Source organism: Aptenodytes forsteri, unplaced genomic scaffold (assembly GCF_000699145.1).
Source record: "Aptenodytes forsteri isolate BGI_AS27 unplaced genomic scaffold, ASM69914v1 Scaffold679, whole genome shotgun sequence".
NCBI lineage: Eukaryota > Metazoa > Chordata > Aves > Sphenisciformes > Spheniscidae > Aptenodytes > Aptenodytes forsteri.
In genome coordinates this window covers 1,389,420-1,449,367 of record NW_008795924.1, presented here as the reverse complement: position 1 = coordinate 1,449,367, position 59,948 = coordinate 1,389,420, and the positions used below count along the sequence as shown (strand labels likewise).

General features: G+C 45.6%; 2 protein-coding genes across 2 annotated transcripts in view; one reads left to right on the top strand and one right to left on the bottom strand.

The window, feature by feature from the left end:
• The first annotated feature begins 29,984 nt into the window (after positions 1–29,984).
• CLDN18 (claudin 18) lies at positions 29,985–46,517 on the top strand. The gene is made up of 5 exons (XM_009284969.1): positions 29,985–30,204; positions 43,737–43,901; positions 45,136–45,241; positions 45,608–45,718; positions 46,340–46,517. Exons 1-5 carry the CDS (start codon positions 29,985–29,987, stop codon positions 46,515–46,517), a joined length of 780 nt encoding a protein of 259 aa, XP_009283244.1.
• Positions 46,518–55,153: 8,636 nt separating this feature from the next.
• DZIP1L (DAZ interacting zinc finger protein 1 like) overlaps positions 55,154–59,948 on the bottom strand; it is a 15,787-nt gene continuing 10,992 nt past the window's right edge. Inside the window, exons 10-11 of the mRNA XM_019473569.1 lie at positions 58,636–58,828; positions 55,154–55,287 (exon numbers count right to left, since the gene is read on the bottom strand). Of these exons, the coding sequence (XP_019329114.1) occupies positions 55,154–55,287; positions 58,636–58,828 (327 nt within the window). The remainder of the gene's footprint in view (positions 55,288–58,635; positions 58,829–59,948) is intronic.

Here is a 59,948-nt window from a genome sequence, read left to right as displayed (position 1 = left end):
TGCCCAGGGAAGTGGTTGAGTCCCCATCCCTGGAGGTATTTAAAAGACGTGTAGATGTGGTGCTTAGGGACATGGTTTAGTGGGCATGGTGGTGTTGGGTCGACGGTTGGACTCGATGATCTTAGAGGTCTTTTCCAACCTTAATGATTCTATGATGGATCTGGCAGGGTCAGTGAGTGTATGGGTTCCCACTGGTGTTCCCACTGAAAAGTGATTAACACTCCCAGTTTGTTACTAGCACTCTCTATAGGTGGTGGGAACTAACGCACATCACTGAAACAGCAAGGGCTCTCGTACTGCTTTCCCAGTCTATTACAGCATCTCAGATGAGCGGTGGCAATTCCTTAAGCCAGCTTGACCACTTGTTGATTCTGTTTCTTGCTTTCTTTGCTGTGGATCGTCTGTTTCTTGCTTTCTTATTCTACTGTGAGTGCAGGTTTAACACGGTGCTCACCTGAAGGCAAGGTCCCTGCCCACGCTGTAGCTTCCCAGGTTCTCTTTCACATTGGGTATGAGTGTTGCAGGACATTTAACCTGACAGTGAGATAACTTGCACTTTTCCTGACTGAATCCTCTATGCTGTAGCCCCTTTGTAACTGTCATTCACAGCTGCTTCTGATTTGACTCAAATACCTCCAGGAGAAATGTCTTAAATGCCTTCTCCAGATCATCAGTGAAGATGTGAGACTCACTTCTGAAGTACTCCTTTGCATGTAACCCTAGTTTGGTTTCTTCTCAATAATCAGTTACTTCTTTATGTTGGTGGTATTGGCCAGTTTGAGATCTATGTTGCAAGATTTCCTCCTAGATCTCCCCTCTGTTGTTTGTCAGAGGCTGTGAGAGATGTTTTACTTTAGCTTTCCTCTTCATGCCTTCTGTCCTCAGAGCTTGCAAGTTTGTCCTCCAGGATGCTCCTTTAATGCTGCTCCCTGTGCCATGGATGTACACAGTCACTACCCAACATCCCTGTGAGTGGGCTGGCTCCGCCACCTCCCAGCTCTCTCATCTTCCCAAAACGGGACCATCTGAGAACAGTTTTTTCTGTTCACATCAGAGATGGGGTTTGTCTGGACCTCTGTGCTATGGAGGTAGATGGCATTGCTCAGGTGAATGTGGTTTGCCACATGGGCAGATCTTTGCTGCATCTATGCCTAGACCTTGGTTCTGCAAACTGGCATTAGAAGACTGCATATGAGGGAGTTTGGGGCCAGATATCTCTTCCTCTCCCAACCCTAGCTGAAGCCACTAATGACTGGTATAGAAAACTCAAGACATACTGATGTGGCTTCAGCCAAGCTTTTCAAAGCCAATGAAGCTGGATTTTTGGGGTGGGTTTCCATCCTACAAGGATGCCACTTGTCTGCTGGATCCTTCTGGTGGGGGACCCATTCCTTCACACAGCCCAGCAGGACCTGTCAGGTTCCCCTCTGCCTGGCTCCTACTGCTTTGTGTGGATCCTTGTGTTGTCCTCATTCTTCACACCACAAAAGATTAAAGATAATACTAATACTAATAATATAAAAACGCCCTTTTGAGAATGGCCTGCTGGCTGGTATTATGCCATATAAAGACTCTGTGAAATAGCTCGGGTAATTTACACTCATTAGGAGGAGAATGCAGTAGATTAAAGGTAGCAAGGGTGAATAGCTTCCCATTTTTGTCAAACTTGCCTAACCTTTCATTCACCTGCTGAAGCCATTATTTTATAATAATAAAAAAGAGGAGAAAGAGCCTTGCATGAACTTGGGGAGAAAGGGAGAGAGTGCAAGCTAGAAGCTATTTTCTCAAGAGAGAGAAATGCAGCATTATAGATTAAAGGTGAAAAGACAGCCCTCATTTAAATCAATCCACCTCTCTGAAGCATATTTATTCACAGATTAATTAGAGTTGCAAATGAAAATGATCTGGTTGGTGGGAACATTATTGAGGCCTTTAAAGTGCGGGAGTGAAGATTAAAAGGAAGCACACTTACCCTTTCCTTATGATCTAAAGAGGAGATCAAAAGAGTCGGTGTCAAATTAACAGCCCTGATGATTTCTCTCTTCTTCTAGTCCTCCGTTTATTATCTAAGGCTCGTGTTGATACATGCAGGATGAAGACCTGCTTTCCTAAGCAGCTGGTGCATGAAGTGTGTAGGGACCCTTTAGACAATTCAGATCAGGTAGGAAGGTCTGCAGCTATCTGACCAAGAACGTAGAGAACGTGTGTGTGTACGAGGGAGGGACACCTTAAAACTTTGCCTGTCAGATGACATGGAAGGGAGAAAATTTTCATTTTACATATTAGGGTGTTGTAGGGATTTGTTCAAGCTGCAGTAACATAGGACAGCCAGACTGCAGATTAGTTTACCTAATCTGTGGTTCAAACGTGGTTAATTGAACGTCCAGCCTCTTGTGAGGCTGTGGGACGGATTTGGGACTCACTGTTGGATAAGAAACATGATTTTGCTCAGCTTGAAGGGAAGGGAGGTGGATTCAATCCTTGTGAGACTCCACCAGGAGCAGTACAAATGCAGCAAAGCAAGGAAAGACTATTAAACCTTTCTGGAAGATGATAGCAGAGGCAAATAGGCACCAGGCAAGACTACCTTGTCATGGGGTCTAAACATATGCCAGTTGGAGGCAGGGTTAAGAGAATTGCAAACTCTGGTGCAGGCTGGTTGGAAGCAGAGAGAGGGGACAATGTAGAGCTACCAGGGAACATCCCAGCAAAGTCCATCACACCAAAGCTTCTTACCTGTTGGATCTTAGGTGCTCGCTGGGGGAAGATGGTAAATGGCTGCATTTGGAGGCAAAGATGTGCTGTGAAGACCTGGCACCAGGCTGGGTATGTAGGGGAGGGAGATGTGTTACTGAGTGTGATACCGTAATGGGAAAAGCTTGCTGGCTTGAAAGACTGACCAGATTATGGCTAATTTTGTAGATATTTAGCAGGGCAATTCTACTGCCCTCCAAATGTAAGAAACCCATATAGTAAGTATATGGCTGCAGATATCCTATCTGTTCTTAATTTTTGAGGGGGTTTCCAGTCTCAGACTGGACTGGCATACTTGGGCTTGCTGGAAAGCACCAAGCTCACTTGCACTAAGAAAATGAGAAGAAAGAAAGATTAACAGCATCACTCTTCAGGAAAAAACTTCATCTTCCTCTCCTCATCTTGCCTCATAGAGCATGTTATCAACTGGAAAAAAAACTCCCAATAGGAGAGAAAGCAAGTTCACACCCAGCTCTCTGCAACCCCAGGCTTGAGAATAGCTCTGCTTAAAGAATCATCTCAAAAGGACCAGAAATAAATTCCCCTTTCTGAGATTTTTCAGAGCATGAAAGCTGTATTTAAACACACTAAGAGGGAGCATTTTGCAAAAATATGTTCATTTTAATATCTTAAAAATCCACCCTGGATTGTTCCATATTTAATTTTAAAAAATGAAAAGAAAGGTGCAAGAAGGGGTATACTGAGAACATTTTCCCTAAGCAAGTCTCATCTTTTTTCTGAATTTTGAAGGCTGGAAAAGAAACATCACCCATGATCTTGTTTTCCCAACGTGGTGGCCTTACCTGTGCAATGAATGCTGTATAAGCTGATCTTTCACCACAGACTAGCTCTGCTCTGGTGTTTTTGGATTTGTCCCCATGTGTCTAGTGAGGATAATGGTAGTAGCAGTGTAGACAATGCTCAAGGGGTTGTCCAGGTGGATGGCTGCAAAATAACAGAGGTCTCTCTCACTTTGCAAGCATGCCAAAATATTATAGATGCTGCAGATGTAACATAAATGCACTTACTGCAGTAGTTCATCACTTTTTTCTGAACCCTATTAGAAAGAAGGAATGAGAAAGGGAAAACCAGCTGAATCTTCTGTTTGTCTGCTATCAGCGTGGGCAACACAGAATGGCCCTGAAGCACTTATAGGAAGGAGGAGAAGCAGCAGCCAGATGTATTTACTGGCTCTTTCTGAAGCCAGACAAAAGCTTTCATTAAAGACAACTGTTTGGGCAGCTTCCTTGTGCTCAATGCCTGATAAAAGGGCTGACCATCGCTCCAGAGGAGGCTGTGCAGAGGACAGAGGGAGAGGCAGCCCAGCAAACTCAGCTGAGCTGCGGCAGAGGGTTGTCTCAGGGTCTGGACTTGCTTTGGGGTGCAAACAGTTGAGTCCATCCTAAGCTAGGAATGAGGAAAGTCTTGGCTAGTGGTTTGGTACTGGCTGCAAGGGGTGGCAGTCATCTTGTAGGTGCTGGTGAATCCAAATACATACAGGTGATCTGGTCCACAGTCCTGTTTTGTATCAGGAGAAAATGAGCTGTCTCTGTGCTACAGCAATAGGAAGTGGCTGCTTTCCTGAAACCCATCCCTGAAAGGTATTGAATGACAACACAGTACATCTCTCTCTGCTCCTAATGCTTAGTTCTATGTACAGAGGAAGCCATGCCCTGAACTCCTGAAATGTAGTATTTTTTTTTAACAAGTCTGAAGTGGGAGGGGTGCGAGTTGGGTGCTAATGGCATGTTTGGGACTCTAGAGGCTGGCTCCTCTGCAGGAGACTTGTCTACCCTGGGACTGGCTGAGCAGCGAGCAATGCTCCCACCAGGCACACATCCTAGATGGCGACTGACATAGGATGAGAGATTGTTCCACCTATTTATCCACTACCTTGCATCTCTGTTAATTTGCTGGGTTACTCCCAGGGGATTTGGCATGTCTGTGTGTACTCAGATTTTCCTTGCAATTGAGTTCTTCTGCCACCAGAAACCCTGATTCTCCCCTCTCTGTACCGGCAACAATACAGAGTCACTTGGGGGGGAGCAGTGGTGGAGACAGGATTAGCCCCAGCTTTTATTTAGCTGCTTGCTTTATTTTGTTTGTTTCTTTGTCAATCCCTGTCCTCTCCACCTTGCATGTCTCTCCACAGCCATGCAAGCATGGCATGGCTGTTTGCTATATTAAGCTACAAATACAAGCGGGGGGGGTGCTCAGGCATCAGGGGCTCAGCATGTTTTGGAAACTGTGCGCTGGCCATGCCAAAAGTTGGCTTGCCAAGTCTGAGCGAGGACTCAAGACACTTGCTCCAGACTGTGTGGGCTCAGCCAGACTTCCTCCTCTCTGCTGCAAGGTTAATGGGCACTGTAAGCGCTGCAACAAGCATTTTGCTAATGGGGCCAGTTCCTTCTCAAAATCTTCTGTATGTTCAGGAAAGCCTAGCCATGAAGATTTCCATGGAAGGGATCAGGTCTGGCTTGTGTTAGTGACTTGGGAACCTTTCTGCAATGGCTGAAATGGCATTTTCAGTTTAAAACATCCACTTTTCCCTTTGAATCAGAGTTTGCATTTGGATGTGGATGCAAATGAGAAACCTAATCAATTTTTTTTGCTTTAAATATTTTGTTTCTGGTTTAAGAAAACAAAGCACCTGTGTGCGAAGCCATGGTTTGTGTTGAGTTTTCTGTTCTTGTTTTGGTTTTGATTTTGACCTGTCCACATAGGACAAATATTTTGCATCTAAAAGATTTAAATGAGTCAGGAGACTTGTTCCCCTCCCAGCTCTGCTGACAGGTTCCAGGGTGTTTTCAGATGCTTTCCTGAATTGATGATTTCTAGGTCAAGGAGAGTGTTATGTTTTTTTGACCGTTTGTCTTCTGCTAATCGCTGTCAGCCCGGAGATTTATGCATTGATAGTGACAGCAGATGGGGTCACTTTTAATAGGAATTCACACACCAAATAGCGAAAGGCATGTTGGGGTGTATGGCACAGGAGCTTTTACCAGGCACACTGCAGATACCCAGGGACTCCACTATAATGAAAACATTTCTGTTTTTAATGGGAGTCCACAAGCTGAAACATTACGATTTTTCTTGGAATAAATGCATTTACATACACTTTTTCCTTTTGATAGCTTTTATGGGAAATTGTCCCATTTCTGGCCCAACATCTGTGGTTGCCTGTGTCTGCCTACGTGCTTCAAACACACTCAGTGTGTGTAGCTGGTCCTGCACTATGAATGGTGAATCTGGTTCAAGGGGTCTCCAGCTATTCTCTAAATATATGATCGCTTCCTGCAATACAGACCTCTAGAACTCAGTAGTAAAACATCTACTTGCATCCTGATTTCTTTTTCTGGTGGAAGGAAAATCTGCAGTGAGAGAGCAAATCTAGAGTTTTCAAGAATGCCAGAACAGATCACTGCACCCAAGTGGCATCCTATACTAGAGTGGGATGTGGTGGATCCCCTTGCAATCTTTACATTAGTGTTCAGGTATATGTAAAACTGCAATTCCCAGGAATTGTCTTCATTTCTTTTGACTTTGTCATGGCAAAAGTCATATAAATCAAATGTTTTTCTGTGTGGTGAACATGATGATTCAAATTCAATTTTTGTAGTCTGCTTAAACAAAGAATTAGATCAGAGTTACAGAAATAAAATGACCGAGATAAAGGAAAGGGTGTTCCTCATGCAGCTGTCATGGGTTTTGTATATGAACTTTAGAGTAAGTTTATCTTAAGAAGCATTCCCATTTATTTTTAATAAAGAAAATGAGTGAAGACCTTTTCTTTTGTATATACACAGAGATTTGATACATACGTGTGTGTCTCCCTTGCATTACATCCCTATCTGTTAACAGGGATTTCAAGTTTGCCATTTTCAGGCCTTTTCTGAGTTTAGGTCTATTCTTTCCTAGTCACCTGTGTCTCCCTCATCTCATCTTTTACTTGACCAAGCACGTCCTTGGGGCCCAGATCTCTTCACCCTCCTTGTTTCTTTCCATTTCTTTCTCTCCCATAACATTGTACCATTTTCCTGTCCAGATGTGGGAGCACAGCAATATCTCTGCAAGTTTTCTTTAAAATGCCCTGAGCAAATCAACTTTAACCAAATAATTGTGTTTCAGGACAACTTCCCAATGATTTTTGGAGTGGGGAATTGTGACCTTGAGTCCTGCAGCAACCCAGAAATGCGTGATATGGGACTAAGGTTGTATTCGTCTATTTTCCTAATGAAAACCCCATGCTATGCATCAGCTAACCTTGCTACATGCTAGGTTAGGGGTTTGTCTTGGAGAGGACATGATCCTACAGCTTTGCTCCATGAGTGGTGGAAACGTGGTGCAGAGTATTGTCAGCTTCAACAGGTCAAAAGACATAGGAAAAAGGTTTTTACATGGTGCAAGCTCAGGCTCTTCCTTGAGGGCCTGAGATGCGCAAGCACATTTTGCTGACCTCTGGTTTTGGGCAAGTGCCTTGTTGTTGCAGGAGATGGTGTGTGTTGGGACAGTGTACATTGAAGGGGCTAAATAAGCTCAGCCACTATGTCATGCCAACTGGTAGATTTATCATCAGATCCCTGAATTCTAAATTGGGTAAAAAACCAAACCAGCCTGTGGACCATGATTATGCAGCCACCAGCTGCCATTGTTGTCTGTGACATCTGGAAAGCATCCTATCCTGGTCTTGGTGGGTCAGAGGGATGGCAGAGGATGGACATGAGATGTCCCAGCCAGAAAGCACATCCTGAGAAGAGGAGTTAGGACCCTCTCAGCCCACTTTTCACCTCATTTCATGGCTCAACAAGTGGGCTGAGAGGGTCCTGACTCCTCTTCTCAGGATGTGCTTTCTGGCTGGGACACCATTTGGAGCCATGAGAAATGAGGAAAACCAGCCAAGAATAAACATTTTGTGAGCAGGTATTAAAAAGAAAAGAAAAAAAAATCCTCCAAGCACCCTTTGGAAGCCTCTGAGCACTGGGAGTGATGCAGAGCTTTGGTTAATGGACACTCCCTAAGGTTCCCCCCCATGTACCACAATTGATTGCAGCGAGATTACGATGCCATTAAAATTCACTCTGCCCATAAACTAACGCTGTGGAAAATGCTGACATTTATAGCAGCTCCTACAAGAGACATATTTCAGTATGAAAGTGAGTCCTAATGCAAGAACTTTATTTAGGTAAAACAACATCCAGGGAGGGGGGAGAGGAGGAGGAGAGGTGGTGGCAATTGCAGAGAATTTTATTTCTTTCAACTAATGGGTATACGGATGCTAAATTTAAGACATTTTTAATAAATCTATTGGCCTTTGACAAAATCAATCCAAACCCCATAAACCAAGAAGTCACCCACTTGGTATTAATGAGGCTACATTTGCATTTATTTTTCCTTTACACTAGACAAACCATTAATTTCATGTTTATGCTTCCTTTGAAGTCTGAATGCTTGTAGATAGATGGCCACATCAAGTCTCCTGCTGCTACATTAATATTTTGCTATAAATGATAAATTTGACCATTTTCTACAACACCCCTTTTTTCTTTAAGAAAGCTGAGAAAATGTGAGCAATAAGTCTTAAGCCCCTGAAAGCTTAGCTGTTTTTTTAAATACTCTGCAGTCATTGATTATTAAAGCAGTCATAGCTTTAACTTTGGGTTGCATTTGATGGCACCCAGTATTTTGCTGCTGTAAATTGAGAGTTTTTCATTAACCAATGAGGGTCGCTCTTTTTGCAAATCATCTTTCATTTGACCAATGCAAAAACTGGCCAGCCAAGTCACCTCTTTCACCCCATCTCTGGCCTCTGAAGGTCTCTTCTTACATCTTCTGGTTCCTTCCATGCAAGTGAAGTACATCCTTGTGCCCCATCAAGATAGCAAAGGTGCCTTTTGACAGTGTTACGGTAATTTACACTTATTTTTTGCTTTTTCCTTCAGGATGCTCTATTGCCTAGATAGCTTTCTGGGAGTGACTGGTACCAGCAGTTCCCAAAAACACCAGCTCCTAGAAACAAAGGGAAAGACCCTTCTGAAAATCTTGCAGGAGCCTAGGATGATGAGAAGGAGGGAGATTTAACTCCTGCAAGGACTATGCAAAAGGTTTGTAAGTTTTAGGAGTCTGGACCCTTCTCTCAAATCAGTCCCAGATCCAGAGAAGGGCACAGGTTTGGTGATGCTCCATGTCCCCATGCTTGATGTGGGTCTGAGAATAGATTTAATGAACTCAGTGTGGGTGGATTAGCCCTCTCTCAGGTGGAGTGGGACAGCTGATAGCCAAGAGGGTCCCTGCAGCCAGTGTATGGAGTTGTGTGGCAGTAGGGAAAGCCCAGGAAACACCTAAACTGGAGATAGAGCAATGGTGACTCTCTGATGGAGGCATTTTCTTGTAGCACAGAATAAGGACCTGCTCTGAGGCTGGTATTCACATCTCAGACATGCTGCTGAGCATGGTTAACTGGGCTGCTGGGACACTGCAAAAGATGTGCTCCTTTTTATACCACTTTGATGGGACTGGAGAAGGGATATCCAGCCCTCCTCTGCCCAGCAGGTTAGACCTTCTCCTGAGACACTCCTAGGAATTGGCCCAGATATTTCTCATAGATGCCGCACCTTGGAGAACATGTGGCATCCTGACTGGGCAGCCCTTGCATGAGGGCAGTGCTTCTGAATGTGTGCTCTAGCAGGGATTTAGATGCTAGCGGACACTCAGCTGCCAAAAGAGAGCTTTTGTGGTCTATGTTTCTTGATGTAGGTGCCTAAATTCTTCCTTGATCACTCCTTAGGGGTTTTCAGATCTACTCTCTGCCTGTCACTCCTTGCTCTTCAAGAAAAGCATGGACCTGGAATCTTTCAGGATGACTACGGGGCATTTTGAAAGAGATGGTGATGTGTTTTGGTGCTTTTGTCTGATAGACAGAGCCTGGTATTAAAGGAAGCCCTGCTGCCACGCTGGTGCTGCCTTTACCCATGAGGCAGAGTGCTAGGGTGTGAGAGGCAGATTTAGTGGCCTGAGCACTGCCTGGGTCCCAGCCATGGTTGCAGAGAGCCCCAGTGCAAGCTATGTGTCTGCAGCAAGTTGGGTTTTGCTTCCCTTCCAAAGTCCTCTGGCAGCACATCCTTTGTCCATGCTCCTTTTCAGCTCTGCTGCTGTGTTCCCCAACAACTTGGGGATGCAAAAAACACATGGGATGCAGGGATGTGCAATGGTTTGCAATGAGACTATGGATTAAGGGCTCCTTGAGCATCTGCCTCTTCCTCTTTCCACGAGGTCTTTTATCTGTCTGTTATCTGACAGGTCTCCCAGCAGCTTATGTGGTGGAGGATACGAGCTGTATATTTCCCCTCTGCCCTAATCAATCAGAACTGTTCTGTGGACACACTTCCTAAACAAGGAACAAGGACCTGAGCATGAATTAACAGATTAAATATCACCTTTTTGCTTTTTTTTTATAAAGCATCTTTTATAGCTATGCTGGGGTTAGATTTCATATAACCCTTGTTTATTTTCTTTGCCAGATGGAGTTTATGGAGGAGGGAAGGGATGTTATATCAATAGGGGAGTGACTATTGACACTTGCTGCTATGAAGTGCCTTTATGTGCTTTCAAATGGCAGGATTATGCTCCGGATAGCTCGGTGCCTGAATTGTCTCATGCTCTATTAACAGCCTAGATATTGAGGTGTGAACTGATCTTGGGGGTCTGACATGAAAGAGGACTGAGCATTGAATGTGCAAGTTGCACCCACTCTGGCTTTTTCTTTGCTTCTTTTTTTTAAAATTGAAGAAATATTCCTACTTCTACAGATAGTATGAAATTCAGCCTGCTGGGATTCACACCTCCCTTCCAAAATACCTGGGAAAGACTCACGGAACAGCAGTCTGACGCATCCCTTGCTAAGAGGCTGCTTAATTCAGGAGGTTGGCATGAAAACCTTGAGACATGTTTTTAACAGTTGTGTTACAATTTCTCATCATTCTCATTCAACTATATCTCATTCAGCTCCCAGTGTCTGGACTTGAAAGGTGCACGTGTCCAAGCTTCATGCCAAACCAGTCAAATGAGAAGCATACTTAAAAAAGAAATAACGCCTTGATTCAGGTCAGTAAAGGATGTGAAGTTTCAGAAATAACATTGATCTTGTAAGACTCCTGTTTTAAGTTTCCCATCTCTGGCAGCAGCTCTGATAAACACAGTCTTAAGGCAAGTTTTGTGCCAATGGATCTCTCCCAGCATCCAAGATCTGTGCCTAGCAGAAGCTCAGTGTTTAGCCCTACTCCAGCCTTCCCCTCTCTTTTGCCTGCCGTCCTGCCAGCTGCTCACATTTTGAAGACAGTGGATGTCTTCTGGATATATCCATGGATCTTCTCCTTCCCCAACAAGTATGAACATGCTAAAGATCAAGTGAATGTGATGAGCACTTCCCGTCAATAATTAGAAATGAAAGCAAGCATGAAACAAATAAGTCTGAGTTATTCTCATGAAAAACAAACTCAAATAGGCATTTCAGAAACCAGCCTCTTGCATTTAATTTCATATTTTGGCCTCTTTTCTTTTTTTTCCTTTGAAAAAGTGTCTAGGACCTGGGAACCACTCCTACCCCATACTTCTCACTGTTGTTAATGTCTCTCCTCATGCCACAGTAATACCAGTGTCAAAGGGGTTGAATCTGACAGAGTCTGGCCACTGGGGATCCTCCCCACCCCTTCTGCAGGAGCTGTACTCACGCTCTGGGAAGGGAGGTTAGCTGAGGAGGAGATGTTTCCATGTAGCCCTCAAAATCTGCCTCTGAGAGGAGCTGGGTTTGTAGCCACAAACCAAAGGAAACCTCCCAAGCTGCAAAAACAAATGCAAGCATAAAGCCCAGACAATTTTAATGGTGGTGGTTATTAAGGGTTTTGCTGCACTTTGGACCTGTTAACTTGTACTGCTCAGGGGCAATGCAACATGCTTGGAATAACCAACCTTACGTGAGCAGATCACTCGTCTTCACCTCTGGCCATCCTCTCCTACTCTGATGTTCCCGTGTGTGTGTTCATAAAAGGACATAGTGCGCATCGTCGCAGTTTTAAGCCTCTGCCAAAGCTAGAACCTGTGCTGGTCAGAAGAAGCAGACCCACACTGGTGGCTACTATCGGTCCTGATTCTGCTCATTGAAGAAAATTAAGCAGAACCTCCTCCCTATAGAGATGATCTGCTGTATGACATAGAGGCCATCACCCGTGGGATGAGGCGTTGGAAGATTACTCACTACTTCACAGACATTTCCATGGAACGGGCATCATCAATAACCTTGTCTTTATATGATTTACTATCAGATCTTGGGGCCTGGATTTTAGCTGCTCTATTGGCCAGAGTCATCATTCATTTACTCCTTGATAGATAAGTAGCAGTTTTTCTTATTCCCATTGCCCCCTGTAGCCAGCACTACTCAGCTAAGGAAACTTGGAAATGGGGGAGCTTTAAGGTAATTCAGAAGGACATGATGTCTTTGCCCTACTTCTACTGCAGATCGCAAAGTGAGAGGAGGTAACAGAGGTCCTGTGTGCTGCAGGCTTTCTTTGCTTTTGTCTTCAGCTGGATCCCTGCCCAAGAAAAGGCCCCTTGAGGACTGTGGTGCCCCAAACCTTTCCCATCTCATCATGAGCACTGGTGACCTGGCCTTCCCACTGTCCATCCCAGATGCGTCCCATTGAGTCACAGCAGTGAGAGAGCCAGTGCCACAGAGTCTTCCAGCTATTTCTGCTGGAGGGGAGATGCGCTAATGGGTTCTGCCCATCCTTTCAAACCAGAGCCAGAGAGATGGAAAGGGAGGGAAATGGGGAAAAAAGAGGAGGAAGCAATGACACAAAGACTGATGGTTTGATAGAAAAGGAAAATAGTACTCCCTAGTCTAATATCTGCCCTTTATTCTGCATTACAATATGTTGAGACTTTCAGACTGGACATGATGTTGCCAGAATCAAGGCTGAAATTAGTTTTCAGCCATTCATTCATAACTGTTATATTTAAAAAAGAATAAAAAGAGAGAGAGAGAAGGTGGGGGAAACAAAAGTAAATACAAAAAGAGAAATGTTAACATGTGTGGTGCAGAATGTATACAACAGACAAAGCTCTGCTTGTTCTTCGACAATGGCTTTGAAAAGCAGGTGTCATAGCAGCTGTACAAGGTTAAAGCACAGGGACCATTATGTACAAAATGAGTGAGTCTTTATCCAGAGTCTGCTTCAGCTCTTAAGAATGTGCTTCCTATTGTGCCAGTGTTTGCTGGAAGGACTCCATCTATACAATGGAGAAATTTTTCATTCTCACCTTCCCCCAACCTCCATTCCACCATCCAAATCTACAGTTATGGATATAATACAGACCTCTGGCATTCAAGGTCCTCATTGCCCTATACTTCTGAAACAAAAGCTATTGTGCTGCACCATGAAAGCCTGCCTGTGGCAGAATAAAGCCGTTCAGCAGTGGACCCTGAGAGAGTATTTGTGAGGCACTCTCTAAAGTTAAAATCCTGCTGAAAACAAAACACTTCCAATTAAAAATGTTCTCTCATTTTGTTTTGTGTTTTTGATTTCCTTTTCTCTCTCTCCCTCTCTTGGAGATGTTCAGAGAGATGCTCATATAAAAAGGCAAGTGACCTGTCCTTGCTTTCATTCTCAAAGGGAGAAGATGGAAAGAGAAGCAGGAATGCACAGCTTGGGAGACAAGTATTATTATTTTAAAAAAAAAAAGTTAGAAACCAGGCTAGGATGTATCTTCTTCCCAGTAGGCAGTGGGATAGGCTGATGTGCTCTGAAATACAAGATATGAAGCCCAAGAGGCACACTTTTTTTTTTTTTTTGTTAATAACAAGCCCAGGGTGTAATGGGAGAACTATCCCATTCCCAGCTTTTCCATATCCTTCCCCATAGCACATCCAGTGTGCCTCAGGTCTCTCCTAAAGGGAGCATGACAGATGGTCCCTCTGTTAAATAATTTGTCCCCTGGGCATGTCTTTTAGACGTAACAGTGTAACAAGGTCTAGGGAAGGCATGGAGCTGGTAGCTCTTCCTATTGCCTGCCCCCAACCCAGACCAACCTTGCTGAAAATGAGCCATCAGAGTATGGGCAACCACGCACATACTGAAGCCACAGAAGAGATCAGTGAGCACTTTGCTGTCACCACCAGTAGATACTACTGGGACAAACCCACCCCCTTATTTCAGAAGCATTATCCCTCTTGGGCTATCAGACCCTTCTTTCTGTGGGATGTGTTCCCACGCTTGTGGTGTGGTCCTTGTTGGCTTGCAAAGCCTTCCTGGGCACTGGAAGCATCAGTGCATAGCTGAGGAGGCAGTGCAAGGCTTGAGTCTGCCATGTGTGTTTGAAATGAGTCAAAACCTGAAAGATTAACCAGCTGGCAGGGGGTTTGATGTCCCCAGGATGATGATTCACCCATCTGCACCACACATTGGGTATGATGAGTTTGATGGTATTGGTGTAAAGGAGAGGTGTGTGCAAGGGTTATTCTAATACCTAAGATCTGTATCCTCCGTGGCTCAAATTGCCCAGGTTTATCAGTATATCTTCTATTTGGGATCGGAAAGAGAGAGCAAAATGGAGTGGGGAGGGGGAAATAGTTTCGGCTTGATTTTTCTGAGGCTGGCTATTTTCTGTATTGAGTTTTGCATTTAGTGCATGTCTGGTGGGGCCATGGAGCCAGGCAAGGGAAGCTTTGATTCAGTATGTGACGCAACCCAGTGCAAGCACACCTCTGTGTAAGCAATGTCTCTTTGAAATCACTGACTAGCTTATTACTGACACCAGCATCCAGCAAGTCTTTACATCCATGATGTAGAGATGGCTGAAGTGGAACTGAGGTTGATAAGAAGGAGGAATTAAGCCCCAGGACCCCAGTCCTTGGACTCCAGCAGATGACAAAGGCTGGAGTTGTTCTTCTTCCATCCTTGGGCACTTGGGTGGTAGCTCAGATGCCAGCTGGCAGTCCCCGGGCAAGCATCCTCCTCTGGGCTTCTTTCTAGTGCACCCCCGTCTCCGATGACCTCCCCTGCAGTAAGTATGTGGTTTTCATCAGGACCTGCTCAAACTCTATGGGCTGTTCTCACTTCTGCTTTCAGCACTGATTGGAGTATGCATGATCAGGTGCAGGTGTTACACACTGGTTATTGAGCTTTGTGCATGTACAGTACTGGGTAGCATCTATTTGAATGTGAATTACTGTTATCTACTATACTATACACTAGGCTCTGAAGTTATAAACTAAAGGCAACAAGGGAAAGGGCAGTGAGATAGGGGAAGTAAGGGCGATTCACAAGTCAGTGACAAATGCTTTCTACAAGATCCCCGAAGTAACACACACAGTGTTTCCATATCCACCAGTGCAAGGCCCTGAGGATAAGAGCACTTGGGATGCCAGGGTAAAGACTTTGCCACAGCAGCCTCTAGGCATGTAGGTGAGCAGTTAAAGCACCACAAGTGAAAGGCAAACATCAGAACTGTATGTGGGAGAGGCCTTGGGTGCTACAGGTTACAGCATTCTGCAACATCTCCTGCCTTCTCTCACCTTCCTTTCTCTCTTACAGTGGGGAGGGACTAAAGCAAGGTATGTATCTCTGGATGTCTTATATCTGTGTCTCATCAGCAGCATATTGCTCTTTGGTCTACATTTGCACAGTTATCCATCCTAGTGTTGTAACTTCTCAAAGTAGTGCCTGGCTTGAGTTTTGGGTTTGTACTGAACATACTTCAGAACTGATTCTGTCACAAATCAACTTGTCTTGACACTTTGCCATGCAAACGCATTAAAAAAATCTAGTGAAGAACCTTGTTTCCAAATTGTTAGAAACACTTGATCCTCTAGCTCTATGCTCCTGAATGCATTTTATGCATGTTGCATTGCAATCACCTGGGTGCTTATTAAATACTGCATTTAGGAAGCAGTTGCATTCACTGCACCTTTATGCAGTGTTCTTCCGAATATCAGGTCTATTCCCAGTTTGATTTTCCTCTGGCACTGGTATTAGCACCCACCCTTTGTAATGTTGTGACAGGTCTCTGTGGGAGCTGCTCACACTGTGATCCTTGAGGAGTTAATCCCAGCTGACATGTTGCAAATCACAGCTGGACCATTTCCCCACTGCTCTTGCTTCGCCCCAGAGCACAAGCCCAAGAATGAATTAATGCTAGGCATGGGAGGAGGATGGACATCACGACTTGGCCCCTGGACATGGAGGTCTTCTGAGTGTGAGAGCCAACATTTTTGGCCACCAAGGTAGAGGGACAACAACTGCATTGTTAGTTCCTTCTTCATGACACACTTCCCCCAATCATTGCCCTTTCAAAGTGAATGAATGTCTTCCAGAATGAAATCATAGTGACAAATGGCTCACAAATGGTTTTTCTGCTTCTCGCAAAATAGCCACTAGGCAATATCACCTTTCTCGTAAGAGACTTAGTGGATTCGCAGTTCTTGTGTGGTTTCAAGGCAAAGGGAGAAATGGAGCTAGAAAAGCAAGCTGATGTAAAGAAATGAGCTAATGAAGTGAGATCACAAAGTGTGCAACCCCAGCCGGTCGTATCTCTCTCTCCAGTTACCTTGGTAACTGTGTAGTGATATGATGTTGCTTGGTTTTGTATCCTTCAAGTGAAAGAAGCTCAAAGTACCCACCACTGGCAAAAATATTGGTAAGATACCATATTCATCTACAAAACATAACAATTAAGTTACAGACTCACTAGATACTGTATCGAAGGGGGAAATATATCTTCCCCAAAGCCTGGATAAAATGACTTCTATTTTTCTATGAGCCAGCAATTTAGTGCATCTTTTGATGGGATTTCTTAGGGCCAAATCAAAGGGATCACAACAAGACCACTTCTTTCAGTGACATGGTTAGCTGAATCTCTACACCCTTTCAGTCTTAGGTCTTTCTGCTGATGATAATGTTGGTTAAAGAAAGATATGGACTCCTATTCAATTGAAACAGGACTTAAACTACATTTAGTTTAAGTCCCTGGGTGGGGATGGACTTTCTTAACGGGGAAATGAAAAAATCACCAGCTCACAGTGGTGTAGAAACCTCTTTGACAGATGATAGACATTGATTCATATCAGTAGTGAGTCTGGGCAGATTTGGATCCACTGGCCGCCTTTCACACTGTTGGCAAGGGGCTGCTATGGACTCACGAGTGGGACCTTTAGCAATAGAGGAGAATGGCTACCGTGGGCTCATTCTTTCTCCCAAGTGTCAAATACTGAGGCATTGCTTCTCTCTAAGGGTGACAGGGAGCATTACTGCATCCCAGTTACTTTCCCCATCACTCCTCCAGCTCTATGGCTACTCAACACCACTGGGTAAGATAATTTAGGGTGGTCAGCATGGGGGAATGGACCTTTATCTAGCCACCCTACCTGACCAACCACCAGCTCTTTCTCCAATATGCCCCCTTTCCAGTTTCATTTGTGGCCCCAGACCCTGAGGTCTGGGGTAATGGTGTCATACAGGTGCAGTATCTCTGGGGCACAGTGCTGTTCATATGGTCTGGAGAAAACTGTGGTCTGCTTCAGACTTCCTTGGTCTTCTTGGTCCAAGAGTTTCTTTGGTCTCTTTACAAAACCTGCAGCAAACTATTAAAATGAAAGGTGCTACGTAAGTCGAGGACTTGAACAGGAAAAGAAGATGGGAAAAACAGTTCAAAGTGGGAGAATTCATCTGGGAGGAGAGAAAGAAGCACTCCTCCACTGAGGGGGGAAAAATGCCCAAATAACTTATTTAATATTGAATGTCATCTGCTTTCCAGCCTCTACACCTGCAGGCATTGAAATAGCACAAGAAAAGTTAGGCTGGGAGTATTGTCAGCTCTGGATGCAAAATCTGAATGGCCAGAATTTTGCAGGTAAACCCGGATCCTCTCTGGGGGAAATGTGAATTATATGTTTGCACTGGCCTCTTTTCCCATGCTGTTTTCTGTGCAGTTCTGCAAAGCCCTGGGAGTGTGACCTGGAGACTGGGATGCTCAGAGCTGGAGGGAGGTGATTTGGTTTAAGAGCAGATGTCTTGGAGAAGAGCAGGGCTGGATACAGAGCATCCTTGTGCACCTAGGTAAAGAGTCAGAGGCCCCAGTAAGGCTGACGAAGGTCTTTAACCAAAAAGTCCAAATCTGGCTTCAGAAAAAGCACATGGCTTGCCTTTGCCAATACTGTGAAGCAGCTAAACTAGAAAAACAGTCAAAAAACCTAACTCTGTGGCTGGATATTAGTCTAGGGGCTGATCATGGGAGATCTGTATGCATAATTTTTGTCTTAGTTCACTGGATGAACACTGACAGTCAATTCAGGCTCACCAACATGGAAAATCAAAAAACCTAACTCTCTGGCTGGATATTAGTCTAGGGGCTGATCATGGGAGATCTGTATGCATAATTTTTGTCTTAGTTCACTGGATGAACACTGACAGTCAATTCAGGCTCACCAAAACATGGAAAATGAAAAAAAAAAAAAAGTCCTAGGGCTACCAACCTTACTTGCCTGCATAAACATATAATATCTGCCTTTTAAAGGAGAAAGTATAGCCACATTATTACAGAGAGAGCAGGTAGAAAGATCAGGACAGAGGCAGTAGCACTGAAGTTTGCAAAGTCCCTCCACCTGCTGCTCAGACCAGCCGTTCCTGCGCAGTGAAGCACATGGAAAGGAGGAAATGCAGATCACACATTGATACATTGCTGTGGCCAAAAGCTGGTCCCTGCCTTTGAGAGGAGAGTCGGAGGATGACAGATGGATGGACAGGCAGGGGAAGTGGGAGCGTGTTTCTCTTTTCCACTGCCCTGAGCAGGTTTGCATGCACCTGGCTGTGCGTTCAGGGCTGTACAGCCAACCAGCTGCTATCGACAGCACAGCCCGACAAGTCAATAAAAAGGAGGGAAGATGAAGAAGAGCAAAAACGCACCTGAAATGGTCTTTCAAAGACTGAAAAGCTTAAATATGTAAAGGTTGGCTAGCCAGTGTCCTGGAGGGAGGGAGCAACGAGGAGGAGGGAGGTTGACAAGGGGGATGAACAGCCTTTATATATATTTTTTTAAAAAATCTGTGTTCAGTGATTCAGCAATGTCTCAGATGAAGTAGCAGAGTTATCCCATCAATTAACTCACCAGCCCTTTGCACCATGCCCTCGAGGGGTGCCCATGTCCTGCTGGGGGAAACCCGTGTGCTGCGGGGCACAGGACACGTGCGTGGGTGCCATTGTCCTTTATCTTTGTACCATCTCCTTGAAATACCAAAGCAGGTCTCTGGATGGAAAACCGCAGAAAATTCCTCCAGACAATAAAATGATTCCATTTACTGCCTATAATAGAGGAAGTCCATCACAGCAGGGCAGAAGAATGCAGGCCAGCACTGGATCGACGAGTTTCTGCTGCCATCCTGTGGCCACGGTCCACGTTGCTGTGCCTGAGCCCATATCTCTCTTTTTGAGAGATTTCTGGTCTGAGCAAGGTGGAGGCAGATGTCCCTCGTGTCCCTGGGCAGCTGCCTGCACTTAGGGCAGCATGTGCTAGGGCTGCTCCTCTCCATGCTGCTGCTGGCATCTCCCTGCCATGTGCATGCAAATGCTCCATGCTTTTCCCCTGCCAGCCTGATATTTTTGCAAAAATACTTTGTTGTGAAAGTTTCCCCCGGGTTTAGATCTGCAGGGTTAATCTGTGCACTCTTCTCCACCATAAAAAGTCCATTTTTTCCAAGTTGGGTAGGTATGTTCCCATCACTCCAGCAACAGCAGAATCATGAGAACTCCAGAGATCGCACAACTACTAACAAGACAAAGTAATTATAAATCTTTGTGTATTCAGGTCACAGCCCAGATATTGCTTTTATTCAGATCAATAGGCCTACCAACACATTTAAAGCCAATACCAGCCAGGCACCCTGTGCAGGGTCAGGGTGCTCTCAGCGGACAAAGTGAGAGGCTCTGGTACATGCCACATGCTCAGGGGTCTGCAGGATCTCCTCCTGCAGCCTGTGCCTCATGTAGAAATTAATCAGTCAAATGTTTGTGAATTGCTTCAAAGACACAGGGCCCTGGAAATATTCTTGATATGGCCAGTGACAATATTTATAGGCTTTTTTCTTCAAAGTAATCCACGCACGTTAAACTTTGTCATTGCTTTGGATGTGATCATTTTTAACAGTTTCACTATTTGCCACATCAGGAGGCAGCTTGACAAAGTAATGTAGATGAAAAAGAGGACAAGGGGGAAAAAAAGCGCTACACTTAAGAATAGGAAAACCTAGGGGGGACTCTGGAGTTTTACCCTGGTTTGCCCAATGAAGAGGAGGAGATGGGAGAAAGGTAACTTGGAAGAGAGCAGGCTGCTGCTCTGTACGAAACTTGACATTCCCACCCGAGAGGGAAGGTTTGGCCAATACAAATGTAATAATTTGGCACTCCTATCTTTTTTCTGAAACATCAACCCAGGATATGCATTAGACACCCCGTGACTCTGAAATGGGGGTTTATGCAGCCTTACATTAATGGCATCGCACAGAAACATTTACATTCTGCATACTAGAATTATGTGCCAGCTCCATTTCTGTTGCTTTTCCAACAAAGTTTACCTAAAAAACTGAGTTGAAGAAGTTTTTAAATAGAAAATTGAGCCTTTTATTACAAAAAAGAGAATATCTGCTTTCCCTGAAAGAGCAAGTAGAGAAAAAGTTTATTTTTCTAGAGTGAAACTGCATTTTTCCTTGTGACTTTCTTGTCTAGCTACACGTAAGGACAATGGATAGATCTGAATGATTTTGAGTAAAAAAATTAGTTAATGATGAATTTAAAATCAAATATGCAATGTGAAGGATCTTCAGGCACATCCCCTGATGGGCTGGAGACTTCTTTTCCTTCCTTGCAAGGACACTCCATTGCAGCACTGGGACTTGCCAGTGGCATCACCACGCCTTCTGAATTCCTGGACTGTGTAGAAAGCTGCCCTAGAGGGGGAAAATAAATCCTGACTCTTAACAGCTATGCAGGGGAAGGTGGGAGAGTTTATTCCTCACCCCTTGTCCCTAGTGGACTTTGCTGGAGCCTTGCAGGGACATCTGTCTTCATTCCTCACATGCTGCATCTTCCCTCTTTCATTCATCCTAAAATCAGAGACTCGTAAAATCCCCTCCTTGTTTCTTTTGCTCTACCCAGAGCACTATAAAACAGGGCTGAAAGGCACCTTGAGAGGTCTTTGAGTATGGCCCACACAGGCTTTCCTGGAAGTAAGAAGTAAACACAAGAAAAAAAATTAAAAAGAGGATGATTTAGAAGAGTGTCCTAGGCGCTTTCTGCCCACCAATGCAGAGGAGCCCTGCCAAAGTAAATTTTGTCTTTCCAAAGAAACTGGAGACAGACACAATTGTTCTCTTCAATGCCAGGCTTTAGGTCTTGAGAAAGCTGGGGCTGTATTATTTGCAAGTACAATTCCTGAATTTCCAGAGGGAATCTGTTGGTGTCAAAGCAATGAGAAGAAAACAAAGGCTTGGAGAAAAAGACTTGAAATGGTGTTTGTGACAGATGCGTCTGAGCCTTCAGATTCTGGCCACAAAACCTGAAGCAGGAATTTACCATCTGTTTGGGCTTTAGATGTTAAAAATTACTCTCCTCCCTCCCCCCAAAATTAATTGCTGTTGATGGGGTAGGTTTAATATGGTTTTGCTATGTATAAGAATGATGTGGTTGGCACGTGCACTGATGGTATTTCAGTAAGTCACCCACTTGTGCCCGGGGGGACTTAATGGCTGCAGCTGCAGCATCCCAGTGGGTGGGATGGAGCTGCAGGGGGTCACGCCTGCTCCCCTGCGATGTGACATGGGAGCACACAAAGGTGATGCTCTTGGCTAAAAGGGAACACTGATCCGTATTGGGGCTCTTGCAGAAAGGTGAAAGGAGCTGGGGTGTGGTTGTGCTCACACTGGTTTCCCTCCAGTTACCTTGGGTCACCTCCCAGGTAACCTCTCCACCCCTCCAGACTTCTTGCTTTGGTGGGCATCCATGCTGCAAAGGGAGATTTGGGGATAGAGAGGGTTTGCCAAGAAGGCTTAAGATTGGGATTTGAGCCTGAGATATGTAGACGGCTGGTGGGGGTGAAGTGGAGCTTTTCTGGTGGTGGTGATCAAGAGGCTGAAAAACACTGTGCTTTTGGCAAACCACAGAGAAGTAGGGCACCAGGATATACTGATGAGAACTGATACCACAAAACAGTAAAATGTGCCTTGTGTGAGCAGTGGAGAAAGCCATTTTGCATCATGAAACCACTGAATGAAAGCATCATCCTTGCAATAATGTTCAGTGTTAGCTCTATTCATGCCTTGGATATGGCAGCTAGAACATGCCCACTCCGGTCTCCCTGCAGCCTCTGTGCAATCTGGTGCTCATTCAGTTAAATGGCAACATTGACTTCCAGAGCCAATTATTGAGGAATCATTAATGACTTCTTAAATATGTAGAAGCCAAAAAATTCATTGCTTTGTGGCCCAAAACAGTGTTTAAAGTTGTTCTGATTGGTCAGGTAAACAGAGTTTACCATTGCACATCAAATTTATATACTTTAATTTATATAGTATGTAAATTATTCCTGTCTACCTCTCAGAAGCAGAAAGCCTTGTCATGGATTGCTTCCAGCATAGAAATAAATGAAGGTAGCAGGATTCAGTACACCATATTGCCTTGAAATGTGTGAGCAGCACCATGTCATCACCTCTGAAGTCCTTATGCATGTGAAACACACTGACCTTTTAGGTAAGCACTCCTTAATTGAAGACTGTAGGGTCTGAGTGTGTCATAACAGGCATACAAGATACCACAGTTTTATTCTACTTTTAACCGCAGTTTCTGCTTTTCTTGGCTTTTAAGTACTTAAATATGCAACCTCAGTGTTGTATCAGCACAAGAGGAAGGGTTTGTAGCGAGTTGTAAAAATAATAAAAAAACATTGATACACTGGAGGGGGCTGAAGTTGTGCAACGAATACAATACAAGATTAGAGAATATGATTCATGTAGTGAGATGAAGGGATAACTCCTGTGCCACCTAGAAGAAAGATAACAAAAGTGGCACACATGATATTTGTATACAAATGCATGAGTGGAAACAGCACAACGTGATCAAGAAATTATTTAAGGTGGGAAAAGAAGGCCTATCGATCCAAACCTGGAAAAGAAAGGAAACCTAGGCTGGCTGTCAGCAAGAGCATCGATTTATGGACAAGTACATTGTGAAAAGGCACTGTGTGCTCACAGGAGCTCGTCCCAGGGGACCACTCCCACCTGTTTCATTGAGAATACCTGTGCCGTTTGGTTAACAGTAGAAGTTTCTGTTGTCACTCAAAGCCACCATGTGGAAGCCATTATTTTGGGCAGTTCTCAGATTCTTCCTTGCAAAGCTGTGATCCAGGATAATATCCATTGTTCAGGAATGTATTTAATTGCACAGTTAATTGCACATGTGCTTAGCTTGTATTAGTGTCAGTGAGAAAAATCCTGTACTTGCAGCCTATTGTTTGTTCTTCCTTGCTTGCAGAAGTCCCTGCCTGGGGTCCCAGATCTAACTTACTGGGTCATGTCCCTGCAGGGACTTGATTTAAACAACCTGTTCCCAAACACCAATAAATCTAGAGAAAAAGTATGAGCAAAAGCCCTGCCAGCTAGGTTCGTAAAGGTGTCTAGGTGCCAATACAGGGTACTGCAGCCCCTGTAACAGGGGCCAATGTCATTCACTTGTCCTCTAGACACACTCAAAGGTCCCAGCTTCTGTTCGCTGGCCTGGTCTTTCTGCTTCCTTTGACAATAATCTTGTCTGGGGACATTTCAGTACGGGTTAGTTTTAAGACCGAAAAGTCGATGATAGGAAAAGGGAAGGCTGTAGAGGTAAGTTGAGGTTGGGTGGGAATAGGAGTTTTCCTACGTCTTCAAACACTACCTCTTGTGTTGCTGCTCCTTCAAGATGTTTCCTTATCACAAAACAGGGTTATGTGCAATTAATGAGTTCTCTTGAACTCTCTTTGGTGGTCAAAATCTCTCCTGCCCATATGTTTCCTCGTTCTCCTCCTGGGGACAGGCAAGAGCGTAGTAGTTGAGAGGTTGTGTGGAGTTCACCCTTTCTGAAAAGCTCACCTTGCTTGGGCATGTACAAGGAGGTGTCATGGTTGAGCTAATGAGCTTGTGGAGGGAAAGTGCTCCTTGTTGCACTTTGAAGATCCTGATAGTGTGAAGCCATGGCTGCTGCTCTGACTGTTGGGAAAAACAGAAAGGTGCAGAGCAGCTCTGCTGCCTGTGCCCTCCTGGGCTACAAACCCTTTCTTATCCTGCTCCTCTGAGTCACCCCCTCTACCCAGCCGTCCCTGGCTAATTGCAAAATGTACTTTATGTAAAGCTTCCTGGTGTGCCCAGCATTTCTGGGACAAAGCTTACTATGCCATCCCCTGTTAGAGGCCACCCAGTGATGGAAGGAGTGACTTCTTGGCGTGGCCTTGCTCTTTTGATGGTAGCTGCTTTTCTTGCCTGATGACTAAAACACTCCTGAGTCAAACTTGGCAATAGAAGTCATGGGCAAGTAACACCATTAGAGGTCTCTAACCTCCTATAGGTAATTAAAAGCATAAATACATTTTTTGGGCATATGGCTGAAAAAAAATCACAGGAAAATACATTTTGGCTGGACCAACACATTTCTTCTCAACCACTTTTTTGCATCCTTTCTGTTCCCTTTCCTTTCCTCTTTTAAATCTCTTTATGTTCTTATAAGTGAAGTTAGAAACAGAAATGTCATTTTGAAATGAAAAGTAGAAAAAAAGTTTTCACTTTGCTAAATTTGCATATGAAGATCTTGGCTTCTCTCTCCCCAGATTAGTTTTTAAAACCACACCTTGCAGAAAACCATCCTGAGCTCATCTGCAGCCATACTGTGTTTTCCAGTGAGTTCACTCTTTGCAAAAATCCCAGACAAACTGAGACACCCCCCCAGCTCCCCAAACCCCCTTTCTAAATAACACTTACCGTACTGCGGTGCCTAGCCCTGAAAGCAGTTAACTCACCGTTTCACTTGGACATATCCTGTTTCAGAGAAGCAGCCGAGGCCTGTACCAGTTTCCAGGCTCATTTTTATTGACCTCTGGCAGGTACTGCAAGTGCTGTGTCTGGCAGTTTATCTCCTTCACCATGTAGGAGTTCAGTGAGGCCGGGAAGGAGGGATGTAAACAAAAGCATTATTAGCATGTTATTTGGCTCTTAATGGGTAGAAAAGATGCAAGATTCTTTTGGCACAGTGGTACTTTTTTTCCTCCAAAAAAAAGGGAGGAAAAAGGACTTTAATTGAAGCCTGCAATGTTGTATAAATGGAAGATCTAAGTTTTAATTGAAAAATAATTATAACCACTTAATCATTTTAAATGAGGGCTGTAATTGCAGTCAGTTCATAATAGCCAAATACAGACACTTAGATTCCCGCAATAAAGCAGGGATGGTACAGCTTGATTTGCTAATAGCTCTTCCACTTCTCTCCTCTTTTGTCTCAAAGATTAATTCAGGCAAGGGCTATTAGTGCCGTTAATTGGTTCTGCAATTTAGACCTTGTGCTCGTGAATGAGTGACTGATGCAGACCTATCAGCCAATAATGTGAACACTTTGTCAATGTGTTTCTCATTGTCCGGCTGCACATAACTCCCCTGGCAGCTCCTCTGCCACCCAACCCCGGCTCCCTGGAGGGATCAAGAAGAGTGGGTCTCCTCCAGGGTGAGGGATTCACTTAGCTTTAGATAGGTCACCTAGATGTCTTTGAAATTATGGCCGGCTTATGAATAAAATAATTAGGCCATCAAGGCATCCTCCTTGGCAGGGACAAATCCCGTATTCAGGAGAAATCTTCTCCACTGGGCTGGAAGAAAGAGGTTCAATGGGGTTGTGAAGTTGGTGAGGAGATGTGTTAGATGGAGAGTGGACATTGCTGGTGGGAAGGGGCTGATGGCTCCGGACAGGGTCCTGTGAGGGGTCCCCTTCCTAGGGACAGTAGCAATGACTAAAGCCAGTCTAAATCACCAAAGTCACAGAGAACAACACAAACACTACTCTCTAACAGGTATTATTTTTCACTTAAGCAGTCACAGCATCGGTGATGGGCAGTGGGAACAGCTGGTGGGCACAGCTGGCAGGACTTGGGCTAACAGGAGCAGCTGGTGGCATCATCCCTAATGAGGCCCTTAGAAAAACACCCAGGGAAGGCTTTGCCCTTGCCATATCTGTTTTGTGGGAGATAACTGAGAAGTGACTATGCCATTTAGTCTTTACCAGAAATAACTGTCATTTTAGGCCCAGCACAAGTGAAACTGCAGGTCCAAATTCCTTGCTCCATCCTTCTTTTTCTGTTCTGTTTATTTTTAAATTGGTCTTCTCCCAGAAGTTTTTATTTCTAAGTTATGTATAATTTATTGGTTTTTATTATATTAATTTATTGATTTGATATATTGCATTATACTAATGAAAAACTACAATATATATGTACTCCATTATTTATTCATTTTTACAGTTTATTTATCTTTTTTCCATAGTTATTTTGAGGCCATTTTACAGAAAAAGCCAAACCCACCACCATTTGCTGAAAATCCCACTGTTGCAAGCAGTGTTTGCAGGTTATTTTCCTCCAGGGCTGTTTTATCAGCATGAGGAAGGTTTTCCTGGTTCCACTTCAATGTGGAAGAAAACAGGAGGAAGAAGCAGAGCCAGGCAGTGCCCTGGCCAGCATGGGCAAGCATCACCCAGCAAGTATTAGGCTGTCTCTCTCAAGGTCCATCTAGGAGTATTGTCATGAAAAGTGACAAGAAATTGGCGCGTTCTCCCTCTACACATCTCTTCATGCAACGCCTCACACAGCATGAAGGTCATTAACGCCTGTAGACAGACAAACTCCAGGTCACCTTCCCATTGTAACATCTCCCTCAACTTCAGCATCTCTTATCCTTCCTCCTAAGCTGTTAATTTGGAAACTTCACACGGGTTGGACACCCACGGAAAGAGTACGAAAACGGGATGTCCTGAGATGAGTATTGCCTTCCAGTCACACCACTTCTGTCTGCAGGACCACCCACTCTATTTGAGGTGGACGGTGGGGAAAAGCATCAAACTGTGGCTGAGGTTTGGTGGTGTGCACCAAGCACATGAATATTCACAGGCACATCTTCATGCTTTAATCTTATTTGTGGCATCAAAAATACGTTTATAACTATGCTTCTGTAGAGTTCAGCTCTGGTGCAGTTCTTTTTATCCTGAGAGCAGATGCTGCAAGATCTTTGACTCTATGGAGATATTTTTGTCTCCTGTTGTTTTTTTCATTCTGGAGGTGGTAGCTATTCAGAAGGGGTTTACACAGTTTTTAGAAATAAAAAAAATTATTGGTTTTATAACAGAAATTTAACAGACCTAGGGAGGAGATTGGGGGAGCTTAATTCTTCTGTTTAAGATATTAAATTAAGTAACAAAAAATGAAGAAAAGCCACCCTTCACCCTCCTTTTTTCCCTTTTTATTTTTCAGTTGTTTAAATCTGCTCCCTTACAATGAACAAATCCTGCTGATTAAAAGCACCTGCATTTCCTACCAAACCTTATTCTGACACTGTTCACTGGAGGGTAGACCAGTCCTTGCTCTGGGGAAAACCACAGTCTAGGAATAAGCTCTTACAGAAAACCTAAGTAGGACAGGATGCATTTTATTTCAATGCTGGGAAATCCAGGAGGAATTGCTCAGATGAGAGGCACTGTGAAAGGTGGGCAGAGGAGGGGAAACAACAAAGGCAAGAGCCCAGGATAGTGGTTGATCCTCCCAGGTGACCTGGGTGAGAGTCATGGATTGCACTTCAACATGAGAAACAGTTGTTAAAGGTGCTGGTGAGTTTTGAATGAGGGAAATAAGTGGTACTTTCACGTCAAGTTGGTAAGTTTAGGTGGTTGAAGGAGTTCAGTCCTTGATTATTTTCACTGTGAAATCCTGTCACTAGATAAAACTGTCCTTTTTGTTACAGCTATGAAATTTCTGTTTGTGAATGATACTACTCACACACCAGGACCCTACTCTTCTGGCTGCTGCAAATTGGCACAGTCACTGAAATAAATTGAGTGATGACTTGGCCAAGATCTGTCCCTTTGCATGTATATAGCGCTTCCCACCCGGGGATCGAGGTGTACCAAATGGAGATGCATTTTTCAGGCCTCGTAGGCTGATCGAATGCAAGGCAAATTTATCCTTTTAGTTAATTTATTGAAAACAGTCCCTGGCTGTCATGGTCTTTCCGGTCACCAGGTGATCCTGGTTGTGACAAACATGGGGAGTGTATTTGCGCTCTAGTGTTAGGCTTTATATTTAGCTATGTGATACTGGGAAAGCTTTCCATGATTAAGCTATGTTGACCGATACCGAAAGTAATTACAGCCACAACATGCAGCAGGTGAGGTGTGGCACCAGGACGGGGTCCAAAAAAGGGTCTGTGAGAGAGAGTGAATTATGAAAGTGTATATGAATCACCAATATTGTTCCTTTGGGGAAAACAAGGGAAACAGGGTAATGTTATGTTTAAACCAGAGGACTGTTGATGAGACACATAGCGTTATCTTTTTCCCTATTTGGTGCTTACTTTTGGGCACTACTTTTCATGAATGATGTGTAATGAACTTCAGTATTAGGCACAAAATTGTCAGAATTGATTTTTGAAACTCTGGGATAAATTATCCTGAGTGAGAGCAACATCTCCCTAGTGGATGCCCTCTGATGGCAGGTCAGAGCTTTATGAGAAGTAGAGTTGCTCTGCTTTGGGTGTGGGAATGGACTGGGTGACTTTCCAAGGTCCCTTCTAGCTTGCTTGGTGCTCTCAAAAAGATGCAGAAACAAAATAACCTCTAGGAGCCAACCTCTGTGTTCACACAACAGGCTGGATCTTCTTCAGAAGCAGCTTCACAGGGAAGTCCGTCTACACATGAGACCAAGCATCTGGGAGAGACTCAGTGGTCCTTGAGCAGGGGTGAATGTAGCCAGGTGATAGTGGTCCACTTCTTCATGTTCCCTGATGACCTTCCACTTCCACCACCTAAATGTCACCCCACCGGCCTCCACTTCTTCTGAAGGTCCCTTCCTGGACCCTTCACATGCTGTGTGTGAGTCTGTCACTGCCAAAACAGGACTCATAATCTCCTTCCTCCCATGGAGAGCAGCTTTCCAGCAACATCCCCCTTTACTCTTCAACCACAAACAGGTTGGCACCAGTGGAAAACCGGGCTAGGAAGGAAGTGGTGAGGGATGTAGCAGAACAGGCAAAAAAGACATTACCCAACAAAGTGATTTTCTGCGACAACATCAGGTCTCTTAGGTGCTCTTGTCTTACAGTAATACGTAGCAACATGTCTGCCTTGCCCTCGTTCTTTGTCCATCTAAACAAGTCCAAATTCATATTTGGATGAGGGGGATAAAGCAATAGTGAATGAGGATATACCTTTGCTTCTATTTATTTTTTTCCTTGGTCTGCCTGCCAGACTTGGTCCTCCCACAGCAAACTACAGGTTCACACCATTCACTCTTCAGCAACTGTTGCCTTTCCTGTGGGCTCCCAGCCCGACTTCACCAAGCAGCAAGGTCCATATGAGCATCTGCTGCAGCAGTGCACTGTCCTTTGCTATACGCTATCCTCTTTTATACATTATCCTTTGCTTAAATGTTTTGGTTGAACAAACATCCCCAGATAGAGGCCTCTCCACTTGGCTCAAAAGCATCATCCCTGCCAGGAAAGGATTAGGCTCTCCATAATTTTTATCTGTTTCATCTGATTTAAGCATCTCTGTGGTTGGCCTCCTGGAGCACGCAGTTGCTTCTGCAGAAGCTCTCCCCCAGCTGTTTCAGTGGGACCCACTGGTCCCCGTCTGCCCATGCCAGCTGCACCTCTGCCTGGAGGGAGAAGGTAAACAGAGAGCGAGGCGTTCACGCCATGCGTGACAAACGGCTCTTGGTACCGAGCGAGGAAAATTATCTCACCGAAACAGATAAAGGGAAAGGGTAGGTTTGTATGGCGCAGACCAGACCTCTCCTGACTCCCGTCTGTGACGTAGGCTGTGCCTCCAGCTAAAAGTCCCTTCTGTCCTGGCTGCCTGCCCCAGACCCGGCTTGTGGAGGCTTGTGCACGTCGAGGACCTGCCTAGTGAGCACTCGGCACCATGTCTGTGACAATATGCCAGTCCATGGGCTTTGTGGTGTCCGCTTTAGGAATAGGAGGCATCATTGCGTCAACATGCATGGACCAGTGGAGCACCCAAGACCTGTACAATAACCCGGTGACGGCGGTGTTCAACTACCAGGGCCTCTGGCGCACGTGTGTCCGGGAGACCTCCGGCTTCACCGAATGCCGTGGCTACTTCACCATCCTGGGGCTGCCAGGTAGGGCTTGCTGGCGGCAAGGGCAGAGAGGTGGGAGGGCAGAGCCATGGGCACGTCACCTCCCACCTATGTTGCCAGAAGCTGTGTGTGAGTGGTGGTGATGGGTGATTTTCAGTGCAGAGCAGGGAACCCAAGTTTTAGTCAAAAGGGACATCAGGTGCTCACCCCGTTTGGAGGACAGGTCCCTTGGAGGCACCTCAACCCGAAACCCCTCCCATGGCCAAGCTGAGGTTCAGCAAAACTCATTACAGTTGATTATGCATGAGCTGTTGTCCAGGCAATACACCTGGGGCAGTGGCTGCTCCGTGGGGGGATTCGTCCCCCGTGCTGTGGCTGGCTTGGGTATACAGTCCTGCCCCAGCTGCATGGCTGTGCGTGGCTTCCCACCAGAAACCACTAATATTCTTGGCATCAGAGAAGATCCTTTTCTAAGAGGATATGTCACAGTTCAGCTCACTGTATTTCTGTACGGGCTAACAACACCAGGCTGGATTTCTCCCTAATTCTTCTTTGGTTCCAGTTTTTTCTTCCACGGGTATCAATCCTGTCCTGGTTGTGCCCACAGTATCTAGGGGTGCAAACAATTAGGTTACAACAGGATTATCTGGATTTCCTTCTTGCCTTAATACAGTGAGAAAAAAGGCACTTAGACTATTGTATCCATCTAGCCTCTGTGCTTTGGCACAGCAAGAAAGGAGGGAAGAAGCCAATTATATCAGCAAATCATTGCAGAACTTCTGCAAAATGACATTTCCAAAAACACACAGAAATAAGCATTGTGCACAAAAATTGCTTCTTGCCTAAGTAGTCTATCTCTGCGCAAATCAAACCAGTATAACCCAATGCAGCTGTGGCTTCAGACACCAGTAGGAGGGGTGTTTCATCCCCTCAGCTGTATTCCATGTCACTCATCTCTGGATCCTCATTCCCAGCTGGCATTAGCTGTACTGCAGCATCCCCGTGCAGGTGCCAGGAATGCCCGTGAGCATCTTCCTCTTGCTGGAGCCGTGGCTTTGAATGCCCTTGTTTCTTCACACAGAGTCTGGGGTGCAGACATGCATTTTCCTAGAAGTACAAGGGCCTGATCCTGCCTGGTCATGCAGTTGTGCAGCCCCTAGCAAAAGCTGTGCGTTGTAGCCGGTAGAAGTGAATGTAGGATGACATCCAAAGAGGGATATCTGTGCAGGGCTTGTATTCGCACACTGCTATCACAGTCAGTAAAGCTGAGCAGTTTCACCAAGGGAAAATGCATGCAGCAAGGGGCAGGACAGCTTGGTAAAACTTGACTCCAGCAGGCTAATCGCTTGTAGGTAAAGAGATTAAAGTTGCTATATGAGGAACAAATAGAGGTGTAAAAAGCAAATCCTTCCCACGCACACATACGCCCATCACACACTGCAGAACGTCCTCAGTTCTTCAGCTCTGAAAGCTTAAAATCACAGAAAATGTAACTCTACAGAAGAAGCAATTAAACTTTTCAAGTGTTCAGCTGTGGGAACTACTTTAATCTTTGAAAAAAACAGAATACTTGAGATCTGGGATTTTTTTTTTGTTCTTTCAAAATACCTCCATTGCTAACCTCAGCATTACAGTGAAAAGCTAGAGTGTTTTTTGCAATTCCCAAGCCTCCAGACTGGTATCTGTAGGGTGGGTATTAATTCACTAAAATGGAAATACACAGCAGTGTTGAGGGGATGGATTTCCTTCATTTAGCAGACGGGCTGCGGGAGATCAGTCTGTCCTTCCTCAGCTACGTCCAGCAAGCTCTGCAGCTCCCTCCCAGTTGTGGACAGAAATGGACATCCTATCCTAAATGTCAGGGTTTCTAATGAACTGGTCATCTTAGAGTGGAATTACCATGTGTGTTTGCTGGGTTTATTGCAATTGCCTACAAAAAGGGATTTAAAAAAAAAGCTCAAAGAATAAAGCACGACCTTTAAAAACAGATGTGGGTGAGACCCTGAACCCCCTGAAGTTGCTGTCCTCATCCTCAGTGGTGTTGGAGAGTCGGTGCCTTCCCTGCCAGTGTGCAGGTATTTGAATATTTATGTGCTTTTGTCCCGACAAGATGATTTTTGTGACCGGTGCTATCAGCACTGCCCTACAAAATGAGGTGGATTTTTTTTCCTTTATTTTTAATGAACGGGGCTTTCTCTTCTGAAGTCGCTCCCTTGCTCTCCCCCCTCTTTTCGCTCCTGTTATATATTGTCTGACACTTCCAGTCTCTGGAGAAACTGGTGCAAAAACAAGCACCCCACTGCTGTGCTTTATAGATTGGCTCCATCTCCTGAATTCATCTGCTCCTATGGGCATTTCTTCCCACCCACCACTAGTGAAGGGCAGCTGTATCCCAACCAGAGGGGGAGAAAAACGATGCTAAAAATCAAATTATTGATTTGCTAAGATATTATTTAAGTGGATCATTCCAGTGTTTATTTTAACTGTGCTGCACCTTGATCTCCATTAAACCCCCCTTGCTAACCACACCATAGTTAATGGTTTGTCAGCATTTCCATTATAAAACCCTATTTATTATTCTGACAATGGCAATTTATATTGGGAACAATAGTGCCGGAGTGGATAAAAATAATAGGACTCTAGCAAAGCAGCGAGGTGACCTGAGTACATCAATGAAGTTTTGGTTTCCGAGGATTTTTTTTCTCAGTCCCTCACTCCCATAGCAAAGATTAAACTTGTCTTGCCCATCATCTGTCTTCAATTTAGTTGGGAATTTTAATTTCAAATAGATTGAGGAAAAATCAAGATAATAGATGAAAATGAGAAATAACACAGGTAGTTTATGGCTCTCACCCTTGCTGCTTGGTTATAAACAGTCTCTGGTGAACTATGTCACTTGAGAACTAAGACTGTTTGTTCTGATTTTGCTTTCTCTTATTATTTTTAGCTGCTTGCTTTGGTGTGTCGGCAGACCTTACTGTGATTGTCTGGAGGACACGATCTGAATTTGAACACACAAATAATAGACAAGTAGCAATAGCTGAGCTCTGGCAGGGCTGGTAGTTTCACCCAGTGCGGAAGTCACAAGGCACTTTCTGCTAAAAGGAGCATTTTTCAGTTGCTTACAAGTTTGCTAAACTACAATAACATGGGCAGTAATTTTCCTGTTGGCTGTCTTGGTCTCTTTTTTCCAGACCTCTTCAGCTAGGCAGGTTCAGCCATTTCTGAAAGGACATTTTGTTCTCAAGTCAAAATCCCTTTTGACCCTTTCAGAAATGCTGAGGCATCTCTCTGTATGGAAAAAAAGGCTGCTGACTTGAAAAATAAGAATATTTTTGCTTTTCCAACAGCAAACTTTGAAAGTCTGAGAGCACACTGTTAAACTTCTCCAACTAGTAAAAGGGTATGTGTTGCTAGAGAGGTCAGAGTAAAAATAGCCCATGGGAATGTAATCATGACTGTCCAGACTTTTGCATAAAACAACTGCTTTCAGTTTTGCTGGTGCAGGGTAGCAGAGATACGTAGATGTTCCCTGAGGTGAATTCATGTCTGGGAAGTCTTAATGTTGGCGTCTCTGGATTTTTTTCTTCTATCGGTGTTCTGACAAGGTTTTTTTTAAATTACATACAACCAGCACACATTTTGTGGCATAACCCCAGTAAAACCCTTGCTCTGGGGATTTTGGAGACATGGCAGCCCACTGGCCAAGGAAACAGCACCTCTGCTCCCTGGAACTGTTTCATGCCTGAAGTTTGTAAGGATGGGGACTGCTAATTGCTGTGTCATGATCCTCCACTCATGATGGCCACAGCAAAGTCTCTTCCAAGCCCTGCTTGCTACTTAAAATCCTTTAACCCAGCCAGTTCAGCTCGAAATTTTGAAATGTCTGCAGGCAACTGCTGTAACCTGCTTAAAGTCTTTCAAGACCAAGTTTCATGCACAAAAGGGTTTAGGTGGCTCAGGTGGGCTGGAGACTTGATATAACCTACCAAGGGTGCGCATGAGGCTGCAGTGGGTTTGCACTCACAGCAGGAGCTGAAGGAGGTGTGGGGATGGGAAAAGAGCTAATGTGAGACCCTTAGAGAGGTCTCGGGCACCCCGATCCCCAGTGACACTCAGGGTGGGGAGAAGTGGCAGAGAACCCAGCAGGGGATGTCAGGAAGCTAGATGCATGCATCACATCCTTGCTATTGTCTCATGCCTTTACACCACGAAAGGACGAGAGATATGAAAAATAACCCTAAAGGATCTGACTGAGGGCCAGAAAAGGAGCAAGGCAAGGGGAATGGCAAGAGGCTGTGGAGATGTGGGGCTGGGCTACAGCTCATAGGCATTTAGGGAAGGATGCAGTTTCATGTATCCCAGCTCTGCTGGAGGACCTCAAAGGCCCCTCTGGACCACCTGAAGACCAATGGGGTAGAGTGGGTCTGAGCCGGGACAGGGGCCTTCCATGAACCCCTTTCCCCAGTGAGTTTCAGAAAGGCAAGTCAGCCCTTTTCATGCTATGGACTGGTGGATGACACGCTCCTGGAGGCTGTGGTCATCACAACAATGGAGGGACAGAAAGAGAAGGGTGGGTTTGGTTTGTTTCAGTCTGAACAAGCTGGAATTGACTGGCAGGGTGTGAGCTATATTTGCAAATTTTAAAGTAAACATGAGCTGTAGGTGATTTTTATGGGAGAGGTGGTGATAACATTCAGGAGTTGCAATGGGGCCAGTGAATGGTTTTGAGATAATATAGAGTCAACGCCTGGGTAGATAAAACAAGTATGAGCTGAAATAAAGGTTGCAGAGGGGAGTGGTCACAAAGTACCCTTCCTTCTCCTAGTTTGGGTAAACCACTGGAGATGTCCCAATACTCAGAGTGGGAGCCCTGTTCTCTGTTCCTTGGTGAGGAAGCTTGGCCTTTGCAAGAGCTGTCTCCCCACCATGTCCCTTCCTTAGATACTGCTCAGCATTATCACGTGGCATGGCAAGCCCTCTGGCCCAAGCATTCAACAACCTCACTGGAGACAAGCACATGCTTGGAGAGAGATCCCCATCCTTCAACGACTCCTGACTGTAGACATCTCCCAGGGGTGGCTTGAGATGAGCATCAGGTTATGGTAAAGATGCTTAGACATGCTCTACAGCTGTCCTATCACCCAACCACTTTTCAGGTTGTGCTCTAAGCCAACAGTTCAGATAAAACTCCCAGGTGATCTTCTGTTATTGGGCTGGGTGCTGGGAAAATGCAGTGATGAGTCTTTTGCAAAGGGAAACATATTTTTCCCTATCATGAGTGGCTCAGAGACAACCATTACAAATAATCTTAAAATAACATTTCAGAAAGGCAGAGAAAATGGGCTAGGGGAAGGATTGGGATGGAAACAGGTTTGTGTTTTTTCTCCAGAACTTTGCTTCAACCAACCACTGAGGAAGGTATTTGTGGGAGCTTTGAGTTCCTAGTGTTTACAGGTGTAATGCTAATCAAAGCATGAGAAATGGCAAGCAGCTAATGCTGGGATGGCTGGTTAGCACCTTAGGCAATATTCTTAGGGATGAGCAAATAGAACCCCCCCCACAGCACAATAATCCTTCAAAGACGATAACATCTGGAGTGCTAAGCATGGTTGGGTGTTTGTTTGCCTCTTAGCTAAGGACTGCAGCATGACCCTCATTACTGAAGTTGCTTTCTCAGCTCCATTTTTGGGGGGGAGCACGCATGAGGTTTCAGGGGGGAATATGCAACCCTGTGCTGGTTTATCCTTTTCAGAGACATGATTCAATCTGGTCCTCAAAATTGAAGACAGACTGGTTCACCCGGGCTTTCATGCATACCTAGAGACTGTTGATATTTTTTGATTGCTCCACCATTGCTCTGGGATTTCAATGCCCCTGAGTAAGAGGGATGATGAGAAGTGGCATCCCCCACCAGCAGGAGAAAACTATATCCCCAAGGAAAGGTTAGCAAGGCAGCACTGCCTAGGTGGCAGACTCTGGCTCAGGGCACAATTAGGGGCAGTCCAGGGCATGGCCCTCTTTCCAGTAGGTATATTCGAGGGAGCAATGGGGCTTAGGGGTGTGAAATGGTGGAGGGGGAGAGGAGGAGAAGAGAAGGTCCTTATTGGCCTGAAGAGCTGCTCCAGCTGCATGCAGCCAAAACCAGCAGAAAGGGTTAGAGGAAGGAGTGGTCGCTCCCTTCCTGGCAAAGCAAACATGCAGGCACAGTGCCTGGGGGGGCCACTTCCACTGGTATTCATGAAAACACCCAGATGTCCAATTTAGCAGAAAACATAGTAATTTAAAAAGTGGTAAAGAGTTTTGGAAAAAAAAATCTGGAAAAAAAATGTTTGCCCTTTGTATTCTCCCCCCCTTTTCTTTTTTCCTCCCCAGGGGTTATTTTTAGCTGTAACCAGTCCATGGGTCCATTTTTCTGTGCAGCCCTGCAAGCCGTTGCACACTAATGATGCAGGGTGACACCACCCTTGGGAATAGGGGTTATGTCCCAGAGGAATATCTGTCCCTGGGACATGGTTTGCAGTGGTCTAGCCTGGAAAAAGTGATCTGGTCTCCTACCACTAGATGGCAAGAAGGAGGCAAGTCCTGGGGCATGAAGAAGGAGAGGAGTCCTGGAGAGCTGCCAAGGAGCATCAGGGCTTGGGTACAACCAGCTTTTCTGGACTGGGACACAATTCTGGCTGTGGGGCAGTGAAGGATGGGATGGAGAGCCGGCCATCCAGTGCTTGTTTTAGCACTTATTGTCCTCCCAGCTTCTAGGTCCTCCCCAGCTCTTGTTGTCCTCCCAGGTTCTAGGTCCTCCCCAGCCCTGATTTATCACAAAGCATTATCCAAGATGAGGAATGTTAGTCAGCGTGCCCTCTCCCTCACTGAGGATGAGCAACTCATACCACCTCTGGTTCTTGAGGGCTCACTTCTATGTTTTTTGTTCATGCTATTATTTTTGCTGGCAACTTCTGACCTTTAGATATGTTGGAGCTAGCCTTTCCTCTGATATAAACTTGCCAAAGTCAGTGGAAATTACTAAATTTGAATAAAATTGCTGGAAGCAAAGACATCTTGTGCCTGACCCAGGAAGGCTTTGGTGGTTGTGATTTGTGGCCACTAGACAAGTGAATTGTGCTCTGGCTGCTACAGCAGAGTCCAGTGCAAAAGCATTTCTCTCTGCTGCCCACCAGCTCACTGCATAGCCGCAAAAGCAAAAGGGGTGTCCTGGGCAGTTATTCTCCAGAAAGCAGAAGCAATAGCCAACATGTAATAACCCCATTGTAACTCATCAATCCACAGAAATCAGCCTCTCCTCTCTTCATGGTGGCTTTCATGTAGCTTCATAACCAGGCGATGATATTGACGGTGCCTATGGCACAGAGCAGTATCAGGACTGGTTAAAGTGGGAATTTGTTTCTAGGTCAGGACTGAAGTAAATCAGTCGGAGCAAGGTATTAGATGAGAATGGATGAGCGTGAAGTCTGGAAAGTCCTTGTAACTCACTGCACTCCATTGTCAGAGTGGCACGGTGAATTTATATCGCTCCCCTGAGCCCAGCACTCCTCCACTGTGCAAAGAGATACTTACTTTCCTAATTTTTATATCCCCCACCCCTTTTTCCAGGACCATCCCCCCAGCCAATATATAGACAAGCACCTGTAAAAAGGCACTTTCCAAATGGTCCCCGTGCCTTCCCTCTCCTCCCCACATTGGTTTCAGCGGGGCCATGTGACAGGTGATAGGGATGTGGACAGGAGGAGAACAGGGTTGCAGGAGCTTTGCTCGATCAGTTTGGGGCTCTTGGCTTGGTGCCCTGGGTTGTACCATGGTCAGTATCCGAGGCAACCTCAGTGATGCTCGAAGTGGCTGCGAGGAGCTGCCATGTCCCTGTTTGTTCCCTGTGTTGAGCCGGTGGCCCTGCATCCTCCCGCGGAGCTCACCGCTGGCATCCCTGTCTATCACTGTGCCTCTTGTGCGGACGCCTGCATGGGTGGCCGGGTGTAGAGATGTCCCTATCTTGGCCTGATGGCAGATTTTCTCCCCCTTTGCATAAGCAGAGGGACAGGGAGGCGGTGACCTGGGCTAAGTGCTGAGTTCACCTGGGAACATGGTCCTTCCCTCTGCCCCTCTCAGCACGTTTGCACCGTGCCAAGCATGCAGGAGAAGCCTGATGGACAGCAATGGGTTTCGGTGGGAGGATGGCGCATGTTCCAAGTGGGTTGCCCAACACTCGACGGAGTGTGGCTGCTTAGCTGGGGAAGGACAAGCACTTCTAAAGGACAAAAGCTCATATCTCTGGCCCTGCCAGCACAAACCTACCCAGCGAGAGTGAAACTGGACTATCTTGCAAAAACACTTTGAGCAAACACACCGCTCAATGGAAAGCATCTGATAAGAGCTGCTACATTTCTGGTGGCTCAGTCAAGAGGACCTCGGTGCTTCTATTAGGTCTGCGGCTTCATCAGGGCTGTCTCACCTCCTCTCTCCTGGGGAGACACCATGTCCACGACCATCTGCCAGGTGATGGGGTTCATCGTTTCATCGCTGGGTGTTGCGGGGTGCATCGTGTCCACTGCCATGGATATGTGGAGCACGCAGGACTTGTATGACAACCCAGTCACGGCCGTCTTCCAGTATCAGGGACTGTGGAGGAGCTGCGTGCGGCAGAGCTCTGGCTTTACAGAGTGCCGGCCGTATTTCACCATTCTTGGGCTGCCAGGTAGGGGCAAAAGATGCATCAGATTTAACCCAGGAGCTCTCCTGTAGCTCTGCACGGTTTTCATCCAAAGCAGGAGCAGATATCTTAAAGTACTTTGAGTGGAATAACATTTCCAGGCTACTCAGTGTACGAGCATAAAAATATGTGCATATTTGTTACCAGAATAATACCTTTATTCAGTGGAGGTTACACCTTGGAGCATGTGTAGGTAATCTCTGGATGAGCATTACAGGTTCAGCCCCGTTGCTGGCATAAATCAGCACAGCTCCACTGATTTGAAGAGAGTGAGTATGTTTAAACCTACAGATATTCTGTCCCTTTGAATCGAAACACAAGGAAAACAGCTGCATGTAATTTTGCATTGTTATCAGAATAATGTTTTCTACAGAAAACAATTTAATTTTTTTTTTTGAAAGAGAAAACTGGAATTGAAGAAATCTGCCTGTGAGCAGCACGTGTACAAAGGGCGAGAAGGGGAAAGGTGTGCTCAGTCATTTCATGTTACCTGGGGAGTTTTAGTGGTTACAGAAGTAGGTTGCAGAGGGGTATTACTTTCTCGTTTGCTTGCTTACTTTACAAAAAGAGCTGTTTTTCCCACCCCACTGCATGTGAGGGTACTCCAGTGGTTCTGAGCTAGCTGGACCCATGGGAGGGGAGCAGCCAGCCTGGTTCGCCATGCCTCCCTGTGACCCGTCGTGCCTGTGCCCTGCCAGCTAGCAATAAATATGGCCCTGAGAGTGTTTTTCACTCTTGGTGCACAATTGCAAATAGCTACAAGCAAGCACTACTGTACATAGGCCTTTTGCATCTATTGATCGGTGTAGAAGAGAGCATGATCCTCAGGGATGCCAAACTTGCCTCCCTACTGTGAGGCAGGAGGGAGTGCTTTGCTGAAGACCAGTCTGTTGGCTGTGGTGTTTGCTTTTTGAGAAAAGCCCGTGACCATCCCGAGGGGTGTGATGGAATAAATGTGTTTCTGTGTACCCAGCTTCAGGATTGCTAGGCAACTTCTTTTTCATTTGGAAGAGCAAAACTGATGTTTGGAGTCACTTCTCCTACGGGACAATTTGTTTTAAAGAATAAAGAATATATTTATTAAACTATATATACAAATGTTGATCAATATACATACATATCCTTATAATGCTGTGTGTAGGTGATTGTGTTTTAAAAGAGCAATGAGGCAATGGTAACCATCATTTTGATGCCAATTTATCATAACCAAGATTTTACTTTTTATGTTATTTTTAGGTAATATAGCAATAAGGAAACGTGCAAAGCATTCACAGGCATTTTCAGTTGTGCCTTAGAAATATTCTGTCAGTTTTGTTCTCTTTATGTGTCTGTTTAGTTGATGGGTACCTTAAAAAATAAGGAAGGAATGCCCCTGCTCAAATTTGGTTAACTTAAACCTCATTTTTTCCCCTAAACTTTCTATATTCCATTAATCATAACTAGTCATAAAGTTAGATTTCCACCTTTGTATTTTGTATTAGTAACAGAAATGCAGGTGATGTTAGTTTAGAGGACTTTAAGTTGTTTTACTTCACTCACCTCTCGCTACTCACAGCAACACTGGGGAAAAAGACAACTCTCCAGTTTCACTTACATCTGAAAAACACAGTGATGCAAACTGTGGTTTCAGATCACTGACGTTTATTTTGGTGAATAAGCTTGCATTTTTACTACTTTCTAATGCCATTTTCTACTTTCTACTACTTTCTACTATTTACTATTTTCTTCGTATGGAAATCAGGTGTGCAAAATGAGCAACCATATGTGTGCAGATATGAAGAAAAGTTATCCTACCTCATGCAAAATGTGAATGCAAAACGGCAGGTAATTTCTATGCTTGACTTTAACTATAGGGCTGTTTGCTACAGTGCTTCTGAATATTCTGTCAGTTTTGTTCTCTTTATGTGTCTGTTTAGTTGATGGGTACCTTAAAAAATAAGGAAGGAATGCCCCTGCTCAAATTTGGTTAACTTAAACCTCATTTTTTCCCCTAAACTTTCTATATTCCATTAATCATAACTAGTCATAAAGTTAGATTTCCACCTTTGTATTTTGTATTAGTAACAGAAATGCAGGTGATGTTAGTTTAGAGGACTTTAAGTTGTTTTACTTCACTCACCTCTCGCTACTCACAGCAACACTGGGGAAAAAGACAACTCTCCAGTTTCACTTACATCTGAAAAACACAGTGATGCAAACTGTGGTTTCAGATCACTGACGTTTATTTTGGTGAATAAGCTTGCATTTTTACTACTTTCTAATGCCATTTTCTACTTTCTACTACTTTCTACTATTTACTATTTTCTTCGTATGGAAATCAGGTGTGCAAAATGAGCAACCATATGTGTGCAGATATGAAGAAAAGTTATCCTACCTCATGCAAAATGTGAATGCAAAACGGCAGGTAATTTCTATGCTTGACTTTAACTATAGGGCTGTTTGCTACCCAGTGCTTCTGATACATTTTTTTTTTTTCCCTTAGTCTCCGATTTTGTTTGTCTAAGCCCTTCTACTCCTTCCTTCTAGGGGAGGTCATTCACCTTTGGAAAGCAGCTCTATTCAGAGGACTTTTGATAGATGCCAAAATTCACTTGAAACTGCAGTGCTCTCTTTCCAAACAGCTCTGACTTTCAGTCCCATGAGTCAAGGGAAGAGGCCTTCATGCCACAGCAGACCTGGGAGCACTTTCTTCTCCTTTCTGTCCCTTTGGGGAGATGGTGCATAAGTCAGCCTCATGGAGAGAGGAATCACTGCTGATGGGTATTTTGCATTTTTTCTGTTGTGCCCTGCTGTGTTCCTCTCTCTCCCCTTTCCAGCAGCTGCAGATTGCTCCTTTTCAATGGAGATTCACCACATTGAAGGGTTGAGACCACCACAGTGATGGCACCTATGAACTATAAGGTCTGTAGGAAGCATCCCAGGAATGAAGGACTGTCTTGGGGACAAGGACCTTCCATCACGATCCGTAGTGTTTTATGCTGCCCTGGAGTATCAGCCTCTCCTGCCTGCCCTGAAACAAAAGCAGTTGCAAAGAAACTTAAGTGACTGTAAAGACAAATATGTATTGTGATTTTCTTCTCTTTGCAGCTTTCTGCTTTGCATCAGGTGCTGCATGAACAACCTTTGAGGGCTGATAAGGCATATCCGCCAGCTTCTTGTTCTCTGATGAATAATAACTAATGAGCTTGCACCTGGGGGCTGATGAATGGAAGATTGAAAATCTCAGGCTCGTTAGCACTTGTTATCAGCTGATAAGGGCAAATTGAGTCATAAGAGCAGCAGCCCCGGTGGGACTGCCAGATGGGAGAAGGTGGTGTACTCCTAGCCTGTGGGATGGCAGACTGCTGGCTTCCTTGTGCATCATGGTGTCAGTGTGGTTCTGCTCTGGTTTGTGATACCCCATAAGCAAGAAGACCCACACGGACACCCCAGCACCCACCCTTGCCCTCCTGGGGAGGGTTGATAAACATTTTCCTTCTCCCTCCCTGTGCAAGGCCAGCAGGGTCTACTCCCTGCTCTCCTGCACCAGTGCCTTCTGCCAGTCGGGCCATACGGGACACTTGGGCACCATGGCCATCCTGGCCAGCCCAGCAAAAGGGGTGACAGGCAGCCTAAGTGAAGTCCCTGGGGCTGCAGGATATGTTGCCTGCCCCTCTCAGTTGGTCACAAACCCATGTCATCTTCCCTGAAGATGGACAGTCATGTGTGGGGAGCATCAAAGCCAAACCCAGGGCTGCAAGAGCTCATGGGAGGGCAAGAAGAGGCTGCAATTCATCCCAGCCAAATCACAACAGCCCTTGAAATACTTTCGACCACCCCCTCCCAGTGCTCTGCCAGCCCTGCCGCCTTCCTGTCTCTGCCAGGGACGCATGCACAGGCGGGGAGGAGAAGTGTCTGGGGCCAGCACTGAATTGCAGGCGAGATGGGATATGTGCCACCTTATTAGAAAATCATCTTGGTATTCAAATGCATGGCCTTTTCCCTTCACTTCTGCATTTTAAAAGGTGCAAGTTTCCCTTTGCTTTTTCCGCTACTTTTCTACTCTGGCCAAGAAGAGTCTGGAGGGTTTTTGCTACCTTCATCTGATTGACAGCAGCGCTCAGCTCCCACAGGCATGACCCACCATCACAACCTGCCTCCAACCAAGCATTCCCACCTTGACAGCAGGCTGCTAAACAAATTCAGGGCTGGGGTATTTGCGTGTTGTATTAATGAATGTGGTCAGATGTATACAGGACTGATATTACAAAAAAACATGGAAAGGATATGCTGGGGGAGGTCATTGCCAAAGCTTTGTTGCTCTCCCTTGGTGTATGTGGAATGTTTGTCAAGGTGATTTTCTTCTTCTCCTGTGCCATGCATTTTACTGTAAAGCAGGAACATACAGAACTTCACTTTGAGTCACACAGTAGTTGGAAATACCATGGATAGCTGGGTGGAGCTGTCTGTTTTCATTGCTGCTTGCGGAATTAAAAAAGCTTTCTCAATCATTTCAGTTATGAAACAACTCATGCTTATCCCGGGTGTACACCAGCTTGATTTCAGCTGAATAAACTGTTACTGATGCCGATGAACATATACAAAAATTATGTCGAAACCATCAAACTCTTCCAGAAGTTGAAAAAACCAGCCACATTTCCAGAGGTGCCCCATAAAAAAACACTAAGAGTAGATCCGGTGCCCATTTTCCAAGGCATAGTCTTTGCTTTCAGCAAGTGAATTGCAAAATATGTTCAGGGTTTTCTTCTTTAATGTTTTTATTTTTAGACAGAAACAATCTTTAAACACCTCCCAGGTTCTGATGAATCTCCTTTCAGTCACTCAGCGTGGCTCTTGTCAATTTGTCTTGCAGCAATGTTCCAGGCTGTGAGGGCCCTCATGATCGTGGGTATCGTCCTGGGCATCCTTGGCCTCCTTGTGTGCATTTTTGCTCTGAAATGCATCCGTATTGGCAACATGGAAGATTCTGCAAAAGCCAACATGACTCTGACCTCTGGCATCATGTTTATTGTTGCTGGTAAGTGGGTGGTGTCATGTCTTTCATGCGCAAGGCATTGCGGTTGCCTGGAATTGAGGACTGGGACTTCATGCACTTCTGGTCATAGGTAGCAGATGCTCTGAAGCAACCCAAAGCGTTGCTGTTTGCATGAAGTTATTGGTATTTGTCTTCCAGCCTGCACTTCTGGGGACAAGTGGTTTCTACCTCTCCTTAGTAAAAGAAAACCAGAAGTTTGTATGGGACAGAAATACGGAAAGCTGAAAAACAGCCCACAGATAAAAAAGAAATTAAATCTCTTAATTTGTTATATGTATATTGTTGTTATGTACTATTTATTGTTTATACATAATAGTTTTATGAAGAGTCTCAGGCTTTATACATAATAATTTTATGAAGACTCTCAGGGTTATGGTAGTCTATCTTGTAATTTTTTAGTACCTTGGTTTATCAGGGAGGCTGCAGGAATGCCTCGTGTTGCCCAGCTACCTCGAAACTGCAAATGCTTAAGAACAGCACTTACAGGTTTTCCCACACTTTATTGCAGATGAGTAATCAAATCAAATCCATACCCTAATGAAGGGAAGGAGAATGTCCCTATTTAAAATCCTTACAGTTGAACAGCACTTACTTTTGCTGGGTTACAAGACATGCAACACAACTTAAAGATGTACAATAAGTACAAGTGGGACAGAGGAAACCATCTTCTGCAACACAGCTTTAATTTTGCACTTAAAATCTATCGTTTTATCGATCTGAGTCAGTGGGTTGAGAATTTGGCCAATGAGGATATTAGAAAAGCCCATCATGCATTCTCAAAGAGAGGGTGTCTAAAACGATGATATGGCTAACTCTTCAGATGGGACATCCCTTGGTGGAGTCCATGGTTTTCAAACAAGGTCCCTAGTCTCAGCTAGCCGAGGAGTTGGGTACCCACGTGCCATGGTGGACCTGGCCCTTGGTCACACCTCTGTGAGCTGGGGGTTGTGTTTCTTCCTAAAATAAGGGCTGCTTTCAGGACAGAAGCGTTAAAGACTGACACTGAAGTATCATGATAATGATGGCTATAAGGGGACCTGAGGCAAAAGCACCACTGATTGCTCAGTCCCTCCCCAGAGCTGTGAGTAATTGGGTTTCAGGAAAGACTCAGAGGTCTTGGTGGGCGTAGTGAGGATAAATAAGACTATGGACTCCAGAAAAGCTGGAGTCTATAATTACTATATGAGTCTCAGTCCGCCCTTCTGTCTGATCTCAGGTCTGTGTGCCATCACTGGAGTGTCTGTGTTTGCCAACATGTTGGTCACAAACTTCTGGATGTCCACGGCCAACATGTACCAGGGAATGCAGAATGTCCAGAACAGGTAGGTGATTGTCTGGCTCGTGGTGCTCCAAAGTGCAGATCTCCCTCAAGTCCAGGGTGTGCTGCAGCTGAAGGAAAGGCAAACTCCAGGTGCATATTAGTCTGGTCCCAGGACTTTGAAGATTTATTGAGTGTCTTTCTTATCTGCACTGGAGATAATTTGTCCAAGCAAATTGGCTGGGATGTCTCTGTTCACACAGCTCAACAAGGAGGTAGAGAGCCCATTGAGTATGAGCCTGCAGGTGGGATGGTGCTCACGGGAACTTCTGCAGGGCCAGAGAGAGAACGACAATGTTCAGTGCATTTCAGAAGAAGCAGACTGGACCACTGTCACAGCACTAACCAGCCACGCCTCTGTGTTTTGTAGGTACACCTTTGGCTCAGCCCTCTTCGTTGGCTGGGTGGCAGGTGGCCTGGCCCTCGTAGGAGGCATCATGATGTGCCTTGCTTGCAGAGGGCTGATTCCAGAAGAATCCCGGTAAGCCTATCTGTGGTAGACATGGGAAGGTATTGCATGAAGCCTTGGGTGTTGGGATAGCATACAGCCAGCTCACCACAGGACATGCCTATGCATAATACCCCTGTTGCAAGAGTTATGATGATACATCTGCTTGCCCTGTATCATGGGTCAAAAGTGACTGTTTCCCTTCCCTGACTGCATGACTTGCAAACAAATAGAGAGGGCAGCAGAAAGAAACTTTAAAATCTAAAATTTGCAATGTGCTGGCTAAGTCAGGCCCATTAATTGCAGCTTTGATTGCAAATTGCATAGCAGATCATCAGCAGGTGTAAACTGCATCAGCTGAGCTATGATTTACATCAGGTAGGGCTTTGTAAGCCTACGTAGCTGGTTATTGTAGGTGGGTCCTTCACTCAACCAAGGATTTACTCATGGGAAAGAAAGTGTAAGTTTATGAAAAAACATGAAAGAGACTTGCAGCCTGTCCATGGAGGGTTGGCTCTGAGCTTATTGAATGGCTCCAAGTGATGACACAGTACAAAGTTGCCTAAAATCCAACAGCAAACAGGAGCACCAGGTGCAACGTTGGGTAGTCACAGATGCTCCAGTGGCTGATGCCATGTTTTGTGTCTCTTTCAGTTACAAAGCGGTGTCCTACAATGCATCGGGGCGGAATATCTCCTACAGAACGGGGCCATATAAGGTTGGTTCAGGGTACGAACCTGAAACAAAGACTAGGAAGGGTGCAGGGTATGAAGAAGCTGCTCGAAGTGAGGATGGAAGACGCTCGTACCCTTCAAAATATGACTATGTCTAGTAGACTTTCTGGGCTTGAGATGTGCTATCTTTTACAAAATATTTTTCACTTCAGAAGCAAAAAGTATACGCAAACAAAGCAGTCTGTAAATAGGATTGTGTTTTCTATCATGTTTACCCTACTCTGAGGTTGTATCCTAGCTTGTTATGAACATCAGTTTTATTTGACTGCCTGTTAGTATGCCTACCACATGTCTATAACAAAAGTAATGCCTTTTTATGCTCTCAGAGTAGAACAGTTTGCTCATATTTTACATATAAACTCTGATATCCAGGACTAGGATTGTGCCTTGTGCCCTTTTCTAATTCTTCTAATAGGTTAAAATTCCCATTTAATAATAGCCCAGATGTAAAAGCAATGCTACCTCATTGCCTTTTCCCCTTTGAGCAGGCTTTCATGCAATTAGGCAATGTCATCCTCTACTTTCTCAGAGTTTAGAGAGGTGAACAGTATCCCGTGACCTTGGTGTCCTCTGTTCATCAGAAAAAACAGTGCTTTGCTGAAATGGTAGTGTATCTTTGCTCTGGTTTTGTCACCCAATTTTTTTTTGGAGTAGGTTGAAAAGCAAAAATTATAATCTAGTAGTCTCCTATATTATTTTGCTGTGTATTTCAAGTAAATTCATTTGTGTCCCTTTGGCTGTGGCCAATGCATACAGATCCCATAGTCTTGGCATTTTCCTCCCTGGTGACTGTTTCTACTCAGACACACCTTTGCTTTGCTGGTTGTACTACGATGCTGATCTGCTGTGATATTTAATCTGATTTATGTTACTTAGACATTTGCTATAACCTGTGATACCACAGTGTATTTATTTCTTCTGATGTCTCCAGGGAATACGTATAATCCATTGTTATTCCTATGCTAGATATTTGCTGTAATAGCTGAAAACCTCTGTGTGAGACCGGTGTTCCTGCAGATGTCATCTTTAATGAAGCCAGATGAATTTCTCATTTAGAATTAATTAGAGTTACATTTGGAGCATAAATCCCAGGGAGCATTAGATATGTAACTCCATACTGACATCAGGACTTTCTTGTGTTAATTCTTCCCCCAGTGATGTGAAGATTAACTCCTTAGTGGGACATTGACTCTTCTAGCCAATCCACCAGAGAGGAAGTTTATTCAAAGGGGTAAAAGGAAGAGACACAAGAGCTTACATGGGAGGGGAAAGCTGTGTGCCATTAGCAGGTCCTCCCACCTGGCTCCAGAGCACATCCTAGTGAAGTTCTAGAAAGTGCCTATGAGCAGAGTGAAGGGTACTGATGGATAAGTTAGAGAGAGAGAGAGAAAAGGGGTCTGAAACGTTCAAAGTAGCCATTTTGATAGATATCTGCAATAGGTTTTAGCTCCACTTGTAATGATTGTAATTTCTCTGCAGGACTTCATCAGCAAACTTGTTTTGGTGAAATGCTGATATTCCCTTGAGTGGTTTAATGTTCTGGAGGGATCAGAGGCAGACCTGAACATTTCCCCAGAGTTGGACCTTTGGTAGGTCAAGCTACCAGTCTAGCTGGCATCTCCGGTGGTTTGTACGAATAGTGGGAGCAGGCTGTCTCACTGAACATCAGTGGTCCCAGTGAGCACAAACCAAAGTCACCAGCTCTCCATAACCATCAGTCATCCATAACCACCAGCTCCCTACCACCACATGGAGGTACATCTCCAGCAGAGGTCTAGGAGTTGGGGAGAGCCTGAACCTTGGGTAGTCAATGAGAGGAGGAAGGAATGCCTGGCAGGGTGCGGCACCAGGGGCTGGTGGTTGGAGGAGATGACCACCATGCAGACAGGTGGGAAGAGCTTCCATCCAACAGAAGCTCTTGGTCCCATCTCAGGCTGGACGTTGGCCCCTGCTGCCACCTGGGGTAAATCGCTATCTCTGCTGGATGTCAGTGCTGACTCTCCCTTTCGTGCTAGCGAAGGACTTGCTTTTAAGGATCTGTTTTTAAAGGAGAACAGGTAAATCCTGTCCTATTTTAAAAATACCGATATTCTTTACAATGGATTTTTCCCCGTCTCTCTGTATAGACTTAGCTTTGCTGCCTCTTTTTTGCATGCTGGTTTTATTTTTTTGCTTGTTCGTTTTGTTGTGTTTTTTTTTTTTACTTGAATATTAAAAAAGAAAAAGTCTTTAAGACCAAAATCACTGTTTTCACTTGTTCTCTCCTTGTCACGAACAGCAGCTACCAACTCAGCTAAACTCACCCCAGCTTTGGGTTCTGCAGCTTCTTGGGAGCAGTATGGACAAGTATGTGTGGTTGAGGGAAAAAATAAAAGATGAGGCTGGGTTTTTTTCCTTTATAAGATATAGTTAGTTATATGCTGAGACAAAATATCAGAAAATCAGATGAATAAGCATCAGGGGACCCACAATTCACTGATGCAATGAAATCGAGGTCCGTGCTGGGACTCTGGGCTTGCCAAGGAGTACAGTTCAGCAAAAGCGTGGGTCTTTTGGGGTTTGAGGCCACTTTGGTCAGGCCAGCATCTGCCTGACTTTCAAGGTAGCAATTAAACACTTATAAATACTTCATTGTTCTTAGGAGGGCAGAAAAATTGCTGGCATGCTCTCACTCCTGCCAGCCTCCACTGGAATAGGGCTGAAAAGCACGGGAATGTTTAATTTAGATAGGAAACACGTAAGTGGTGATTAGGTAAAGGTACACAAGGTAATGAAAAATACAGAAAAACACCCAGAAAAAACATACAACTTCCTGACTGCAGTAGAACAAAAAAAGGTGCACACAGAAAATCACAAGGAAGCACCTTTGAAAGTTACATTTTATTTTTATGCAACACAAATACTCAAACTCGCCAGGCCAGCTATCTCTCAGTTTCACTTTGATGTGTGCAAGCATGTAGATGGCAAGATTGCGGGCAGGAGCATTATGGAGAGCAGCAGAGAGCTGAGACAGAGCAGTATCTAGGAATTCCTGCCCTCAGTAGATTTCTAATCTTCCAACATCAGTTTTCATTTCCTTACCTTGGCTGAAAACTTGCAGTATGAAAAATTTTAATGCAGTGAACTTTACTGAAAAAAATCAAATTCCGAAGCAGAGAATCATTTATTTATGAGCCTGTTTGCCGTGTAACAACACCTGATATTATGGCTGTTCCCCTCTTTTTCTGGCCATAATGGACCTTATCTCATGGCGGGCACCACTGCGAGTGGTGAGCATCATGCATTGGGGGAATGACTGCATGGGGAGAACCAGTGTCTGCAGCCACGGAGCTGCGGTTCCTGCCACAGAACGCACTTGGTGTTTCCCTGTCTTGGGACATGGACCCAAATAATCCCCTTTTGAGCTGAACTGATCTGTCTCCTTGAAAGCCCTGCACCTGAAACCACCTGCTTAGGGAAAGCTGTTGGTCTTTGCTGAGAACAAAGTTCCCATTTCCAGGCTTTCCTCTGCAGCCTTGCTGGCTAAAAAAAATGAGGATACCCTAATTATTTCTTGGACTTTAAGAAAAAAGCGAGATCCAAAAGCCCCTCCAGGATGACCCAACATTGTCTTGGTGGCAGCTCATTGTGTCCCAGTGCTGCTGTGCCCCAGTGCCCACGTGCAAAGGACACAAAACCACATCATGTCCACAGCCTGTGGTGTTAGGCACCAGCTGCATGGGGAGGAGGGACACCCAGTCCATATGCTGCCTGAGGAGCACCCTGGGGCCACCCACCCAAAACACAGCTTCTGGACCTCACGCTGTGTCTGGCTCCCCAGCGCTGCAGGGAGGCACTTTTCCTTAAAGGGTGTGAATTTAGGCTTTGAACCCAGCACTACGTGCAAAACTGAGCTGCTCGAAAGAGCAACACCCTGTTCTCAAGCCGGTCACCCTGCAGGCAGAAACTTGGGAGGGTACAGTGCTGTACCGAGGCATGCACAGCAAAGCCCTCACCATCCTGCTTTGCTGCCTGGCTGAAGTTTGGGAGGAGCAGTTAAATATTTGCTGGGCTAAACTGGGCTTGCTGGTTTGACGAATTGCACAGCAACAAGGAGGTTTGTGCCTCTAGAAGACTTTGGCTGAGTAAAGCCTGGAAATAACTGGAGCCCAGATGCTGCAGATCTCTTGGCCCCGTGAATAAATCCAGCGTTTCCTCCTGACGTTGTTACTGGAGAGGGAGGGATGACTTCCCCCCCGCCAATTATTTTGCCCTTATCAACAATAAACTGCAGGGCAAGGGATGCATTTGGTAGCACTTGCAGAACCAAGGGAGATGAGTCATGGAAATTGTGATTGGTGATGTGTGTGTGCATGTGTGCCTGCAGTCAGAAATGGTTTTGTTTCCATAAATTTGATCGTCCTCTGAAAAATGCATATCCTGTTTCAGAGGAGCTAATTAAATACAGGCTTGTCCAATAAAGCAAATGCTGAAAAGGCTGTGTGTATTATCTGCCGGCAGAGCTCTATATAGGTTCTTTCTGAGCTTCCGCACCATTTATAAGTATATGAGAGCACGGCAGATTTGCATGGACTTTGACCAAGGGAAGCAAAGACCCATATCTGAAGCTACAAATTGGACTATGAGATAAGAACTGTCTTGAAATCTATATGCAATTAAAAGCCAAATCTTCCTTCCTATAGTGACAAGGTTATTGCTTTTATATAGCTGAACAGAGATGAATGAGTCTACGGATTAACAGCACTAAGATTTATGACACTGTACTTGCCCCAAATATTATGGGAGAATAGCTCTCTGGGTGAGATATTCCAGCTGAATAAATTTGATAGGATTTTTCTTTTCCTTTATTTTTTTCTACTTGGTATTATGTGGGAGAGTTGCATTGCATTCAGATTGTTAGTGCTGTGGTTTGATTATCTACTAATTGTCCCACATATTTATGCTTTATAAAAGTATGACCAATAAATGAAGTCCCGCGAAGACAAATGTCATCGAGAAAAACAAAACGCAAAACATATTATTTTAAAAAGCATAAGACTCCAATGGCATTAAACTCCTAGCAAGGGCCTGACCAACAGTTTCAATGTAGCTGTGCTGCTTTGCGCCCATGGGAAGGGGGTCATGCCTATGCCCCATGGATGTCCTAAATAGTATGGCTGTGTTACAGTACCTGCAAGCTGGAAGCTGGTTGTGCAGGCATCAGCTGGGATAGTGTTTGTAAAACCAACCTCAGGTTTCTCTTCGACCCTTCAATTTGCATGGCACTGCAGAGGTCCCTTTTTCAGAGGGAAACCCTGATTTGCGTGGTTTCTCCTTTATTAAATTGGCTAGTTCTTTATCTTGCTGGTTCTGAACTTGTTTTACCGTTTCCAAAGACTCCAGAAAGGACGAAGCCAAAGGAGTCACTTCTGGCAGGAGAAACGAGGTTTCAGCAATTGGTGAAGACCATGGAAAACCCTCCATGCCATGCTGAACTGAAGACAAGGTTGAAAAATTAGAGGAATATAAAAACCTGTGGGAATTTAAGGGGAGCAGTTTGGGTATGGGAGGGATGGGGTTACATGCCTGGGTGGGGGACGCAGGTCAGGGCAGAGGGGTGAGGATTGGGCTGCTTGCACTGGAGGAAAGGTAAAACCATGTCCAGGAAAAAGCATGGGTACTGGACAGGCCCTGCTTCTCCAAATCATGCCATGATGCTAGGGTTGCATTTTCCATCATTTAACAAAACTTCAGGGGTTTTTTTAGCTTTTCAGGAAAAGCCTGTGGGTGTTAAGCAGCACGGACAGGCACATGTGCTCCAGCCCATGGAACGAGCCTGCTCCACCACCCACTAGCAAGCAGCAGCCTGGTGGTGCACAATCACAGCATGCCAGTGGGCAGGATTTGACTCAAGGAGCAGGTGCGAAGGCTTGAGAGGGAAGGGATGTGGTGTCAGGCTCTGAGAGGTGCTGGCAGTGTGAAGGCAGGATGCCCGTGATTTGCACGGGCCATCTCCACCTGCAGCAGCCTCCCCATTGCTTTTGCTGCTAACAAAGTCTTCTTGTCTCGTGGCGTTGCAGTGTCGCATCTTTACAGGGTGAAGGAAATTAATTTTCGAGGCGGCTCTCATTCCATTGTTCTTCTCCTGCGGGAGAAGCTGAATTTGTTTCCTTAATGCAATCACAAAGAAATCTTTGTACGAAGGAAATATCAGGACACCTGTCTGCCTATTTAACCTCAGCTGCGAGCGAGAGTCCCCACTTGCACTTCTGACTTTGTTTTCCACTGTGTGCTTTCTGCCGACTTTGTTTTGTTTTGCTTTGTTTTGCATTCCCCTGGCTGCAGTGATCCGCCTACTTGGGGAGTATCCCTGCTGCTGTCTGCTGGTTTGGCATTGTGCAGCAAGGCACGACCACTCAGCAGTGCCAATGGGCACAGGAGTCCAATGTGGCCCAGTCTGGTGTCATCAAGAAAAGGACAGTACTCTAAAAAGGGGTACACAAGCAGTTGCTTTACCTGGGGAAGAAGCCCATAAAACAACAGGAAAAAAAATTTAGTAAAATTTATTTTCTGGACAAGACACACTGATGGAGCTGATGTCGTTGGAGTCACTTCTCCCCTTCCTCTTCCCTTCTCTTGTCTTCTCTGGAGACAGAGCCCATCACCTGGGATAACCCAAGGTGAATCTTCATGGCTCTTCTTCTATGCATATCATGCATCCTCTGCCATATGGCTCGCTGCAGCTTGCAGCACGCAGAGAACAACCTCCCATGGACCTTGTTGGCTCAAAATGTCCAGTCTGAAATAAAAATGCTTTGTCTGCATCGCTATTTATTTATTCGTTAGAGTATGACTGTCACTCTTCTCTCAGCACAAGGCTGCCAGGTATTTTTGGAGCTTCCCAAACTTGGGGGAAGTTTTTCCCCTACCTTCCTGGCACCATCTGGTCTCAGTGTTGAGTGCATGAAGCTCACTGCGATGGCTCAAAAGCACCTCAGGCATGAAAACTGCTGGTAAAACGAATGGAAGAGTAATTCTTGCACTTGTCGGCAAGTGAACACGTGCAGGAGCAGTAAAAGCAGCCGGACCTGGGGCTGGCAAGGTTTGGTCAGCAGCTGGTGGGACGAGTGTGATTTAGATTTTAGCGCTGGGCAGGGCACCTGCCTTGGCACTGAGCTTGCCATGTAGTCAAGGCGAAACAGCTTCTGCTTTCTGCCCTTTTCCTGCCTGTTTGCTCTTTTGGGCAGAAATTTATTTCCCCATTGGCTTTGGACCATGCGAGCACCGGAGCCCAGCCCAGGGCTGCTGTATGGCAGGCAACGAGGGCAGAGGTGCATGAGCCAGGAGAGGTTTCCTATCACCCTTCTCACAGGAGCAAATGCTCACTGCTACCTGCAATTTTTAACAGGTAAAAAGATAGTTTCTTTTTCCCAATTACCAGTACCAGTGCTCTGAAGGGGATGAAAACATCCCTCTTTTATTTAATTGATTAAAAGCAGTGTTCATTATGATCAACACTCGCCACAAAGAACAACAGCTGTTAAATTAAACATGAAGTAACGCATCTGGCAATAGCACTGTAAGCAATTAATAACACAAACCAGGTATCGTTCTTATTTAAAATTGAAAGTTTAAAATGGAAAAATTCCTTTTCAAGGTATGCAGCTAGAGAGCTATGCCATATGGGTGGGTATAAGCCCACAGGTGAATGTGCACATACTGGAGGACATGTGGATTTGCAAAATATGGAGGGTTTTCTGCATGTTTGTGGAGCGTTATCCGGAAGGCACTTTTGCTGTTCAATGAAGTTAAATTAATTCACCCTGTTCTGCTCAGCCCTGGTTGGGCTTCCTGCTCCCTAGCATTAAAATCCACATGCAAATGTTAGAAATAGGGAATGGCAGAAGTTTGAAGCAGCAGTGGAGTAGGTTGGAAAAGAGAAGAGATATTGAGAAGTGCCAGTTTTTCCTGTTGCATTTTCCAAAATTTCATACTTTTAAGGGATCAAGATCATAAATGCACTGCTACAAATGTGCAAAATACAGAGAGAATTAGGAAAATGAACTTAATTTACATGGATAAGCATTATCAGCGGAGTCAGGCTTATGTGGTCATGTTTACAGTGCAAAAAATCATCCTTTGGATTGGAGTTTCCACCAATTCAAGAAAGGAAGGAGGAAGGAGACAGCCGCTGCGGCTTGTTACTTTGTCTGAGCGCATTCAGTCCAGGTTCCTCCTAGAGCAGGAAAACGAGACCTTTTCCATCACCCTCGGGAGCACCGGCAAAGAAAGACGCAATGAGAAGGAAAGCTGCTTTCTCCCCTCCCTGACTCTGTTTTTCGGACTGCTTAAAGAATAAAAAAGCCACACACAAGTGCCAGGCTGTGTCCGCTGTGGAGAGTTGGCCCCAGCCTGTGGGGGCAAAGTCCAGGGAGAGCTGCTGGGGCTCCGAAAACTCATGGCACCATCGAGCACTGTGTTATAGCTCATGTGCATGCGTGAAGGGAGAGCAGAAATCTCTCCTTTTCAGACCATGCAGCATTTATCCTCCTTGGTACAATCCACAGTGGCTGGCCAGGGAGCACCCAACCCCCCTGTGCTGTTTGGGAGAGCCCAAATATTGGGGTCTTCCCAAAAAGAGGGGTGGCTGGAGCACAGGAGCTGCCCTAGGGAGGCTGCAGAGCAGCTGCTGCCCGTTTCTGGTCTTGTGGCACCATCCAGTGGCTGCTGGCAGCGGACTCTCACTTCCCTGTCACTACCATGTGTCCCCTTGCAGCCCTGTTCCCCAGGGCCCTGGGGACCGAGGTGGCCCCCTGAGGATCAGCAGCCACCTGGCTGGTGGCTCGGCCAGGTCCTCCAGGGAGGAGGTCTCCAGGTCACTGCTGTCACCTGCAAGCTGGAGAGGAGCACAGAGAGGGTGAAGGGGAGCCAGGGCTCTGAGCAGGGCCAGACCCACCCCCCCCGACATTTGCACCCTGTGCTCCCCTACTATAAATCAACAGGGATTTCTTCTCCATCAGGTTGATGCAAAAATTAGAGCAAAGAGGGCCAAACATGGTTGCACCAGGATGCCACACAGGACACCCTTTCTTTACTTCCATGGCTTGCAAATTGCAAATTGTCCCATAAATCTTACGCTTCACTTTTTTTTTTTTTAAACTTTGTCAGATGAAGGCCCAGAATTTCATCGTCATTGCATAAGAAAACAAAAAATCTTCCCAGTATTTGTGCTGGGCCTTCCTTGGGTACAATCCTTTTTAATTTTTTTTCTGAAAAAGCAATTTGATTCCTTCACTGCCACCACTTTAATTACATCAGCTCTCACCCATAAATTGAGGTTATGTTTAAGTCCTGTTTTAGTAATTTAATAATTTCTCCATTGCATCACTCCAATTATCTCTGGATTTGTTCCAGAGACCTCTTCTCAGTTCGATTCTCTGGCGCTTACTGTTTTGCTCCCAATCGCATGAATACTGATTATAATTTTTTTTTTTTTTTTTCACCAAAGAGGGTGAATGGAAAAACATTAGGGGAAGGACAGACACCTGTAACTGGATGAAGGGGCCAAGGGCCAAGTCTCTGCTGCCATAAGTTTTAACTCCCTGCACACAGACTATGCCCTGTGGCACTGCTGATGGGTATGAGCTGAAAAGAGGGTTTGACATGCCTTTTTTCCTGGAAATTATGTCAGAGAACATCCCTATGGTCATTCGCATGAGATACCTCGAGTTTCTTGGTGGGCTGGCTGGTTTTTGGCGATGCCAAGCTCAGGGCTGGGAAGAGTTTCACCCTGCTGGGTGGTCTCTGTGCCACCGCATCCAGGCATCTCTCCAAGAGCCTCACCATTGTGGATGTGGCTGTCCCTGTGCAGGACAGAGCAGATTAAACAGGGAGCCCCAAGGCACAGTGATGGCACAGCTCAGTGAGAAGGGAGGGACCACCAGCCGCCCCAGGGCAAGTTGGTTTCAAAGTAGCTTAAACTCACTAGCACTGTCTGGACCCATCCCAATGGAGCTGTTTCAGGAAGTAAATATTTTGTGCATAAGATAAAGCATGGGAGGGTTCCCTCCCCAAGCAAGCACTGGGTGGGTAATGCTCCCCTGCGTGCAAGGATGCTGGAGGAAACCTCCATCTGCACACACAGCCTGGGCTAGTGGTGTGTGGCAGAGCACCGACAGCTCTTTTCTGGCCTGGGACACACCAAAGCCACAGGCAAAGAGTACCTGCTGCTGTCTGCAGTTAATGCATAGGCAACAGGTGCCTCCCGCTGCCCCCCCACCTCTCTGAGGGGTCCAGGAGCAGTCCCCACCTCATTTCCTGACACATGGTTCACATCAGGTTTTGCAGCATACAGCTGACTGTTAAAACAAGCTTTCCTCCTTGTGTTTGACAGCCCTTTCAGTCCTGTAGGGTTCCCTGCATCCTCTAGGCAGTCTGGTTTTCCTCTGAGCAAAGGAAGAGCCACAGGGTTTATTGAGCCCTAGGAAAATACTCTGGCAGGGTCAGGCACACACGTTGCAGATGGTTAAAGCCACCAGTGCCCTGTTGCGTGGCTAAGTATGGGGGATGGTGGGGTAAGACTTGTCCCATTTCAGCCCCAGGAAGAAGGTGACACAGCAGCACTGATGGTACTAACCAGGACTGTCCCCACCACCTCGCTGACCCACAGTGGTTGCTACAAGAACAGGCAGTACCTGAACCAGCCGTTTCCTCCAGCGAGTCCAGGTCCCACCCGTCAGAGTCAGTCTCATCCCCCAGCACCACTGTGGAGAGCGCTGCCTCTTGCTGAAAGCTGAGCCTCACAGGGGATGGGGCAGGTTTCTTCCCTCCCAGCACCACTTCTGAACTGGTGCACAGAGAGATGGATCGGGCATGGGGTTGCTCTGGCGTCCCCCTACCCCACTCCTGCAGCAGATGCGGGGAAGCCCTGCGATGCTCTGGGCTGTGATCTGACCCTGAGCAGGGCCGCCCATGGAGAAGCTCTGCGTTTACCATGGATGTGGACAGATCCATCACACCCACTGACTGCAAACACTCTCCTGCTGGCCTCTCCAACAAATACTCACACCCATACTTTGCCTTACATTTGGATATTGCTTTGCTTGAGTTTAAAACCTAGATCTGGCTTTTTCTTGCTCCTGGAGCAAACAAGTAACTCCTTTTCCTCTCTTGCTCTTGGTCACAGATGAGCTCCTCTTCCTCTCTGCTGCCATCTCACAGCCTCTCTATGTTGTTTCTTCTCTGCATCGCCTGCACAGTTTCTCCAAGCTTTTATTTTACATCTTTACTACTTTTGCTCCAAAACCCCAAGAGAACTCCTTCATCCCCTTGCAGAGGTTCTGGGAGGGGAAAAAGGAGCCAAACACCAGTGGGAAATGCCCCGTGTTTGTCTCCAGCACCACATGGTGGGTGCAGGCCCTCAGGTCTGACTTCGCTGAGTTGTTTGAGTTAGACCATATGGGCAGGGAGACCCCAGAAAACTCCTTTTCCAAACAAACTGCTCTGGGGTGCCACATCACTCACCACTCGGCAGTTTCCAAAGGTGCTGGTGTTTGGGCAACACTCAGCATACTTGGTGCCAGGTTGTGGCTAAGGGTCCCGGGCACTGCCCACCTGCCTGGAGACCGAAAGGAGGTGATGAGACTCACCTCCACCGTGGGACAAGTCTTTGGTGGGGACTGCTGGCTTTGGAGGTCCGCAGGGTGCCCCAGGGAGTCCTCGGGGGGCTGTGGGTGGAGCGGGTTCTGCTCCAAGGAGCAGGCTGGAGGATTACTGAGGCTTCAGGTTCTACTGCAGCTGGTATTGCCATGGGCTGTGACCCATGAATGGACCTGGGGCTCTGCGGGCTTTGAGCTGGAAGGCAATATTGAGAGCAAGGAGAATCACCACCCACCTCCTGCTAGTCCTGTGGGTTGCCCTTGGGGGAGCCACGCAGCCCACCCGACATGGGGTTGTGTAGAAAAAGGGGGAGAAAGGGATTTGCAAGCACTGCCAAACCTGTATTTCACTCTGCTGGGGCTTTTGGGGACAGCTAATGTTTTTTCCTGAGTATGTCAGGCCAACCCACGAGGTCAATATGCAGAGAGCAATTGCAGAAACTTGCATCACCCTAAATGCCCTTTCCTGCCCTTTCTCTGTCTTTGTCTCACTGGGTAAGGGAATGGCATCCTCTGGCCATTGGTGGGTGGCCACAGGTCCCTATGGTTGGTATGTAGAGAGGACAGGAGGTCACTTCACCTGGGATGATGGAGAGCTGTCGAGGCAAAGTTCTGCTGGGCTTCTTGCATTGCCTAACTTTCCCCATCACCGCTCGGACCAACTCATCCCTCAGGCAGAGGAGACCAGGAAATTTCTCAGCCTTCTGTTGCTGCTGAAGCCTGACCAGAGCCTGGAGGCTTTTGTAGGTCCAAGTGGAGATCCCCTTCGCAACCTAAAGCAGAGGGTGGCTGAGGAGCCCAACGTTGTCCTCCCACAGTGCTGAGTGGTGAAACAAGACCTTGGCAGCACTACCCGTATCTCAAGAGCATCCTGCAAGCTCCAAGCCCTGTCCAAACCCCAAGAAAGCTCTCACCAGCCCTGACACCCATTGTTTCCCCAGCACAATGTATCCCATACAAACAGCCCACAATGAGGCTTCAGTCATCATTTGCAAAGCCCTCATCTGATTTGGTAAATGACCACTGAAGAGTAAATATCAGCTATTTTGGGCAATTTCTAGGCTACAGGGTAAACGCAGCATTTTGTCTTAGGAGGTATTTACAACTCGAGCAGGTTTTGTGACCACGAATGACCACCTGGGCTTGTAGAGATGCAAAGTGATGAGAAGCGAAGGGTGAAGGGCGGTGTACGCCTGTGGGCCTTGCTTTGAGCGCCTCTGCTTCTTGTGACACCACCTCCGTGTTCCTGAATAACATGCCAGGAAAAGGGGGGACATGCCAGGGCTTCAGCCTATGTGAAATGAACCCAGGAGTACTCCTTACATGCACCTCCAGAAAACAAATCACACGAGAAGCCATTCAGTCACTGCTTTCTCTTTGTGCCCTCAGGACCCGAAACAGAAACACTGCCTTGCTCAGAAACACCGGTCAATGGAGCAACACGGGTCCGCAGCAGCCGTGCCCGCTGCCTGCCTGCTCACTGTCCTTGCACCAGCTCTGCAAGGTGCTAGGTGGTGGTGTTGCATTGCTGGGAGCTCAGGAAGACTTGTCGGAGGTACTATTTAATATGCTTGGCATGAAAAGGACTTGGACAGTGAAAGTCCCCTTGAAATCCCCATGACAGGGGCTGCTGTGCCCTCAAACATCCTCCTTTCCTAGAAGAGAGGGAGCCCTGGCTAATTTAGCATATAAAAGGCTGCTTGTGAGAAAGATTTGCTGGAGAGATACTAATAACCAACCTCAGGGATGGGATCACGGCGGTTTATTCCCTGTGCTACTGTGTGATTCTGCCTCCACCTTCCTATTTGCCTCTCAGGGTGTGATTGCTCCAGATGGGGATTTTTTTTTACTGCCTGTTTGTATTTCAGTTGTTCTCCCCCCCCCCCCCCAACA

Excerpts from the sequence above, each read along its gene's own strand:
- CLDN18 (XM_009284969.1), top strand. The coding sequence starts at position 29,985 with ATGTCTGTGACAATATGCCAGTCCATGGGCTTTGTGGTGTCCGCTTTA. Across the intron at positions 45,242-45,607 it reads ATGCAGAATGTCCAGAACAG|GTACACCTTTGGCTCAGCCC; the intron begins GTAGGTGATTGT and ends TGTGTTTTGTAG. Across the intron at positions 45,719-46,339 it reads CTGATTCCAGAAGAATCCCG|TTACAAAGCGGTGTCCTACA; the intron begins GTAAGCCTATCT and ends TGTCTCTTTCAG.